General features: G+C 40.1%; 1 protein-coding gene and 1 pseudogene across 2 annotated transcripts; one reads left to right on the top strand and one right to left on the bottom strand.

Moving 5' to 3' along the window:
* Window positions 1–4,471, top strand: part of LOC100661061 (estradiol 17 beta-dehydrogenase 5-like) — a 14,156-nt pseudogene extending 9,685 nt beyond the window's left edge.
* A 16,348-nt stretch (window positions 4,472–20,819) lies between these two features.
* On the bottom strand, window positions 20,820–65,447 carry AKR1E2 (aldo-keto reductase family 1 member E2). 2 transcript variants are annotated; one of them, XM_064284816.1, is made up of 10 exons: window positions 65,348–65,447; window positions 62,089–62,256; window positions 58,949–59,065; window positions 48,177–48,254; window positions 46,278–46,400; window positions 43,332–43,429; window positions 39,978–40,050; window positions 38,945–39,025; window positions 29,375–29,460; window positions 20,820–28,952 (listed from the first exon to the last, which is right to left on the bottom strand). In XM_064284816.1, the coding sequence occupies exons 1-10, from the start codon at window positions 65,423–65,425 to the stop codon at window positions 28,910–28,912; spliced, it is 945 nt and encodes a 314-aa protein (XP_064140886.1). In that variant the 5' UTR covers window positions 65,426–65,447; the 3' UTR covers window positions 20,820–28,909. The 2 variants fall into 2 exon arrangements, with proteins under 2 accessions (XP_064140886.1, XP_064140887.1); XM_064284817.1 differs by lacking the exon at window positions 48,177–48,254.
* Window positions 65,448–72,089: the final 6,642 nt, after the last annotated feature.

Below are 72,089 nucleotides of genomic sequence, written 5' to 3'. Positions count from 1 at the left end.
TATCTCAATCATCTTTGAATAACAACACATTTGTTTCTACTCCAGCTTCCTTTTTTTAAAATAATTTTTATTGTGCCTTAAGTGAAAGTTTACAAATCAAGTCAGTCTCTCACACAAAAGTCCGTATACACCTTGCTACACACTCCCAATCACTCTCCCCCTAATGAAACAGCCTGCTCTCTCCCTCCACTCTCTCTTTTCGTGTCCTTTTCGCCAGCTTCTAACCCCCTCCACCCTCTCATCTCCCCTCCAGGTAGGAGATGCCAACATAGTCTCAAGTTCCAGCTTCTTTTAAGATACTTCCTTTGTTTGCAGTGTTATGCAGTTTCAATAAATTATATTTAGTAATGGTTAATTTTTTCTTTGCCATGCATTCATTAACTTCTTAAATATTTCGATTGGTATTTTTAATAACTTTTGGAACATCTCAGTTATTTTAAATGTTCCCTCTGCACCATTCAGTTTCTCCCCTCTGTTTGGAACTCTGATTAGACATGCTAGAATTTTACAATCTATCCTCTATGTCTCTCAACTTCTTTTATTTTCCCATCCATTAGTGTCTTTTTATGGCATTCCGGACAAATTCTTCAGATCTATATTCCAGTTGACTTACCCCCTCTTCAGCTGTGTCTAATATACTATTAAAACTGTCCTTTATGTTTTTAATATCAAATTTTAATAAAAATTCTGAATAATTTAATAATTTTCTTAGTCATATAGTTTCTTATTTGTATGCATATTTTTAAATATAGCAACACATTTCTTTTACAGTCTATGAATGCCCATAGTAATAATCCCAGCAGATTTTTGTCATCTTTTATACCTGTAAATTCTCATTTATGGTGACTTATTTCCATACCTGTTTAACTAGTTTAATCTGTGACCTTCTCATTTTCTTTTTATTTGTGGAGCTGTTTGACACCATATATGAAGATATGATTCTCCAGAGAAGATTTCTGTCAGGATCCTGGAGACACCACCAGTTCAGAATCACTGTAGATTAATTTCAAAACTTAAGAATCTTGGGACTGCTCAGACAGTATGCATTTAGGGTAAAAACCTGCACAAGGGATGACTTGCAAATGCAGATCTCAGCAGTGATTTCCACCCCACCTCAGCTTAATGCTAATATTTGAAGCAGTCAATTTGCCTTCCAGTCCTCTGGCATAATTCATGCTTACATGTAGAATATACATTTCAGAATGTACACTTTATGGTTGAGGGTTGCCTATTAAATTTCCAACTTTGAGAACACTCCAGGCTTTTTCTCTTCTTCTTTGAACCTTGTCAGTCAATCTGTTAAAACAAAATAAAAACAAAACCCAGTCATGAGGTTTGGCAAATGGTTCCAGGGTAGGGAGACTACCAGTCTTGACTTGCCTGGAATGGTTTCAGTGTATGCCTGTCCTTAGAACACCAGTGTCACATCTGATTTAGAGCTCTCTTTTCAGTCTCAAAAATGTTGGTTAACTTTTTAATCATGAGAAAATAATGATTAATTTAAAACAAATGACATTTTTATAACATTGAGTCTTCCTATATAAGAACTAGATATTTATTCAATCTCAACTTTTTTTATATATATTCCATAATAGTAGCTATGAGTCGGAATCAACTTTACAGCAATGGTTTGGTCTTTTTTGTTGTTGTTGTTGTAGTTTTTGGAATAGAATTTTAAAATCTTCTTCAGAAATAGCGAATATTTTCCTGTTAAATTTACTTGTAGGCGATATATCTCGTTGTTACTAATACAAATGGAATCTTCTCTTCTTAAATGAGTAATTTCTTTTATAAGGATCAGCACAAAGCTGTTTCCTATGAAGCAAAGGTTAAAGATGTCCCAAATGTTTAATTTTTTCAAGCTGCTCTACCACTCTGTCATCTCTAACAACTACTCCCTCTTGCCTCAGTACACTCCCTCCTGTCTTTGGGTTCCCTAATTTCTTGCAACGTCTCACAGAACACACAGGCCATATAAAGGAAATGGCTTACGAGGTTCTGGAGGCTGCCAAGTCCCAAACTGGTGGGTCAGGTGTAGACTTCTCCCTGGCCCTCAGTCTCTGCCCAAAGGCATTTAGCTTTCTCCATCTGTGGTCCAGGAAGCCCACTACACCATCTCTTGCAGGCCTCTGCTGCTGGTTTCTGCTGCAGATTTCTCCTTCTTTGGTGGCAGTGGGCTATCTCCTTTACTCTCGAATTAGCTTTCTTTTAAGGCAAAACTGACCAATTCCCTTGGTAGGCCATAACTACCCTATCACACAGTCACGTGGGTGGGAGTTTTAAGACCATGGCAATAAAGGCCACACACAAAAGTAATTAATCAACCACACTTCTATTTTAGTTTTTAACTGGTGTTTGTTAGTATTTGGATAATTCACTGATTTTTGTTCATTGATTTTTGTACTCTGCCATATTCGTTATACTGATGATTCACTTGAATTTTCCAAGATTAGAAATTATATAATCTAAAAATAATTTAAATTTTTGTCTCTCTCTCTCTTAATAGGTTTTTGAATTCCAGTTGACTTCAAAGGACCTGAAAGTCCTAGATGGCCTAAACCAAAATGTTCGCTATATTACTACTCAAATGTAAGTGACTTTGGTAAAGGTATTTGGTTCAATTTATTTTCAGATGGGGAAAGTAGGAGTGAATTATCCAAATACTAAGTAGGAGTGTTCTTAAATTTTACCTCACTAGTTTTTTTTTTACTAGGAAGACGGTGACCAGTTTAGAAAGGGATGACACAGGAGCTTACCTGAAACTCTCAGACAAGGTTCACCCCAAAGCCCTGTTCACTGAATCAGCAAAAAGGTGAGAGGGACCCAGCGTCAGCTGGGACTTTCACACACATACTTCTCTGCTCTTCTCACTCTGTATAAGTTCCACAGCAAACCAACATCACTGGTAAATTTACATCTTCCATGTAGGTCTCTCATCTCTACAACAAACTAATGGACATATACTTTGAATATTGGAGATGTCACTTAATGAAATGTTTCCAAAATTGCTTTTGCCACCTTCTTCTTCAAAACCTGCTCAATTCCTCAAACCTGCCCTATCAAAGGCATCTCCAGCAACCCTCTAGTCAAAGCCAGAGATTTCCATCACCTCCACTAGATCTTGGAAATTTTAGGCCTTAATAGTTTTGAAATCTCTGCCCTCCTTTTCATCCCACATTTGTTCAGGACCCAAGAACTACACTTGCCTCCTGAAAGAACAGCCTTTGTGAGGTGTATAAGAACCCATGGTTTTGATGTCCTGAAATATGGAGCTCTCAATGCAAAGGATGAAGAAGGTTAAGAGAAGAGAGATTAAAATCAAGAAAAGAGTGTGGAGACAAAACCCCAATGTTGGAGACCATTTTTAGCCAACAAAAGATCTTTACTTCATGGTCTAAGGTTCTAGGACTGAGAAAGACCATTAATTATAAATGAAGAAAAGGCAGGAAGTATATTCCTTCTACTATGAGGATTCTAACTCATACTAGAAATAATGTAATCATGTGTGAAAAGGGATTAGCACAATGACACATGGTTACCCACCTGACCCATTGCCATCGAGTCGATTCCAACTCATAGCAACCCTATAGGACACAGTAGAACTGCCCCATAGGGTTTCCAAGGAGCACCTGGTGGATTTGAACTGCCAACCTTTTGGTTAACAGCCATAGCTCTTAACCACTATGTCACCAGGGTTTGGGTAGGTATATTATTATTATTGGTAATATTTTTGTTAGTACAGAGAAAATTAGGAGGAAAACAGGGAAATGATACAAAGAGAAAGAGAGAGTGGGAAGCAATCAGTAGTTCCTATACTAATTAAATATTTTAATTATAATTAATCATTTTCTATCACTTTGTACTTTGTGTATAGGGATCTCCTATATAGTAGGTTCCTTGGAGATGCGACTATGTCTTATAAATGCCATTGTATCTGTTTCTGAATAAAGCAATAAAATGGCATGTGGTAAGCAGAAGTTAGTAAAAAATTAATGAATTAGTCAAGTGAAATAGCTATCAACAACCTGTATCACCTAATAATATTTATTAGTGCTGAGAATGAGACTGGACTTATCCCTGTTGAAAACAAGGCAGAATCAGTTTTTGCTTTCACTGAGAATTCAAATGAAAACACACAGGATATCTCTTTACTTTACTGACAGATCTGGCTAAGGAAAGGGAATATATTTGTACATTAGGAACTGCATGTCTCTGTATGTTAAGGACCATGCATGAAAATATAATTTTAATTAATTATTATCCTCTAAAAACATTTATTATAAAGTCATGTCTATGCAAGTAAGAAAGGCAGAATTTACAAGCATCCAGGAAATAAAATTTTTAGCTTTCTTGTAAGCTTCATAGAAACTTGTACTATCCGAGAAATAGTCCTTCAATCCACATTATATTTTATCTTTCTCATTTCAGTATCACTGACCACCCTTCTTTTGCATTTTCGGAGAAGTATTAATAAGCAGCGTTTGTCATGACTTCTACCAGAAGCCACTGTTTGTGGATAGGCTGTAGGAAAAGTCTCAGATGCTGGTGATGAGAGACAGCACCTCTAGTTTAATCCATGCTGCTTAGCAACTCACACTCAGCTAGAGTCATGTCCATAGCTCAGCAAGGAAAGGCACTAAATTTTTGTCACCTCATGAAAAGAATGAAGATTTTTTTCCCTTAAAGGTTCTTATCTACTCTGGTCTCTGTTACTTCTATACTTTATTTCCTTGTCTCATTCAGACCAAAAACTCTGATTTGTCTAAAAATTTGGTAGCAGTGGAAGGAATTAATAACAATTTTATAGACATTCCTGGGATGGGACTGAGGGAGGAGTTTTCAGTCTCTGGAAAACAGTAACTGGAGGGTTTTAATCAGTTAGTGTTTCCTTAGCCCTTTGAGGTCCAGAAAAACACTTAGGAAAGTGAGGCACATATTGAAAAGATGACCAAAACACAAGGGTTTCCACTGCTCAGAAATCCAGGACATCAGGAATGAGAGATAACTGTAGCAAGACTGGACAGGGAGGTTGGACGGGAACCAGCCAGCTTGGATGGGCAGAACTCAGGTCTGCAGGGAACTTTAGGGGAAAGGAGGAAAGCACATTCTCTACCTGGGAAATATTAGCAAACGCTATTTTTATAATTATGTCTTGCACATAAAAGGAAACCTTCCACATTGATTACCAAAGAGCCTGAGCTGAGGGTCAGGTCTAGAGCATATGTGTGTCTAGGTCATAGGATGACCTTGCTGGGCTATGCTGGGTCAGGAAATCAAAGATGAAATTGACAGATCCAATTTCACTGAACATTTAACACCATATTTCTTAAATGGCCTTTGCTATTATTGTTGTATGCTGTCAAGTTGATTCTGACTCATAGCTACCCTATAGAAGAGAGCAGAACTGCCTCACAGGGTTTCTTAGGCTCCAATCTTTATGAAAGCGGACTACTACATCTTTCTTCCACAGAGCAGCTGGTGGGTTCAAACCACCAACCTCTCAGTTAGCAGCCAAGCACTTAACCACTGTGTGACCAGGGATCCTTCAAATTACCTTAGGTTGTAAGGAATATTATTAATTTTATATGCTTTATAAACGTTCTCTTAAATGTTTGAAACACAATATAAGGTAGACTTACAAATACAAAACGTAAGATATTCCTAAAGACTGGCAGTTCAAACCCACTCAATGCTGCCTCTGAAGAAAGGCCTAGTGATCTACTTCTGAAAGGTCAGAGCCATGAAAATCCTATAGAGAAGTTCTACTCTACACACGTGGGACTGCAAACATGAGTCTGAATCAACTTCATGGCAGCTGGTTTGGTTTTGGTAAAGATGGCAAGGACAAAGGCCTTAAGATGTGAGTTACCCCATGCATTTGAGAAGCCCAGAAAGCAGTTCAGACTGGCCGAGGCAGAGATAGTACAAGGGAGCATCATAAAAGATGAAATAAAAGAACACATAGGGATAGTGCTCAGGTAAGAATTAACTTTACCCAAAGAGACGTTAAACCCTTGGCTGCTAACTAAAACATTGGCAGTTTGAACCCTCCCAGCAGCTCCTTAGGACGTTAGGCAAAACCTGAGATAAAGACACATGACAGCATCGCCCAGATGCGAAGCCAGGTAAAGACTTCAAAAAAGTAAAATAAAGCCACAAAATTGATTAAAGGGAACCACAGATATAAAGATATAAACAAAAACAACTTCAAAACAAGGGGGAGAATGAATGCCACAGCTATAGAACTTCCAAATGGAGAGGAGTCAAGGCAATCTCAAGATATAACAGGCTGTTTTAAATTTAGGAGGATAAATATAAATTTCAGGGTAACCACAAAGAAAAGTAATAAATCTATTCACCAAAACAAAGAAGAAAACCAAAAAGAAAAATAAACACAAAAACAACAATAATGAATGAAAGGAAAAGAAAATCCATATACAAAAAGAACTCATCACAGAAAGAAAAAAAAATTAAGATCATCAAAGAAACTGTAACAAAATTGCAGCAGTAAATCCATGCCTATCAATAATCACAATGAATATAAATGGATTAAATACACCAGTCAAGAGGCAGACAGTGGCCAAATGGATTTTTAAAAAGATGACCTATCAATATGCTGTCTACAAGAGACACATCTGAGACATAAAGACATAAACAAGTTAAAAATCAAAGGATGGGGGATGGGGTAAGATGGTGAAATGAGCAGTCACCCCCAGATGGGGTGTTGGAGAGTCAGGTGAGTCCAGAAACAGGGGAAAGGGGAGTCAGGGGTCACCACAGAAGCTGGGAGAGCCTACCCACCAGCATATGGAGCACTCACTCATTGCTGCCATTTTTGGATGTGGTGGGACAACACCCAGAGCAAAAAACACAGAACAGGAGCTAAACTAAGGAAGCCGTAGCTCGATTTCTAAGGCTTCGCAAATTGGCTGTGGAAGTTCATGGGCTGTGTGCTTGGGAGAGGCCAAAAGGAGACTGTGGCACTGTCAGACAGTGCTGTTGAATCTTGCCACCCCAGATGGACAGCACTGGGACCAGGTGACATTGAAAAGTCACTGGGACAAGGGAGATACTTCAGACGGACAACACAGAGGGAAACGACACAGGAGAACACCATAAGAGAGCCTGAGCAGGGGCACCCATGAGGGAAAGACATAGAGTGTCCCCCACTTTCATCATCAGAAAGCCAAACACCAGGTTTATGTCAGTGTCTGTGGACAGCTAAAATCCACCATGCATACTATTGAACTCCAGAGCTCAAGCACCCAGAACTCCTGAATCAGTGCTGAAAAATTTTATGGATAAGAGTGCCCTCCAGTGATTCACAGGAGAATATAACCCATTGCTGTGAAGTTGGTTCCAACTCATTAGCAACCCTAAGGATAGAATAGAACTACACTATACAGTTTCAAAGGAGTGGCTGGTGAGTTCGAACTGCTTTTGGTTAGCAGCCAAGCTCTTTAACCACTATGCCACCAGGACCCCTAGGAGAATATAGTGGAGTGAAATCAACCAGGCATAATCAGAAAATTTTCCCACAGAAATCAGAAATAGAATTTATTTTTAAAAAGTTAAGATATCAAAATGGCCCAATTTCAACCAAAAATAATAAAACACACAAAATCACAAGAGAAAAAGGACCAATAGAAAGGAAAACATGAAATAGAAATTTCTCCTATGGAGACTGGGTTAATGCAAAAAATAGAAAATTTTCAGGCAATGGTGCTAAATATGTTTAAAGAAAGCAAAAGGACACAGGAAACAAAATAACAGCTATCAAGAAACAAATGGAGGAACAAAATGAGAGACTCAACAAGGAAATTGAAAACACACACACAAAAAAAACCCAAGAGAATTACTGGAACTGAAGAATAAAGCAACTGAATTAGAAAAAGCAAGAGAAGCACTCAAGAGCCAAACAGACAGAAGACAAAGTGAACTAGAAGACAGAATAATTGAATTTATCAAGTCTCAAGATAAACAAGAGAAAAGAACAAAGGAAAGCAAACAAAGCCAAATAGAAATATGGGAATCAATTAAAAAATCTAACATTAGAATTATTGGAATTCCAGAGCACCATGACAACAATAAAGGCTTGAAACAATTTTCCAAGAGATAATCAGAGACAATTTCCCAGACCTTGACAGAGAACTAAGCCTGCAAATACAGAAAGCTACAGAAACCCCAATTAGAAGAAATTTAAAAAGATCAACTCTCAATAAAATTTGTGAAAACTAAAGACAAGGAAAGAATTCTGAAAGCATCAAGAGAAAAACACAATCTAACATATCAAGAGCCCTTCATAAGAATTAGTGTGAATTTCTCCCCAGAAACTCTAGAGGCCAGAAGACAATGGAGACATGTATATAAAATATTGAAAGAAAATAACTGCCAACCAAGAATTCTTTATCCAGCAAAATTGTCATTCAAAAACTAGGGAGAAATCAAGACATTCCCAAATAAACAGAAACTCTGGAAATTTGCCACTACCAGATCAGCTCTGCAAGTATCACTTAAGAGAGTTCTCCAAATGGAAAAGCAAGAACACTAAACAAATCCTTGAAAAAAGTGATAAGAGAGAGATACCTCCAAAAATGCAACAACACAAGCAGTCATAAGGACCAAGCACATGAGGCTTTCAGGGAATAAACTCAATGATATAATCCATCAAACAATACAGCATCAGGATTGTAAGAAACAGGTACAAAGCAAACCTATCAGATATAGGATGTACAATGATGTTAATGGGAATTCACCAACAGAAATGGGGAAGGGATACAATAAAAAAAATTTTCTAAATATGTACGAGGCACTAAAAATAGTAACCATTTGTGTGTGTGTGTGTGTGTGTGATGATATCATTCCATCATTATTGACAATGGTGTGACAAAAAAACACATCAATTGTGATGTCAGACACTATGTTGAATTTAACATCACATACACTGGCCCATTTCATATCGTTGGTAATACTATCTTCATTTTTCAGATATAAAAAGCAAAAAATTTTCCCAAGGTCAAACAGATGACAAATGGCAGAATATGTTTTAAAATGCAGGTATGTGTGCCTTTAAAAGAGGAATCAACTATGAGAGGCATGTAGCAGAGTAGTTATGAGCCTGGATACTGGGGCCAGATTTCCTGGGTTCTAACCCTGGCTTTGACACTTCTTGCAGCATGACTTGGGGCAAGTAACTTATGTACTCTCCTGCCCTCATTTCTTTATTTGTAAAATAGGAATGATTTTTTAAAGAAGAAATGGGGAAGGGAAGAGCATTATAAGGAATATATTTAATGTTAAGGTTGTATGTTATCTGTTGTTCATATGCTTAATGTTGTCACAGTTATAAAAGAGGTAAGGTAATATGCATGGTAACCACTAAGAAATCACCAAGAGAAAATACACAGGTGAAACAAAGGAAGAAAGCAAAAAGGATCATCACAAGAAAGCATCCCAAAACAAACAAAAACAGAACGATGAGATTTAAAAAAAGAAGATATAAAACATTCAACAAACAAAGAGCAAAATGAATGAGGTAGACACTTCACTTTCATTAATTAAATGTAGATGGTCTAAACTACCCATGCAAAAGGCAGAGAGTAGCAAAATGGATTAAAAAAGCGTGATCCATCCTTTTGCTGTCTGTAAGAAACACATCTTAGACTTAAGTACATAAATAGACTGAAAATAAAAGAATAGGGAAAAAATACACTATGCAAACAGTAAACAAACAAAAAAAAAAAAACAAGGGTGAAAATACTGACATCAGATAAAATAGACCTTAAACCAAAATCTATTACAAGAGATACAGAAGGACATTACACAATAATAAAAAGGTAAATCCAGCAAGAAGACATAACAATTATAAATATACATGCAACTAATAGCAATATTCCAAATTACCTGAAACAAATACTGACTAATGTGAAAAAAGAAACAGGCAACTTTAAAATAATAGTAGTGGACTTCGACACACTACTTTCAATTCTAGACAGAATATCTAAAAAGAAAATCGATAATAACATTGAAAACTTGAATAAAAGCATAAGCCAATTTGACCTAATGGGCATATATACAACACTTAACCCAGCAACAAAACAATACACATTTTTCTCCAGTGTACATGGCTACTTTTCCAGAATAGCCCATATGCTAGGACACAAAACAAATTTCAACAAGCTTAAAAAGATTAAAATCAAACACAGCATCTTCTTGGGTTATAATGGTATGAAGCTACAAATTAATAACAGGAAAAATAAAGGGGAAAAATGAATACATGGGAACTAAATAATACACTACTCAAAAATCACTGGGTCATAAATCACAAGTGAAATAAAAAAATAGAATCAAACAAAAATGAAAACACAACATATCAAAACCTTTGGAACGCAGCAAAAACAGTGCTCAGAGGGAAATTTATACCAATAAATGCCTACATTAAAAAATAAGATCCAAAATCAATAACTTAAATTGACAACTTGGATAAATTTTTTAAAAAGAAGACCAAAGCTACCAGAAGAAAGGAAATAATAAAGATCAGGGCAGAAATAAATGAAATGGAAAACAAAAAAAAACAATAGAATCAACAAAACCAGAAGTTGGTTCTTTGAAAGGATCAATAAAATAGACAAACCACTGGCTGAATCGACAAAGGAAAAAAATGAAAAGATGCATATAACCAAAATAAGAAATGAAAATGGAGACATTACAACAGATCCAACCAATATAAAAAGGATCATAACAAATACTATGAAAAACTGTACTCCAACAAATTTGAAAGCCCAGATGAAATGGACAAATTCCTAAAAACATGCTACCTACCTAAACTACCACAAACAGAAGTACAAAATCTAAACAAACCCATAACAAAGAAGACATTGAAGATGTCATCAAAAAACTCCTAACAAAAAAAGGCCCCAGCCCAGATGACTTACACTGGGGAATTCTGCAAAACGTTCTGAGAAGAGGTGATACCAATTCTACTCAAAGTCTGCAAAACATAGAAAAGGAAAGAATACTCCCAAACTCTTTCTATGAAGATAGCATAACGCTGATAACTAAACAAGGCAAAGACATCACAAAAAAAAGATTACAGACCTATATCCTTCATGAATATACACGGAAAATGCTCAAAAAAATCCTAGCTAACAGATTTCAACAACAGATCAAAAAAATCATATACCATGATCAAGCAGGATTCATACTAGGAATGCAAGGATGGTTCAACTTCAGAAAATCAATTAATATAATTAACCACATAAATAAAGCAAAGGAAAATAATCACATGATCATCTCAACTGATGCAGAAAAGGCATTTGATAAACTGCAATGCCCTTTCCTGATTTAAAAAAAAAAAAAAACTCCCAGCAATATAGGAATAGAAGGGAAATTCCTCAACATAATTAAGGGCATATATGCTAAACCAACAGCCAATATTATTCTAAATGTAGAAAGACTGAGAACTTCCCCTGGAGAATGGGAATGAGACGAGGATACCCATTATCACCACTCTTATTCAATATTGTACTGGAAGTTCTAGCCAGAGCAATAAGGCAAGAAGGGAAAATAAAGGGTATCCAAATTTGAAAGGAAAAAGTAAAACTATTTCTATTTGCAGACAACATGATCCTATATATGGAAAATCTCAGAGATTCCACAAGAAAACTACTGGATCTAATAGAAGGATTAAGCAAGGTGGCAGCGCAAAAGATCGAAACAAAAAAAATCGGTTGGCTTCCTTTACACTAAAAAGGAGAACTCCGAAAAGGAAATCAAGAAAACAAGACCATTTACAATAACCCCCTAAAGGATAAAATACCTAGGAATAAACCTAGCCAGGGATGTAAAAGACCTATACCATGAAAACTGTAAAACACAACTGCAAGAGTCTAAAAGAAAACTTTTAAAATGAAAGAAAATTCCCTGCTTATGGGTTCCAAGACTTAACATTGTGAAAATGTCAATACTACCCAAAGCAATTTTACATATATTGCAATCCCAATCCAAATTCTAGTAATATTCTTTACTGAAATGGAAAAACATATTTCAACTATATACACAAAGGAAAGAGGCCCCTAATAGCCAAAGCAATACTGAATAAGAACAAAGTAGGAAGTCTCACAATCCCAAATCTCAAAACATACAGCCACAGTAATAAAAACAGGTTGATACTGGTTCAATGACAGACACATAGACCAGTGGAATAGAACTGAGAACCCAGAGGTAATCCATCCATCTACAGGCAGCTGAATTTTGACAAGGGGTCAAAGTCCATTCAATGGGGAAGAAACAGTCTCTTTAACAAATGGTGCTAGCAAAACTGAATATCCATTTTGCAAAAATAAAACAGGATCCATACCTAACATCGTACACAAAAATTAACTCAAAATGGATTAAAGACATAAATGTCAAAGCTAAACCTATAAAGTTCCTGGAGGAAAATATATGGACAAAACTATGGGACTTAATTATTTTCAGTTATAGATTACCAAATGCAACTAAAAATGCATGAGAAACAGAAGACAAATTAGATAACTGGAACCTACTAAAAATTAAATACTTGTACTCATCAAAAAACTTTACCGGAAGAGTTAAAACAGAATCTACAGATTGGGAAAAAATCTTTGGGAATGATATATGGGATAATGGTCTAATCACTAAAATGTATAGAAAACTTCAACAACCAAAAGACAAACAATCCAATTAAAAAATGGGCAAAGGACATGAACAGACACTTGACCAAAGAGAACATTCAAGCAGCCAACAAACACATGAAAAGATGCTCATGATCATTAGCCATTAGAGAAATGCAAATAAAAACCGCCATGAGATATAATCTCACCCCTGCAAAAATTGTACTGATCAAAAAAACAGAAAACAACAAATGCCGGCAAAGTTATGGGAAGACTGAAACGCTTATCCTCTGTTGGTGGAATGTAAAATGATACACCCACTGTGGGAAACAAGGTAGTACTTCCTCAAAAGCTAGAAAGAGAAATACCCTATGATCCAGCAATTCCACTCCCAGGTATACATTCTAGAGGTCTAAGAGCAGTGACATGAATAAATACGTACATCTTTATTCATTGCAGCATTACTCACAATTGCAAAAAGATGGAAACAACTAAGTGTCCATCAATGGATGAATGGATAAACAAAATGTGGTATATACATACGATGGAATACTACACATCTATAAAGAATAATGATGAGTCCTCGAAACACAACATGGATGAATCTGGAGGACATTATGCTGAGGAAATAAGTCAAGCACAAAAAGACAAATATTGTATGATTCCACTTTAAAAAAAAAGACAAAAATAGATACACACATAGAAATCAATGTTCTTTGGTGGTTACCAAGGATGGGAGAGGGAAGCAGGGGGACTCACTCTCTAGACGGCAGACACTTGTTAGTTTTGGTAATGGAAAAGACAAAACCAAATGTCACTGAGGTGAGCACAATTTAACCAAGGTAAAGGAAGACACTAAGAAATATACAAGAATACCCAAAAATATCTGTCAACTTGGCTAGGTCATGATTCCCAGTATTGTATTATTGTCCACCATTTTGTCATCTGATGTGATTTCCCTACGTGTTGTAAATCCTATCACTATGATGTAATAAGATGAATTAGCGGCAGCTATATCGATTTTTTTTTTAATCGATTAGTGTCTTAAGCCAATCTCTTTTGAGATATAAAAGAGAGAAGAGCGGAGGGACATGAGGACCTCATACCACCAAGAAAACAGTGCCGGGAGCAAAGCGTGTCCTCTGGACCTGAAGTTTCTGTGCTGAGATGCCCCCAGACCAAGGGAAGACTGCTTCACAAGGACCTTCCTCCAGAGCCAACAGAGAGAGAAAAGGCCTTTCCCTGGAGCCAGTGCCCTGAATTTGGAATTCTGGCCTACTGGACTACTGGATTGTGAGAGAATAAACTTCTCTTTGTTAAAGCCATCCACTTGTGGTATTTCTGTTATGGCAGCACTAGATGACTAAGACAAGCACTAATGATCAGACAAGTTGTGGAATGACATCAAGGACATCATACATGAAGAAAGCAAGAGGTCATTAAAAAGACAGGAAAGAAAGAAAAGACCAAAATGCATATCAGAAGATACTCTGAAACTTACTCTTGACTGTTGAGTAGCTAAACCAAAAGGAAGAAATGATGAAGTAAAAGAGTTGAGAAGATTTCAAAAGGCGGCTCAAGAAGATAAAGTGTAATAATGACATACGCAAAGACCTGGAGTTAGAAAATCAAAAGGAAAGAACACACTTGGCATTTCTCAAGCTGAAAGAACTGAAGAAAAAATTCAAATCTCGAGGTGTAATATTGAAGGATTCTACAGGGAAAATATTAAATGACACAGGAAGCATCAAAAGAAGATGGAAGGAATACGCAGATTCAATACGCCAAAAAGAATTGGTCGATGTTCAATCATTTCAGGAGGTAATATATGATCCGGAACTAATGGTACTGAAGGGAGAAGTCCAAGCTGCACTGAGGCATTGGCGAAAAACAAGGCTCCAGGAATTGATGGAAGACCAATTGAGATGTTTCAACAAACAGATGCAACACTGGAAGCACTCACTTATTTATGCCAAGAAATTTGGAAGACAGCTACCTGGCCAACTGACTAGAAGAGATCCATATTTATGCCTATTCCCAAGAAAGGTGACTTAACTGAATGCACAAATTATCCAACAATATAATTAATATCACACACAAGTAAAATTTTGCTGAAGACCATTCAAAGTGGCTGCAGCAGTATATCGTCAGGAAACTGACAGAAATTCAAGCTGGATTCAGAAGAGGACCTCGAACCAGAGATATCATTGCTGATGGCAGACAGATCCTGGCTGAAAGCAGAGAATACCAGAAGGATGTTTACTTGTATTTTGTTGGCTATGCAAAGGCATTCAACTGTGTGGATCATAACAAATTATGAATAACATTGGGAAGAATAGGAGTTCCAGAACACTTAATTGTGCTCATGAGGAACCTGTACATAAATCAAGAGGCAGTCGTTCTAAGAGAACAAGGAGATACTGAGTGGTTTAAAGTCAGGAAACGTGTGCTTCAGGGCTGTATCCTTTCACCATACCTATTCAATCTGTATGCTGAGCAAATAATTCAAAAAGCTGGACTATATGAAGAATGGGGCATCAGGATTGGAGGAAGACTCATTAATAACCTGTGTTATGCAGATAACACTACCCTGCTTGCTGCAAGTGAAGAGGACTTGAAGTACTTACTGATGAAGACCAAAAACCACAGCCTCCAGTGTGGATTACACCTCAACATAAAGAAAACAACTGGATCCTCACAACTGGATCCTCACAACTGGATCAATAAGCAACATCATGATAAACGGAGAAAAGATTGAAGTTGTCAAGGATTTCATTTTACTTGGATTCACAATCAACATCCATGGAAGCAACAGTCAATAAATCAAAAGATGCATTGCGTTGGGCAAATCTGCTGCAAAAGGCCTCTTTAAAGTATTGAAAGGCAAAGATGTCACCTTGAAGATTAAGGTGCACCTGATCCAAGCCACGGTGTTTTCAATTGCCTCATATGCATGTGAAAGGTGGACGATGAATAAGGAAAACCAAAGAAGAAGAATTGACACCTTTGAATTGTGGCATTGGTGAAGAATATTGAATATACCATGGACTTCCAAAAGAACAAACAAATCTTATCTTTTGAAGAAGTACAACCAGAATGCTCCTTAGAACCAAGGATGGAGAGAGTACGTTTCACATTTTGGACATGTTATCAGGAGGGATCAGACCCTGGAGAAGAACATCGTGCTTGGTAAAGTAGAGGGTCAGAGAAAAAGAGGAAGATCCTCAGCCAGATGGATTGACACAGTGGCTGCAACAGTGGGCTCAAGAGTAACTAAAATTGTGAGGATGGCTCTGTTGTACACGGGATCACTGTGAGTAGGAAGCAACTCTATGGAACCTAACAACAATATACAACTTAGCAAAAACAGCAGTAACATCCAAAAAATACATGAGTGGTTACATAGATAGATATCTACGCATATATGGGTATAGGAAGGTATATGTGTGTATACATGCCAGCATATATAGGCATATCTATAGGCATATCTGTATCTACAGGACCAACTGCATATACAAACCATGGCCTCTCTTATCCAGAGACCAGAAGAACAAGATGGTACTCAGCTAACACTACCAAACTCTCTGACTGAGGCCACAATAGATGATCCCAGATAGAATGGGAGAAAATTGTAGAACAAAACTCAAAATCTTAAAAAAAAAAAAAAAAAGCCAGACTTACTAGACCAGCAGAGACCTGAGGAATCCCGAGGCTACTGCCCTGAGATACCCTTTAGACTTTGAACTGAAACTAATCCTGGAAGTCACTTTTCAACTAAGCAACAGATTGGCTCATAAAATAAACAAGATCACTTGTGAGTACTGTGCTTCTTTTATATATATAATTAAGAAAATCATCTATTTCAGACCAAACAGTCAACATTTACCCTAAAGCAAAGATGAGAAGGTTGGGGAGGGGGGGGTCTGCAGGGAACCAAGAATAATGGAAATGGAAAAACCAGAATGGAAATAATGAGAATGTTGACGCAACTGAAAATGTAACCCATGTCACTGAACAATATGGGTAGAAATTGTTAAATGGGAACATAATTTGCTGTGTAAACTTTCACCAGAAATTCAATAAAATATTTAAGAGAAGATTATAGCCTAGAAAACCCTACTGGGAAGTTCTACTCTGTTATGTGGGGTCACTATGGATCAAAAATTGACTTGATGGCACCTAACAGTGATGCTGGCTTTGGAATGTTGGAAGATAACCTCTAAGCTCTTGGAGAAATAGCTTTGTTATTCGTGGTGGATCCCTGGGCCCACACCTGATAGTTTGTGCTGAGAAGATGAGTCAGAGTGAGGCCAACCACACTTACAGTCTTAGGGTGGGATCTGGCCATGCCGGAAAGATTGGCCATGTAATTAGAGGTTTGGGACTTTGAACCAAGTGATAATCAGCCTGATTGCTAAGAAACGGCATGAGAATATCCATAGCAGCATGATTCATAATAAGCCAAACTGGAAACAACCTAAATGCCCAACAACTGATGGATAGATAAATCAAATGTGATATACCCACACAACAGAAATATTATTCAGGAGCAAATTAGTAGAACATGATACATCATGGACAAACCATAAACTAATTATGAAAGGAGCCAGACACAAGAGAGCATATATTGTATGATTCTGTTTATGCAATATGTTCAGAAAGGTAAATTTATAGAGACAGAAAGTAGCTAAGTGGTTTCCTGGGGCTAGGTGTGGAAGGGGATAAACTGTAAATAGGCATGATGGTTTATTTTTTTATAAATGAAATAGAAAAATTTGTCAATGAGCTTCTACCTCCTCTCCCCCACCAAAAATAAATTATAGCACAGAACCTAGCTGGTTTCACAGAGCAAGTCTCCCAATCTTAAAATATGCAGATGACAGTTGGAAAGAATTGAATGGAATATCACTAGTTTAGATCTGCTCGCCTGTGTGCACCTACCCCTTGGAAATCTCTTTTGGGTGCTTTTAATTCCACAGGTTATCAGGTGCCTGCTTTATAGTATAAAAACAATAAAAACAACTTTCTCTTCTAAAAAAAAAACACACATATGATTCCACTGCTATTTAAGCTGTCCCAGACCACAGAAAAAGGAAAAAAGACTCTGAATTCTTTTTATGAATCATTGTAGTGCTGATCCCAAAGCATAACAAAGATGACACAAATAAAAGAGAGAACCACAGATAAATCTCATACGTAAGTAAAAAAATTAAAAAAAAATTTTTTTTTTTGAGTACTGACACAAAATGTCTTCATAAAATACAAGCAAAAAATACCTTAGGCCACTCTCTTTTATGAAAACTGATCCAAAATTCCTAAAATTAATGTTTGTAGTACCTTCATGTTGCACGACATCAAAGTTATAATGGTACCCTCAGCATTATGAAATGTGGCACCCATGAATACTAAGAAATAGAATTCACAGTACATAAAATACTAATAAAGGTCTATACCAAATGAGTAATCTTATCATCTCTAAAAGCAGCACAACCGAACATAATGTTCCTTATGATATGACCCACGTCATATTATTTAAATTTTACACTCTGTTGGTGGTATATAAAAATGCAATTGACTTTATGCTGATGTTTATCAAGAAATTTTACTAAATTCCATTGTTAATTCTAGTGAATTATCTGTAGATCATTTTGGAGTTCTTCATGTACACAATTACATCATCTACAAAATAACAACAGTTTTATTTCCTTCTTCACAATTCTGATACCCTTTATTTCTTTCATATTGGAGAGAGATGACTTTGATGGAATACAGGCACAAAACCCCTCCCAGGTTTCCTGACCTTTCTCCTTTCTGTCATATGAAGCAAAACACCTAGATCTTTTTTTTTTTTTTTTGGTAGGTGGGTGCAGACACAGAACACAGCTGAGTGAAAAAAGCTAGAATTAGGGCTGTATATTGCATTATCCCATTCATATGAAATTCTGGAAAAGGAAAAATTATGAGGACACTACAACTGCTGATACTACTTAGACAAAACCAAATACTTCACAGGACTAGTTTTCTCTATTTGAAGCAATAGGTCATGGTCTCATGGGACAATCAAGTCAATTGGTGTAATACTGTTTTTAAAGGCTCTCTCCTACCTCCCAGTTAAGTGAGCAGTATCTGAGATCTTAAAAGCTTGCAAGCAGCCATTCAATATGCAACAACTGGTCCCTATTCACCTGGAGCAACAGAGGAAGAAGGAAACCTAAGAACCAGAGAAGCAACTGGACTACAGAAATAATAGCCTCCATAAACCACTGCTTTCTCTAACATGAGACCAAAAGAACTGAATGGTGCCCAACTACCATTACCAAATGTTTCAGTCATGGAGACAATAGATAAATCCTGATAGAAAGGGAAAAAATGTGGAACAGAATTTCAAAATTTCCAAAGAATACAGATTTGCTGGACCTGTTGAGGCTGGAGGAACCCCTGAGACTATTGCCCTGAAATACTCTTCAAATCTTGAAATGAAACTATCCCCTGAAGTCATCTTTAAACAAAAATAAAAAGTCTAATTCAAAAAGTAAAGAACGGGGTATTTGGGCCTCCCCACCCATCCTGTAGATTAGCCACACATGACAACATGCCCCAAAGGCCCAGCCCACCTAACAGCCTTTGATGATGCTGTGGAAGAACATGTGACCAACAAGGAGTACAAAATACAAAAAAAAGAACACCCCTTTTCTTTATGATTTGGTGATGACTTATGCTCTGGAGTGGCCCAGCCTAACTGCATAGTGGCTTCCAGATGTAACCAGACCAGAAGGGAAAGATTTCAGCATTCATCAACTTGTCCTGGAAACACAAACTTCAGATGAACAAAACTACCTTGTGATAGCCAGTGTGCAGCTCCCTAATGTAAAACCTACAAAATACCACAGCATCTCAACAACAAAAAGACAAATAATCCAATTAAAAAATGGGAAGAGGATATGAACAGACACTCCCCCAAAGAAGACATTCAGGCTAGAAATAGAAATACCATATGATCCAGAAATCCCACTCCTAGGAATATTCCCAACAGAAATAAGAGCCATCTATGAATAGACACCCATGTTCACTGGAGCACTACTGACAATAGCAAAAAGATGGAAACAATCTAAATGTCCATCAACAGGTGAATGGATAAACAAATTATGGTACATACACACAATAGAATACTATGCAACAATGAAGAACAATGATGAATCCATGAAACATCTCACAACATGGATGAATCTGGAGGGTACTATGCTGAATGAAATAAGTTACTCACAAAAGAAAAAATATTGCATAAGACCACTATTGTAAGAACTCAAGAAAAGGCTTACACACAGAAAAAAGCATTCTTTGATGGTTATGAGGGTAGGGAAGGAGGTGGAGTGAAATCCCTAACTAGATAGTAGACGAGGACCAACTTCGGTGAAGGGAAGGACAATACACAACACAGGGGAAGTCAGCACAACTGGACCAAAACAAAAGCAGTTTCCTAGATACATCCAAACACTTTGGGGGACTGAGTAGCTGGGGGGTGGAGACTGGGGACCATAGTTCTGGAGGATATCTAGGTCAATTGGCATAACATAGTTTATAAAGAAAATGTTCTACATCCTGCTTTGGTGAGTATCGTCTGGGGTCTTAAAACTTTCCAGTGGCCATCTAAGATACATCCATTGGTTCCATCCCACTTGGAGCAAAGGAGAATGGAGAAAACCAAAGACATAGGGAAAATACTAGCCCAAAGGACTAAAGAACCAAATGAACCAGAGACTCCACCAGCCTGAGACCAGAAGTACTAGATGATGCCCAGCTACCACCAATAACCACCCTGACAAGGAATACAACAGAGAGTCCTGGACAGAACGGGACAAAAAATGTACAACAGAATTCAAATTCATATAAAAAGACCAGACAATCATCTGACGAGACTGGGAGGAACCCCTAAAACTATGGCCCCCGGGGCGCTCTGTTAACCCAGAACTGAAGCCACTCCTGAAGCCCACTTTTCAGACGAAGATTAGACTGGCCTATAAAACAAAAAAAATAATACACTTGAGGAGTGTGTTTTAGTTCAGTCAGATATACAAGAACAAATGGGCAACTCCTGTCCAAAAGCAGGATGAGAAGGCAGGAAGGGACAGGAACTGGAAAAATGGACACAAGGAACCAGGGGTGGAAAGGGAGGAGCCTACTGTCACATTGTGGGGATTGCAACCAATGTCACAAAACAATATGGGTATAAATTTTTGAATGAGAAATTAACTTGAGCTGTAAACTTCCACCTAAAGCACAATTAAAAAAAGTAAAGGATGTCATTAAGTATTGCACTTTAAATATATATATATATATATGGAGCCCTGGTGGAGCAGTGGTTAAGAGCTCGGCTGCTAATCAAGAGGTTGGCATTTCAAATTCACCAGCTGCTCCTTGGAAATCCTAAAGGGCAGTTCTACTGTGTCCTATAGGGTCGGTATGAGTTGGAATTTACTCGAAAGCAACGGGTTTGGTTTTGGTTTTAGGTATGTAGGCAGATAGATAGATAGATGATGGATGGATGGATGGATGGATGGATAGGTAGACAGACAGACAGATAGATAGAACAAAAACTCATTGGCTGTCAAGTTGCTTCTGACTCATAGCAACCCTATAGGTCAGAGTAGAACTGCCCCATGTGGTTTCCAAGGAGTGGTTGATGGGTTCGAACTGCTGGCCTTTTGGTTAGCAGCCAAGATCTTAACCACTGTACCACTGAAACTCTTTAAGCTTTATAAATTCCCAATATCTGCTTATTTTCACTGTCCTTTGTTGCTTTCCTCACATAGATCAACAGAACCTGAAAATCAAATAGGAGTGTGAAGGTTGCCATCTTCTGTCAGAACTGCAAGTGAGTTCATTAAGTGTTTCACAATCGCCACTTGGTAGTACATTTATTTACCTACAGTTTTGCTGCAGCCTGGGGAAAATAAATCCATGAAACACAAATATTTAGCTTTCAGTTGAAAGTATTACAGAAACTCATAGCATTTTCATCACAGGTAATTATGTGCTACATATTTTCACCAAAATAATTCTCACATGGCTTTATATCCCACGCAATCCAACCCAAAAATTCTGAACCCTGGGATAATGCAGTTTTGACATTAATTAAGTAAGCGACAATTCTAGAGTAATGGAAAGAGCTCAGAACCCAGAGCTCAAAAAAAAATTCTGCCATGGACATGCTGGGGGCCTCAAAGACCTCAGTTGTCTTTATCTGTAAAAATAGAGGAACTATTCATTGCATCACTTTTCACAAGAGCCAAAAGGTGGAAGCAACCTAAATCTCCATCAACAGATAAATGGATAAACAAAATGTGATATATACATACAATGGAATACTACTCAGCCATAAAGAAAAATAAAGTCCTGACGCATGCCACGACACGGATGAACCTTGAAAACATGCTAAGTAAGCCAGACGCAAAAGGATAAATCTGTATGATCTCACTTATATGAAATGAGGAAATGCATAGAAACCAAAGCTTATCGTCAGTTACCAGGGGTGGGAGGAAGGGGGGGATTTGGGCAGTTTTTGCTTAGGGGGCGTTGAGTTTATGTTAATGATGGTGGAATAATTTGCAAAAGGATAGAAAAATGGTTTCACAACATTAAGAATGTAATCAATGTCAGTGAGTTAGACATTAGAAATTATTGATTGGCGAATGTTTTGTTGTGTATATTTTTACCACAATAAAAAAAAAATAGAAGAAATAGCACCTCCCTCAAGCTATTGTGAGGACGGACTGAGGCAGATTGTGTAAAACACGGTATATTATAGGCTTCCACTCTCTTAGGAACAGAGACCCACCTTCCATAGCAAAGCTAACCTCCACCTCTGCAGTCACACATACAGAGCCTAAAGAAAATGAGAAATGTCCTTGAAACTCAAGTAGAAAAGGCTTGCCTAGATCCCACCAGTGGTTTTTATGTCCTTTGGGTGTCAGAGGTCAGCTGTTTGATAAAAAAAGGAAAAGCCACAGGCTCTGTATTTATAATCCCCTTGGGAGTGACATGAAAGTTTGGATCAGCCCCATCCTGTGGTGAGCCTATTAAGAACAGAAAGCAAGGCCCCCATAGCAGACAATTTGAGTGGCAGTGGAGGCTGGACTGGCTATGCTCCCACCCTTTAACGCTCTCAGATACCCTTAGGACTCAGTTGGTTCATAGCATGTTTTTATTAGTTGCCACAGAGTCAGTTCTAACTCATGGTGACCCCATGTGTTACAGAGTAGAACTGCTCCACAGGGTTTTCTTGGCTATAATCTTAATGGAAGCAGATCACCAGGCTTTTTCTTATGTGGTACTGCTGGGTGGGTTCGAACCACCAACCCTTTATTTTTTTTCCAACCCTTAGGTTAGTGCAAACTAGGGACCTAGGTTCATATCTTATGTTCCCCCCAAAAAATTGGTAGAGTGTAAAGAATAAGGCCCAGAGCCTCCATGTCTTTTCCTTAATCCACAGCTCTGGCAAACAGTTTACCCAGGAGGAGCCATGAGATTCTAACTTTCCTACACCACAGTTTAGGGGGCAAATGCTGAACCATCACCTGTGTTCCTAAACGCTCTAGCACCGTCCCCATCTATTTTAATAGGAAATGTGATTTCCACCTCCATCAGATCTATACACACTCAATCCTTTATAAGTCAAAGAACTCCAGATTTACTTAAGCCCAGGAATTTAGTGCCGGTCAGTCAGTCCTGCAGAGAAGACATTGAAAACTCCATTATCCTGTTGCTCCAGCTAGTTATCCAGGTGGCCCAGAAGCAGCCACATTTCATAACCCTGACTAACCATAAACACGTTGCTGTTGAGTCGATTTGACTCATAGCAACCCTGTGACTAACCAAAGAGGCTTAATTATGGTTATAAAGAGCCCTGGTGGTACAGTAGTTTAAGTGCCCAGCTATTAACCAAAAGGTCGGCGGTTTGAACCCGCCAGCCACTCTGTGGGAGAAAGATGTGGCAGTCTGTCTCCATAAAGATTTACAGCCCTGGAAACACTATGGGGCAGCTCTGCAGTTTGAATCCACTAGGAGCACCTTGGAAACCAAATGGAGCAGTTCTGCACTGTCCTCTAGGGTCGCTATGAGTTAGAATCGACTTGATGGCAATGGGTTTGTTTTTTTGTGTTTTGTTTTTGTTTTTTGAGTTGTAATCAACTCAATAGCGGTGGATTTGGTTGGGTTTGGATAGTGGTACAGAGTCACTCGGAACACCAAAGACCACAAGAATGATAGCCTCACAAAACTGAAGGAAGGCAGAGGACCAGGTGTAGAAAGACAGAAATGAAACAACTCTGTAAGTCTCAGAGGCAGGAAGCCCAAAAAACATCTTTTAGCAGGAAATCATGTCAGAATGCTGCTGCTCCCACTGGACACCTCCACCGCCACAAGCACAGTTAGAATCCAACTTTGTCCCACTTGCTGTAGACATAAAGCCCAATGGAAGTGTTCCTCTGGCCAAGCCTCGTCTTGTCAGGTTGGTTCTTGGTTACTGTAGGGTAAGGACAGAGAGAGAATTTGGCCCATTTGGCTTCGATACTGTCTCTCTAAGACTACTCAGAATGAAGAAAAAGGGGGTGGGGGTGGCCGAAAGAAAGAGTAAGTAAGCAAGTTCATGCAAGTCCAACCACTTGGAGACCATTAATGTTCTTTAATGAAGATAAAAGAAAATCAAAGAAAAAGAACAAAAAGAGTAAGGTGTCAGACAGCTGTTGCTCGGTGGTATCCGTGGCAGCAATTATATGCCCCCAAAAGAGGAAGACCTTCAACAAGATGGATTGACACAGTGGCTACAACAATGGGCTCAAGCAGAGCGATGATTGTGAGGATGGCGCAGGACCAGGCAATGTTTCATTCTGTTGTGCATAGGGTTGCTATGAGTCGGAACCAACTCCACAGGACCTAACAACAAAAACAATAACAACAGAAAGGGAGAACCAGAGGTCCCCAGTCATGGAATCATGTATATTCATGTTATTTAAAAATTTCAATGCTCTTTCTCTTACCACTCATGTCTCCCTAGCATTAATAGCCTATATTTTGATCCTCTTAAGGAGCCCTGGTAGCACAGTGGTTAAAAGCTCGGCTGCTAACAAAAAGGTCAGCAGTCTGAATCCACCAGCTCCTCGGAAACTCTACGGGGCAGTTCTACTCTGTCCTATGGGGTCACTGTGAGTTGGAATCGATTCGACAGCAATGCGTTTTTGTTTTTGTTTTTAAGGTATTAAAAATTGTGAAAGCTGTGCAAACGAAGAAGAGTCTGTGCACAAAACTGTTGTCAGGGAACATTGCTAGGGATAGAGGAGACCATTATAGCCAATGCCAATCTCTTCAGACAGAAACCAGAGCCCTGGAAAAGAATAGCAGACATGGTATAAATAAAGTACACAACCCATGTTGTTGTTGTTAGGTGCCATCAAGTTGGTTCCAACTCATAGCGATCCCATGTACAACACAACAGAACACTGCCCAGTCCTGCCCCATTCTCACAATCATTGTTATGCTTGAGCCCACCTGTTGCAGCCACTGTGTCAATCCATCTTCTTAAGGGTCTTCCTCGTTTTTACTGACCGCCTACCAAGCATGATGATCTTCCCCAGGGACTGATCCCTCCTGATAACATGTCCAAAGTATGTGAGATGTAGTCTCACAATCCTTACTTCCAAGAAGCATTCTGGTTGTACTTCTTCCAAGACAGATTTGTTCGTTCTTCTGGAAGTCCACAGTATATTCAATATTCTTCGCAAACACTACAATTCAAAGGCATCAATTCTGCAGTCTTCTGTATTCACTGTTTAGCTGATAAGGCGATTGAAAACATCATGGCTTGGGTCAGGCGTACCTTCGTCTCCAAGGTGACATCTTTGTTTTTTAATATTTTAAAGAGATCTTTTGCAGCAGATTTGCCCAGTGCAAGACATCTTTTGATTCGATCGCTGCTTCCATGGGCTTTGGAAACCCTGCTGGCGTAGTGGTTAAGAGCTATGGCTGCTAACCAAAAGGTCAGCAGTTCAAATCCACCAGGCACTCCTTGGAAATTCTATGGGGGCAGTTCTACTCTGTCCTATAGGGTCGCTATGAGTCAGAATCGACTCGACAGCAACAGGTTTGGTTTTTTTGTTTTTTTTTTTTGCTCCTTGGGTTTTGTGTATCCAAGTAAAATAAAATCCTTGACAACTTCAATCTTTTCTCCGTTTACATGATGTTGCACAAGCCATAATGACATAGATATACTGAAAGGGTAGAGTAAGAAACAGTCTACACAAAAGACTTAAAAGCTGGGGTCCATGTAAGGAACCTGGACGAGATGAAGGCTGGAGACACCCAACCCTCATCTGAGTCAGGAAAGCAGGGATTAAAGGATTTTCATTGATTGAAAACCCAGCCCGAGTACTACTGTGGGTTCTGACCCTCTGGTGTCCCAATACCATATTATTGATATGAGATAATCTCCCCTTTGAAGAGGGCAAGAGTAACATCATGTTAATTAGGCTTAAGAAAAAAAGGATCCCTGACGATTTGGGTATAAGTGACCAGGGACATATGCAAATGGTAAGGTTAGATCTGTGACTCTGTGTGGAAAATAAAGAAGAGAAAAACACACACAGGAAGAGAAGGAGTACTACATGCCGATCATTGTGTTCAGTGCTTTACATGCATTTCATTATGTAATCTTAACAGCCCTAGAGAGATACTAACCAAAAAAAGGGAAGGTTTAAGTGATTAAGTAAACGACTTCCCCAAAGCAGGCAAAGTCACACATCCCTAGTACGAAGCCACTAAGCAGCACTAAGGGCTCAAGCACTGCCATCCCCCCATCCCAAAGGTTATTTCCCAAGACCCTGGGCACAACCCTATCGCCCTGTGGGGAAATCATGTGCAGAGCTCATTAGGTGCTTTTAAGAACCAGGCAAAGTGCATTGGAGTTTTGTTTGCAACAGCAAAATCCCTGAAAACCACCACCCAGCCCCTCCTAAAGCCAAATGGTGAAAATAAAATCCAATAGAGCCATACGATAGAAAACAACACAGCTGTTAAAAATAATGAGGTGGATTATTACATGCTAGCGTGGAAAGATGTCCAACGCATTTTTATAAATGAAAACAGCAAGATGCGAGAGAGAGAGGGAAATTTGCAGTCCATAACTAATCAATGATAAGAAGGAATGAATGCAGAAAAATTAAAGAAGTCCCTGGCAGTGGGGCTGGGGCAGGGTCAGAAACTGACAGTTATTATGCAGGTGGTAGGAGACCCTCAAGGGAGTACTTTCACACTCTGGATGCTTCCATTGGTCCATTATAGACAGTTTCCTTATTAAGCCTCTCATTGGAGCTTTTGGATGCCCTCCTTGGACACCCCCTTCCTAACTCCACCCATACTATAATTAACATCACAGGGAGAACTGGGCTTTCTTTTTTTTTCCATCCCTAACAAATGTCTTTTAGTTTTGGTGACACATGTGGCAAACACCTCTCTTGGGCAAAGATTAGGTGGAGTATATATAAACCAGGGGTCCCAGAGCCAAGACCTAAGCCCCACAAGATTCACACGTGCCCAGGTACATTTGGGAGGCTGGGACAGGAAGGCAGACATTATCTACTGAAATTCTATTTGCATGAGGAATTGGGGAACAAGAAGATAACGATAATAGAAATGATAAGAGCTAATTCTTATTGAGCCTTATAGGCCAGACACTGTTATCAACAACCTTGTGAAGTACTATTATTGTCTCCATTTAACAAATAAGGAAATTGAGACACTGTAAGGTTAGGTAATCTTAACAGCTAGAAAGAGGCTGAAATTCAAGCCCAGGCCTTTTGACTACAGAACCCACACTCCTAACCCCGCTGGACCACCTGATGACATTGAGCCTAACTGCCCCCAAGCTAAACTCTTTCAGCCACCATTGAAAAGAATTTCTTAACCCTGTCCCTTCTCCAAGCGTTCTGTCAGATGGGGAAGGAGCTCTGAGAGGTTCATACAGTGCAATAATATGGGAGAACAATGGGCACAGACACCCAGATTTTCTTCTAGCTTAACTCCCTTTGGATAGGGGCCAAAGTCCTAGAAGGAGATTGGCTAAAATAACCAGTGAGTCAAAAAAAAAGCTAAATCCCTGCAGATTCTGTATGAAATTAAGGGCACAGAACTAGGCCAAATATGCTGAGCAGAGATGGCTAGACAGTGACCACAAATCCCCAGGAGGCTGGGAATCTATGGGCCATATTGGGAATAGTGTGCACCAATGAACTAGCATACTGCACTAAACAAGCCTAGAAGTGAATATCCCATCTCTGCCCTTGATAAGTCACCAAGATTCACATCTGCTTTCCAACACAGTGAGTTTGACCAGGCTAAACAGTGAGCGTGTGAGGGGGAAATATGATCCATATTTCATCTTTGATTTGGGGTTTCCACAGGTATAATCTGATTTACCAGAAGACTTTATTTAAAAAATAGGAGTTAAAAATTAGGATTTTAAATAAGAACAAAAGCCTCTCTTGAATTGATATAGCTTCCCTGTTTCACCCAATTTTCCTTTCAATGTGCAAAGGTATGGATTTTGCTTCAAAATAATCTAGGGTTGGTAGGGAGTAGAGGGTAGTATAGAAAAGGAAGACTGGCCATGGCTGATAATTGTTGAAGCTGTTGAAGCTGAGTAACGGCAATAGAGAGTCAATATACTATCTTCTCAACTCTTATATACACTTAAATATTTCCCTAATACAATGTTTTTTAAAACGTGCAGGTAAATAATTCATGAGTTATCAAATATCCTTCCTTTCTTAGAACGTAGAAGCCATATAGCGTGTTTTGTAAAAATTCTAACACACTATGTACTCAATAGAGTCATAAGAATAGTATGGATACTGCAATGGAGAGAGGAAACATTATTTGGGAATAATAATTCCAGAAAATTAAATAAATTTAGATAAATATGCTTTATTCTTTTTAGAAAGACACCTGCAACACACACGCTTATTAACAATTTTCGGCAGAGGAACCCATAGTAATCACCAAGACCACACTGAATCCTTCAGATTTCTCAGAGAACAAGGCTTCAGTTTCAGGCAGAAATCCACTGAAATCAAACTCTGCTCATCGCAAGCCAAAGCTGCCTCTGTCACTGTGACCACAGTGCCCTCAGCAGACACAGGGCAGACGAGAACGTTTTCAGAAGGGTCAACGTTGCCAAAAATAACAATTTTTCTGGGCTGAGCAGGCAATGAGGATGAGGGAAGCTACTCTTAGTATTCTATATTGAAAGGGTAGTCTTTGTGATTTTCAGCTCTGAAAACAAGTCAAAGATTGAAACAGAATGATTATCATTTTTTAAGAGAAACATTTTCAATAATACAGTTACATATTTTTAAACTCCCCCACGTACGAAATTAGTCTTTGGCTTCATTCAGTGGCCCATGTTCAAACTGATGAGAATTATACCCTATAGGACAGAGTAGAACTTCCCCATAGGGTTTTCAAGGCTGTAAATCTTAACGGAAACACATCTTTCGCGCATGGAGCAGTTGGTGAGTTTGAACTGCCAACCTTTCAGTTACCAGCTGAGCACTTAACCATTGCACTACCAGAGGTCCATTATTAAGGTTTAATAACCTAAAATGTATATAATCAATACCAGTTTAGGAACCAGTCATCCAATCTGTATATTGCTCCCTTTTAGAATAAAAAGAAAGTAAAGAAGTCATAGTTACATGGGGAATCTGGCCATTCGGAAATCCCTGTCTAGGCAGAGGAGTTCATCTACTTCTTGTTCTGCTAATTCAAAATCAAACACCTGCAATCAAAATAAAATGTTCATAGAAAATTCAGCTCAGCTAATATTTATTTGAGCACCTGTCATGTGCAAAGCACTGTACTATTTCTATATGGGGTGCAAAAATGTAAAAGAAACACCTCCTTAGACACCTGAAACTACCTAGGTTCCCAAAATGCACTTTGATTTTGATTATTTGCTGGTGTTGGCTTGTTGTTGTTGTTAGGTGCCACTGTGTCACTTACGACTCATAGTGACATTACGCACAACAGAACGAAACACTGCCTGGTCCTGCACCATCCTCACAATCTTTGTTATGCTTGAGCCCATTGTTGCAGCCACTGTACAAATTCATCTCGTTGAGGGTCTTTCTCCTTTTCACTGACCCTCTACTTTACCAAGCATTATGTCCTTCTCCCCCCACGTGTCTGTCAGTTTGTCGTACTGTGGGGGCTTGTGTGTTGCAGTCATGCTGGAAGCTGTGCCACCAGTATTCAGATAGCAGCAGGGTCACCCATGGAGGACAGGTTTCAGCTGAGCTTCCAGACTAAGACAGACTAGCAAAAAGGACCTGGCAGTCTACTTCTGAAAAGCATTAGCCAGTGAAAGCCTTATGAATAGCAGCAGAATATTGTCTAATATAGTGCTGGAAGGTGAGCCCCCCATATTGGAAGGCACTCAAAAGATGACTGGGAATGAGCTGCCTCCTCAAAGTAGAGTCGACCTTAATTACGTGGATGGAGTAAAGCTTTCGGAAGCTTCATTTGCTGATGTGGCACAATTCAAAATGAGAAGAAACAGCTGTAAACATCCATTAATAATCAGAACATGGAATGTAAGAAGTATGAATCTAGGAAAATTGGAAATCATCAAAAATGAAACAGAATGCATAAACATCAATATCCTAGGCATTAGTGAGCTGAAATGGAATGGTATTGGCCACTTTGAACCGGACAATCATATAGTCTACTATGCTGGGAATGACAACTTGAAGAGGAACGGTGTTGCATTCATCGTCAAAAAAACGTTTCAAGATCTATCCTGAAGTACAACGCTGTCACCGATAGGGTAATATCCATATGACTACAAGGAAGAACAGTTAATACGACTATTATGCAAATTTACGCACCAACCACTAGTGCCAAAGATGAAAAAATAGAAGATTTTTATCAGCTGCTGCAGTCTGAAATTGATCACACACGCATTCAAGATGCACTGATAATTACTGATGATTGGAATACGGAAGTTGGAAACAAAGAAGAAGGATCGGTAGTTGGAAAATATGGCCTTGGTGATAGAAACAATGCCAGAGATAGGATGATAGAATTTTGCAAGACCAATGACTTCTTCATTGCAAATACCTTCCTTCACTAACATAAACGGCAACTATACACATGGACCTCACCAGATGGAACACACAGGAAGCAAACTGACTACATCTGTGGAAAGAGATGATGGAAAAGCTTAATATCATCAGTCAGGACAAGGCCAGGGGCTGACTGTGGGACAGACCATCAATTGCTCATATGCAAGTTCAAGCTGAAACTGAAGAAAATCAGAGCAAGTCCACAAGAGCCAAAATATGACCTTGAGTATATCCCACCTGAATTTACAGACCATCTCAAGAATAGACTTGACACATTGAACACCAGTGACCAAAGACCAGACAAGTTGTGGAATGACATCAAGGACATCATCCATGAAGAAAGCAAGAGGTCATTGAAAACACAGGAAAGAAAGAAAAGACCAAGATGGATGTCAGAGGAAACTCTGAAACTTGCTCTCGAATGTCGAGCAGCTAAAGCAAAAGGAAGAATTGATGAAGTAAAAGAGCTGAACAGAAGATTTCGAAGGGCAGCTCGAAAAGACAAAGTATTACAATGACATGTGCAAAAAGCTGGAGATGGAAAACCAAAAGGGAAGAACACGCCAGGTGTTTCTTAAGCTGAAAGAACTGAAGAAAAAAATCAAGCCTCAAGTTGCAATACTGAAGGATTCTACAGGAAAATATTAAACAACGCAGGAAGCATCAAAAGAAGATGGAAGGAATACACAGAGTCATTATACCAAAAAGAATTAGTCGATATTCAGCCATTTCAAGAGGTAGCATATGATCAGGAACCAGTACTGAAGGAAGAAGTCCAAGCTGCTCTGAAGGCACTGGTGAAAAACAAGCCTCCAGGAATTGATGGAATATCAATTGAGATGTTTCAACAAAGAGATGCAGCGCTGGAGGTGTTCACTCGTTTATGCCAAGAAATATAGAAGACAGCTTCCTGGTCAACTGACTGGAAAAGATCCATATTTATGCCTATTCCCAAGAAAGGTGATCCAACTGAATGTGGAAATTATAGAACAATATCATTAATATCACATGCAAGCAAAATTTTGCTGAAGATCATTCAAAAACAGCTGCAGCAGTATATCAACAGGGAACTGTCAGAAATTCAGGCCTGTTTCAGAAAAGGGTCGCTATAAGCTGGAACCAACTCGGCGGCACCTAACAACAACAACAATGTCCTTCTCCACGGACTGATCCCTCCTGACAACATCTCCAAAGAATGTAAACCGCAGTCCTGCCATCCTTGCTTCTAAAGAGCATTCTGGTTGTACTTCTTCCAAAACAGATTTGTTCGTTCTTTTGGCAGTCCACAGTATATTCAATAGTCTTTGCCAATACAACTCAAAGGCATCAGTTCTTCTTTGGTCTTCCTTATTCATTGACCAGCTTTCACATGCGAGGCAACTGAAAACACCATGGCTTGGGTCAGGCGCACCTTAGTCTTCAATGTGACATCTTTGCTTTTCAACACTTTAAATAGGTCTTTTGTAGCACATTTGCCCAATGCAATGCATCTTTTGATTTCTTGACTGCTGCTTCTATGGGTGTTGATTGTGGATCCAAGTAAAATGAAATCCTTGACAACCTCAATCTTGTCTTCATTTATCATGATGTTGCTTATTGGTCCATTTGTGAGAATTTTTGTTTTTTTGATGTTGAGGTGTAATCCATACTGAAGGCTGTGGGCTTTGATCTTCATCAGTAAGTGCTTCAAGTCCTCTTCACTTTCAGCAAGCAAGACTGTGTCTTCTGCATAACTCCGGTTGTTAATATGTCTTCTTCTAATCCTGATGCCCTGTTCCTCTCCATATAGTCCAGCTTCTTGGATTTATTTGCTCAGCATACAGATTGAATAGGTATGGTGAAAGAATACAACCCTGACTCACACCTTTCCTGACTTTAAATCATGCAGTATCCCCTTGTTCTGTTCAAACAACTGCCTCTTGATTCATGTAAAGAGTCCTCATAAGCACAAGTGTTTCGGAATTTCCATTCTCCCCAATGTTATCCATAATTTGTTGTGATGTATACAGTCAAATGCCTTTGCATAGTCAATAAAACACAGGTATACATCCTTCTGGTATTCTCTGCTTTCAGCCAGAATCCACCTGACATCAGTAATGATATCCCTGGCTCCACATCCTCCTCTGAAACCGGCCTGAATTTCTGGCAGGTCCCTGTCGATACACGGCTGTAGCCACTTTTGAATGATCTTCAGCAAAATTTTGCTTGCATGTGATATTGGTATTGTTCAATAATTTCTGCATTCAGTTGGATCACCTTTCTAGGAAATAGGCATAAATATGGATCTCTTCCAGTCAGTTGGCCAAGTAACTGTCTTTCAAGTTTCTTGGCAGAGACGAGTGGGGACTTCAAGCACTGCATCTGTTTGTTGAAACATCTCAGTTGATATTCTGTCAATTGCTGGAGCCTTGTTTTTCAGTGCAGCTTGGATTTCTTCCTTCAGTACCATCGATTCCTGATCATATGTTACCTCCTGAAATGGTTGAACGTCAACCAATTCTTTTTGGTATAGTGACTCTGTGTGTTCCTTCCATCTTCTTTTGATGCTTCTTACGTTATTTAATATTTTTCCTGTAGAATCCTTCAGTATTGCAACTCGAGGCTTGAGTTTTTTTCTTCAGTTTTTTCAGCTTGAGAAATGCTGAGCATGTTCTTCCCTTTTAGTTTTCTATCTCCAGGTCTTTGCATATATCATCATAATATTTTATTTTGTCTTCTCAAGCCACCCTTTGAAATCTTCTGTTCAGCTCTTCATCATTTTTTCCTTTTGCTTTAGCTACTTGACATTCAAGGGCAAGTTTCAGAGTCTCTTCTGACATCCATTTGGGTCTTTTCTTTCTTTCCTGTCTTTTTAATGACCTCTTGCTTTCTTCATGGATGATGTCCTTGATGTCATTCCACAACTCGTCTGGTCTTTGGTCATTAGTTTTCAACGTGTCAAATCTATTCTTGAGATGGTCTCTAAATTCAGGTGGGATATACTCAAGGTCGTACTTTGGCTCTCGTCAACTTGTTCTAATTTTCTTCCGTTTCAACTTGAACTTGCATATGAGTAATTGATGGTCTGACCCGCAGTTGCTCAGCCTTGTTCTGACTGATGATATTGAGCTTTTCCATCATCTCTTTCCACAGATGTAATCGATTTGATTCCTGCATATTCCATCTGGTGAGGTCCATGTGTAGTCGCTGTTTATGTTGGTGAAAAAAGGTATCTGCAGTGAAGTCATTGGTCTTGCAAAATTCAATCATGTGATCTCTGGCATCGTTTCTATCACCAAGGCCATATTTTCCAACTACCGATCCTTCTTCGTTTCCAACTTTCGTATTCCAATCACCAGTAATTATCAGTGCATCCTGAGTGCATGTTCGATCAATTTCAGACTGCACAAGTTGGTAAAAATCTGTAATTTCTTCATCTTTGGCCTTAGTGGTTGGTGCATAAATTTGAATAATAGTCGTATTAACTGTTCTTCCTTGTAGGCGTATGGATATTATCCTATCACTGACAGCACTGTACTCCAGCAGAAATCTTGAAATGTTCTTTTTGATGATGAATGCAATTCCATTTCTCTTCAATTTGTCATTCCCAGCATAGTAGACCACATGACTGTCCGATTCAAAAAGACCAATACCATTCCATTTTGGCTCACTAATGCCTACGACATTGATGTTTATTCATTCCATTTCATTTTTGATGATTTCCAACTTTCCTAGATTCATACTTTGTACATTCCACGTTTGCAGCTGTTTCTTCTCATTTTGAATAGTGCCACATCATCAAATGGAGATCCCGAAAGCTTGACTCCATCCACATCATTACCGTCAACTTTACTTTGAGGAAGCAACTCTTTCCCAGTCGCATTTCGAGTGCCTTCCAACCTCAAGGGCTCATCTTCCGGTACTATATCTGTGTTCTACTGTTATTCATAAGATTTTCACTGCCTAATTCTTTTCAGAAGTAGACTGCTGGATCCTTCTTCCTGGTCTGTCTTAGTCTGGAAGCTCAGCTGAAACCTGTCTGCCATGGGTGACCCTGCTAATATTTGAACACCAGTGTGGCACAGCTTCCAGCATCAGCAACACACAAACTGACAGACGCGTGGGAAGGTGTTGGCTTGGCCTAGGCTAAGGTTATGAAACTTTGGAAACATGGTATACAATACTGCAATCATCTTATAGGAATAAGGAATATATGGGAATAGTTAAAAAGTGGAGCCCTCATGGCAGAGTGGTTAAGACATCGGCTGCTAACCAAAAGGTCGGCAGTTCAAATCCACCAGCTGCACCTTGGAAACCCTGTGAGGCAGTTCTACTCTGTCGTATAGTTAAAGAGTACACCAAAGAACTTTTCCCACTGCTCAAAAAAAATTTTTTCTTTCACACACCCCTACCAAGTAGGGAGTCACCTGGCCCCTGGGACTGTAAACTCTAACAGTATCTATGTCACAGTATATATGTATGAACAATCACTTTCTGTTACTTCTAAAATCGTACTCTAAACACCAGCCCTCCCCCTTTTTTTTGAGGAATATGATCCACTCCCACAACATTTTTCACAAGAGAGTATCAACCCCTCCACCCTGGAGCAGGAATTATTCCAGAGGACAAAGAAGGTAGTACAGTGATTCCAATATGCCCCTTGGAGGGTGACAGTCCACAAGGCCCCACCTCTATCCCACAGGAGAGTCACCATCCTAGAGAAATCAGTCACATCATGTGCAGTGGGTTGAATAGTGTCCCCCAAAAATTCATGTCCACCTAGAATCTCAGAATGTGACCTTATTTGGAAATAGTCTTTGTAGATGTGATTAATTAAGATGAGGTCATAGTGGATGAGGATGGGCCTTAAATCCAATGACTACTTCTACCCTGTCCTATAGGGTTGCTATGAGTTGGAATCGACTCGATGGCACTGGGTTTAGCGTCCTTATAAAAAGAGGAGAGAACACACAGAGACACAGGGAAGAAGGTCATGTGACAACGGAGGCAGAGACTACAGTGATGCAGCTACAAGTCAAGAAACACCAAGGATTGCTGGAGGCCGAAAGAAGCCTGGAAAACACAAGGAAGACTCCTCCCCTAGAGCCTTCAGAGAGAGCGTGGCCCTGCTGACACCCTGACTTCAGACTTCTGGTCTCCAGAACTGTGAGACAATCCATTTCTGCTCTTTTAAGGCTCTCAGCTTGTTGTATTTTGTTACGGCAGCCTTAGGAAACTAATACAGAGTGAAACCTGTGAGAGCCAGAGCTCGATGGGACTTCCTTGTTCTTCCAGGTCTCACAAGTTTTCCACCTTTGACAGGGTGCAGTCTTACCACTTTTCTATCATTCATTTTAGTGGAAAATATTTGAGTTTTCCTTCTCTGACAGGTTTCCGCTTTACATAGTTCCAGCATTCACACGTTTTACTGTACCTTGTAAACAGGAATTCTCACTGGGGGGAAGTGTAGGAAGGAAGGAGCAGAGTTTAGATTAAGGATTAAAGAGCAGTTTTAGAACAGTCTCAACAAATTAAGGGCTGGAGCAGTCTTGGTCCAGCATTACTGAGTGGGTATCTGGGGTAAGAGAAAAGGTATCAGACTCAGCCAACCAGCCTCTCCATTGAAGGCCAGCACTCTGTAAGGACAAGCCCCAGTACTCTTGCCTTACTCAACACCTCTGCTATTTCCCTATTTGATCCTATTTACCCAGCTCTTAGGCTGGATAAGTGTCTATCTCAGCTCTTGTACTCCTCTTGATATGATTGATGCTTCATCCTACTCCTCTTGAAACACCTCTGGTCTCCATCCTCAGCCCATCTGATCACATCTGCTTTTGGTCATTTGGGGCCCACACATCTGCCTGATCCTGCCTGACTGGTCCAGGAACAGCATCTGCCCTCAGTATGCAGCAGGTCTAATGCAAAGCAACAGGGCATTCAAGCTGCATGCCCAAGGTCCCTGAGGTGCATTTACTGCCACAAGGCCAGTAGACCCCACAGTACTAGGAGCTACAATGGCAGAATGTAGAGGCTGTCTTGGCTCTCACTTTCAATTAAACCTGAGCACAATCCTGCCAAATTTCTGAGCTCCCTCAGACAGTTATGAACCTTTGTGAATATTCATGAGGTAAGGTATCTCAAACTGGAGGGGCTACAGGGTCTTCTTTAACATATGCCCTTCCAGGAGGTATAACCAGGAATCCTGGCTGTACTGCAGGAGATAGAAGACACCTTAGTTGGGCACCCTTAGCCAGGCCCCTATGTGGGGCAGAAGCCAATCAGCCACCATGTGTCAAATTCTAACAGCTAGCCCAAGATTTGAGGCATAATTCCAAGAGGCCCCTCAGAAGTCATCTGAAAGAACAGAGTTTACTGCTTAGTCAAACTCGCAGACACTTTCCAGGCTTAAGGACTGGATGACTGGTCTCCTTCGGCTGGTCTACACCACTTAAAGATGAGGGCACCCCATGAAGAATGACGAAAAGTGCATACAGGTGGGAGGTGGGAAGGGGAACATATTTCCCACTGACAGGTGCCCAGTAGAAATAGTACTATGAGCACTACGAGGTATTCTGCCACCTTTCCCAATGGCTCTTTATCTTACATATCCTGATTCTACAAATGGGAAATACTACACTTGCCAATAATGAAGCTGTGCCCCACCTCAGCCAATCTGATATCCACAATGAGCCTAAGGGTATTGGTCAATCAATAAGTACTTGCTGAGCAGTTGTTTTGTGCTAGCTATTGTAGTAAGCCCTAGGGATATGGTAGTACCCTCATAAAACTACTGGAAAGCTCAAAGAACCACATAGCAGTAGACTTCCGGGTATCAGAGAACTATGTCTACCAAAGTTTCAATTGCCTAGCTAATCCCAAGCTCACACACGTCCATAGTGACATGACTAACGGGTATGGGCTACTAAGGATACCTATCACCCATGCAATACTTCCAAGGATGACTTCAATGACAATGATGATGATAATGATGATTAGCAGCTCATATCATCAGGGCCTTCTATACACCAGGCACTAGACTAATCACTTCACATGCATTATTATACTTAATCCTCACAACAACCGTATGAGATAGGTACACTTTTCTTTACTGATGAAAAAAACTAAGCTTAGCAAGAATAGTGAGACTTCATCTCATGTACTTTGGACATGTTATCAGTAGGAACCAGTCCCTGGAAAAGGATATCACGCTTGTTAAAGGAGAGGGTCAGCGAAAAAGAGAAGACCCTCATTGAGATGGACTGACACAGTGGCTGCGACAATGGGCTCCAACATAGCAATGATTGTAAGGATGGCACGAGACTGGGCAGTGTTTCATTCTGTTGTACATAGGGTCACTATGAGTCAGAACTGACTCAACAGCACCTAACAACAACAACAGAAAGGTTTACAGAGCTGTTAAGTGACAGGTTGGGCTTGTTGAATCCCAAGTCCACAATTTAAACCACTGTCCTGTAGACTGTGTCCTCAAGTAGGAGCCACACATGATTACAAAAACAAATTTCACAAGCTTCTGAAGTTTTTTGACTGAGGTAAAAAAAATATTGCCCTCAAAAGGATCACTGCCTCTCAGTGTTTTGTACACATTCTAGCAAATAAAGATAACTATCCAGTCGGTCTTCGTTCCTACCTCTTAAAATAAACTAGGCAAGACTCAGGATGGAAAACCTTTTCAACACCCAAGGCAACCACTCCCAAATGACCATTTAGCATGCCTCCCTGTGGCAGACACTGGCTAGCTGCCTACCAAACCTGCTTCCTCTTTTTTCTGAGCATACAACATCCCAGGCTTCTCTATAGGTTGGTGTGGCCATTATGTCTGTATCCTGCCAATTCAATGACAGTGGAATTGACATAATCCATAAAAATCTCTTTTCTCTTTCCCCATCTGTCAGATGAAGAGAGAAAACCCCAAGGCCATGGAGGAAAGCAGAGCCCTAAGAGGGAAGGAGCCTGGGTCCTTAGCCCACTGAATAAAAGGCTAACTACTAACATCCACGGTGAACTATTAGAGAAATAAACCTCTACTGCGTTAAGCCACAGGGATCCTGGGATTGTCTGTCATAGTAGTTAACCCACCCTAAAAAAAAACTAATACGTGATCCTAAATCCTTCCAAACAAAAGAAAAAAAAAACACCTTCCTGGATATTCTCTTGAATCCGCTTCGGATTGACAGATTTCGGAATCACTATCACGCCCCTTTGGATCTGAAATCGGATCAAAATCTGCAGAAGAAAAAAAAGTCTAATATCACAAAGGGAAATCATATAGAATCAAATCTAAGTAAGTAATTTTCCTAACAGTCTGAGTTTTACTGTGCAGTAAAAGTCCACAAGTCAGGTACAGTAGGAAATTTTATTACAAGCTCTTTCATACCAAAGTCCTTTAGAAATCACATTAGCATTTTTTGAACAGTTCTACAAGTATGTCTGTAATGCCTGCCACTGGCCCAAGAAGAAGGTCCGAGGACCTGCCTACACCTTAATGAGACCCCAATAACATGTGTCCAATCCCTCCAAAGAAATCTGACTTAGACCAAGAAAGATTTTAATACACTACCTCTCTGTTCCACTTTATTAAAAAAAAAAAACTTGTTGCCAGCAAGTCAATTCCAACTTACAGAGATCCTACAGGACAGAGTAGAACTGCCCTATAGGATTTCCAAGGCTGTAAATCTTTATGGAAGCAGACTGCCACATCTTTCTCCCACAGAATGGTTGGTGGGTTCAAACCACTGATCTTTCGGTTAGCAGCCAAGCACTTAACCACTGTACCACCAGGGCTCCTCGTACCACTTTATACCAAAACCAAACCCAGTGCCATCGAGTCGATTCCGACTCATAGTGACCCTATAGGACAGAGTAGAACTTCCCCATAGAGTTTCCAAGGAGCGCCTGACGGATTTGAACTGCCAACACTTTGGCTGGCAGCCATAGCCCTTAGCCACTACGCCACCAGGGTTTGTACCACTTTATACTAGCTATCAATTCAATTGTGGGGACAGAGACTGCCTGGGGACTCTACAAGTAGAAAGTCGCCCTCTGGGTCTTGAAAGGTAAGAGTAAGTAGCCTGACTATGGGAATATGCTAACCCCTCTTCCTCCTCAAAGACCGAAGGACTCCAAGAGGATGTGGAAAGTCCACTGCCAGCCAAGAGACAGCCCTCCATCCACACACCTGAGCTGGAGACTTGTTGTGCTTCTGTGCAATCGTCTTAATCACAGGATCATCCATCAAGTCGACCCCCTCGCTAGAAAGAGACAGGCCAGGTTAGTGAGCTAAAAGATTAAACATGTACACTTCTTTCTTTTAAAAAAAAAAATTCTTTCTCCGAAGTACACAAAATAGCTTTTCTGATCATGATACGTGCTTACTCTAGGAAACTTAAACAATACAGAAAAGTATATCGTCCTAAATCCCACCATCTAGAAATAAGCACTGTTAACATTTTGATGGATGCAGCTACATGTCATCATTTTTCATGGATGTTTTGTGCTTTTTCTCAAGAGCCAGGTAACAACATCGGAGCATATCAGGCAGTTGGTTCTCAGTGCTTTGGCGTGCCCCTCTGCTGGAATCCAGAATAACCACAAACGCTGACATTTAAGGGCTCTCTGACCTCACAGCTTTCTACTTTAGACCTAGCACAGTGCCTGTTGTTATTGTTACATGCCATCGGGTTGATTCTGACTCATAGCAACCCCATGTGACAGAGTAGAACTGCCCCATAGGGTTTCCTAGGCTGCACTCTTACAGAAGCAGATCACCAGGTCTTTTCTCCCACAGAGCCATCGGGTGGGTTCAAACCTCCAACCTTTCAGTTAGCAGCTGAGCTCTTAACCATTGCACCACCAGGGCTCCTTGCATAGTACCTACAGCACAATTAATAAATGTTTATTGCCAACGATAATAATCTCAGAAAAGCTCACATCAGAAGCGATGAAAGAGTTGGTATTGTAAACCGGTGGGACAACTACTGCAAGAGATTTTGAAGACTATGACAGAGTCTACATCCCTTAACATCTCTACAGGCAAAAAAGCCATTTTTTCCAACCAACATATATTAAGCAGTTACTAAGTTTCATGGAGCCCCTGTGGTGTAGTGGTTAAGAGCTTGGCTGCTAACCAAAAGGTCAGCAGTTCGAATCCACCTGCCGCTCTTTGGATGCTCTATGGAGCAAGTTCTCCCCTGTCCTGTAGGGCTGCTATGAGTCAGAACTGACTTGGCAGCAAGAAGTGTTTTGGGTTTTTACTAAGTTTCAAGCACTGAGCTAGGTATGGTTCTCAAAGTCTACTGAAGGAACTAAACAGAGCTCGTTTATTCCCTGCCATCAGGCCCAGGGTTTCAGGGAGTGTCCCTTCCCGTTGGTGGCTCCCACCACTCACTCTATCCTTGGCGTTCTTCTACCCCAGAGTTAACTGTGGAATATGACCCAGTCTTCTAGGAGCTCCCTAGTTGCTACCAAGTTCAAACACACATGCTCCATTTCACGTGGAAGGTACACAGGCAATAAAAATTTAAATAATTTCAGCATTTGTCAGGCACCCAGTGTATCCCAGGCACTGAGTTAGGGGCTGGGAATACAGTAATGAATAAGACACAGAATCTGGTCTAAGTAGCTCTGTCTAGTGGAAGAGACTGAGAAGAAACAATGGCAAGACAGTGTGACTAGGGCCTATGATCAAAACATGAACAAGGGGAGTCAGGAAGGGCTCCTGGAGAAGGTGATGCTGAACTGGATCTTAAGTCAGAAGGCGGCATTAGCCAAATTTAAAAAAAAAGAGGTAAGATTTCCAAGTAAAGAGAACGGTATATGCAAAGGCACAGACACCAGAAAGAACATGTCCTTTTCCAGGTACCACAAATAGTTTCATATGGTTGATGCATAGAATGTTTGTGCGGAAGGGGAAGAAATGAGGCCAGAGGCAGGCAGAGGCCAGATCAGATGAGCCTCTTAGGTCATACCAACAACTGAAGAATTTTTAAGCAGGCAGGAAGGTGACATGATCATATTGAGACAGCTCTTTTCAGCTACCGTGTGGGCAACAGATTGAAGTGGTGCAAATCTGGGAGGGAGGGAAGGAGGTATTAGGTTGCATAAGGGAATTCTTACCTAGAGCAGTGATGGTGAGACTAAAAACCATTGCTGCTGCCATCGAGTTGATTCCAACTCATAGTGACCCTACAGAACAGAGTAGAACTGCCCCATAGCGTTTCCAAGGAGCGGCTAGTGGACTCAAACTGCCGGCCTTTTGGTTAGCAGCCGTAGCTCTTAACCACTGCGCCACTAGGGCTCCATATAACTCACCAGTGGGTAGGAATGCTGGGTTCTCTTTGTGGGACACTTGCTATTACTTGCAAATGTGTTACTTCAGAGCCTCATTTGTTCTCTCTTTCTTCTAGCTCTGTTTATAAGGTATCTACATTTCTAACTGTGCGTAAACGAGCGTGTTGATTTTTTTTCTTAGCATGTAATCTGAACAGCATGGGTGTAAATCAGGGAGTGGCACATGAGAACAAAAACGTCAGAGGGAGGAGAAATCTAAGGGAAGGTGAGAAGTTCTGTCTTTACAAATTCAAGAAAGTTGTGGGAATTTATTAAGCAGGAAGTTTTGAACCAAGTAAGGTATTAAAAAACAAAACAAAAAACCCACTGCTGTCAATTCTGACTCATAGCAACCCTATAGGACAGAGTAGAACTACCGCATAGGGTTTCCAAGAAGCAGCTGGTGGATTCAAACTGCTGACCTTTTGGTTAGCAGTCGAGCACTTAACCACTGCACCACCAGGGCTCCTTGACAGTGAGACTAGAGATCAAGAAACAAAATTCTTCTGCCAGAATAATATAACAGAACTTGGCAATTGAGGGATATGGGAAAGGGATGATTTCCAAGTTTCTGGCTTAGGTGGCTAAGTAAATGTGGCTAGGTGTCTCATTAATTGATATATGGAACACTGTACAAATTTCAGGTTCTGGAGAAAAATGACATGAAGAATTTGAGTTATATAAAGATTGAGATGTCTGTAAAATATCTTCATAAAAAAAATCAAACCAAACCCATTGCCATAGAGTCAATTCCAACTCATAGAGACCCAAGAGGACACAGTAGAACTGTTCCATAGGACTTCCAAGGAATGGCTAGTGGATTCCAACTGCCAACTTTTTGGTTAGCAGCCGAGCTCTTAACCACTGTGCCACCATAGAGACATTTAATAGCAGACCAGATGACCAGATGTACTAACCAAGAAATCAGCAAAAGAAGTCACTTCAAGCTAGCTCTGTCACTTAAAAGGTTACTGTTCCTCTTAAGCAGCCCCCTTCAAAGTGACTCTCTCCTTCTGGCTTCCAGTAACAGCTCCCTCCCTTTAGCCCATAGGGTCTGGAGGCATTAGCCATTCCACCTGCAAAATCCCTCGTGGTTTCTCTACACCCTGCCCACATCTCCATTAAACCCTCCTCTATCCAAATTAGAGCGTGGCATCTACTTCCTGCTAGGACCTTGACTAACACAACCACTGACACATCTTACCACGAACCACCAAGAGGACGGTAAGCAGTCACGGAGACATCTCTGGATTGACAAAAACGAATCAGATTCCTCTGAGTAAGATATGGGTGGCATTCAATCTACAAAACAGAATGAAAGTTTCAGAAGATATTCAGACTAATAGTGTACTGGAAGAACTCTAAAAAAGTAGAGAGACCAACATTAATATCTTGGTTCTGTTACTGACTAGCTACATGACCTCTCTCTAGGCCTGAGGGTCTGCATCTGTAAAGTGAAAAGGTTAGACTCAGTGATCGCCAAGACTCTAGCCAGCTGTATGTGTATGAGCCTATGGGCTCAAGGAATATCTGTGTCATCTGAATGCTTAAATATCACCTTCTCAGAGAGGCCTCCCTTGATCACCTTACTTGAAAGCTGCAACCTTCCATGGGAGAAAGGGCAAAAGAAGGACTCACTGCTAAGGGGATACTGAGCTTCTGTTAAGGGTGATGGGAAAATTTGGAAATGGACAGTGGTAATGATCGAACAACATGATAAACATAACTAATGTCACTGAATTGCATATATGAAGACTGTTGAAAGGCAAAGGATTTGTTACGTATATATTTACCCAAAATTTAAAAAAAAAAAAAAAAACTGCAACCCTCCAATAGTTCCCATCTCCCTTCTCTCCTTTATTTTCTTCTACAGCACTTGTCACTATCAGACATCTTATATACTTCAATGATTTGCTAATTGTTTGTCTGTCACCACTAGAATGTAAGCTCCATGTAGGCAAGGACTTTTGTCTGTTTTGTTCACCAGTGTATCCCCAACACCTAGGGCAATGTAGACAAACAGAAGATGCGCAACAAGTATTTGCTGAATGAACAGATGAAACTGAGTCACTACATGTAACCAATACATGCTTTAGGTGACTCCCGCTAATATTTTAAGACACTTGAGAGCAGGATTCCTGTCTTTTCCACATTCCATGAATTCTCATGCACAATTCCAGGTTATAAGTAAACCTAAAATAAATACTTGTTTATCGAGAACTATCGACAGTGCCTTTGGGGGTAGCAGAGGCAGGCTCTCAGGAACATGCAGAGCACAGTACAGCAAACTCAGCAGTCAGGAAAGCCTCCAAAAGAGAAGCCTGCCTGGCTTTCTGAAAACACTTCCAAGTACTCTGCACTCCCGGGTATTCACAACCCTAGCTAGAAAACAGACCTTCCAAACACACCTCATTCCCACTGACCAGCCAACAATCTTTCCTAGTTATTTACAGTGCTGCTCAACATAAAAAGCCAAAACAAAACAGAATCTATTATGCATATAAACAGATTCTGTGTACCCAGTGAAACCTGTGAAACCCGGAACTCACTCGGACTGCTTTGTTTTTCCGGGTCTCACAAATTTCCAACTTTTGACAGGGTACAGCCACCACTTTTCTACTACTCTCTATTCAGTGGAAAATATTTGAGTTTTCATTTTCTGACAGGTTTCCACCTTACATAGATTCTGGCTTTCACAGGTTAGAAACAGGCAAAACTAAACTATGTTAGAAGCCAGGATAGTAGTTACTCTGTGGATAGTGACTAGACTGGGGCATGAGAGGTGTTTCTTGAAGGCTGAGAATATTCTGTTTCTTGCTCTGGTGCTGAATACTTGAATATGTTACTTGTGAAAATTCACCAGGCTCTGCACTTTATGATTTATCCACTTTTCTGTGTGTCTGTTATACCTCAATAAAAACAAGTTTACTTACTAAAAACGAAAGAAAATGATGCTCTATTTTAATAGCCCCAGACTGGAAACTACGCAAATCCCCATCAACAGTAGAACAGATAACTAAACTGTGGAATATTCACACAATGGAATACTACACAGAACAAAGAATATATGATCCACAATCATACACGAATATAAATGAATTTAACAAACAGAATGTTGAGTGAAGGAAGCCAGACACAGAAGAGTAAATAATGTATTGTTTAATCTATATAAAGTTCAAAAACTAATCTATGCTGCTAGAAATCAGAACAGTGGTTACCCTTTGCAGGGGCGGGAGAAGGGATGACTAGCAAAGAGCATGGTAAGGGGGTGCTTCTGGGGTATTGGTCATGTTCTGTTTCTTAATCTGGATGCTGGTCACAGTTTATGAGAATTCATCAAGTTCTATTCTCATATGTACACTTTATACCTTAATAAAAATTTTAAGTAAAATAAAACCAAACACAAAAAGCCCATTGCCATCAAGTCAATTCCAACTCACAGTGACCCTGTAGGACAGAGTAGAACTGCCCCATAGGATTTCCAAGGCTGTAAATCTTTAAAGAAGCAGACTCCCACAGATCGGCTGGAGGGTTCAAACTATCGACCTTTCGGTTAGCAGCAGAGCACTTTTAGTACTGCACCAGCAGGGATCCTTAGTAAAATAAAGCACTACAAAAATGTTCTTGCAACATATAAAGTCAGTCAGTCAATCTAGAGATGCAATAGGTCTTTCCCCAGAAGTCATATCTCTGCATTATACTGGTTCAGCCAGAGTCTGTGAACCTGGTCTGAAAGTCATTCAATTTTCCATCCCTTTAATGCTGCCAATCTGCATGGGCTGGAGAGCAGAGAGAGGGAACATCCCTGATGCTTTCACAGGACACGCCATAATTAATGAGGGGTCTGCCGGGACCTTTCATCAATTCTGAACACACGTGGTGACACACGCCATAACTGCAACTGGACAACCAAGTTTTAGCTCAAGCCTCACCTTACAATATCAACACCCTTACCAGACACGTATTAAAAAAAAAAAGCTCACTTGCCTATCTACCCCTTTACTTGCCAGATTGATACCATAAGTTAAAATTTTGACAGCCCTAAGAAAAATGAGTATTTCATGCACTTCTAATACAGCCCCGCGTAGGCCACAGTGGCTGAAAGGCCAACTACATCCATTAAACCATTTTACACTGTGTATAAGCTCACCTGGTTAGTTATTGGCTTGATTCTCAAATCGGGCTTATCTAAAAGTCTTTCAAGCTGTTCGTGGTTAAAGTTTGACACCCCGATGTATTTCACCAGCCCTGCAATCACCAGGTCCTCCATAGCCTAAAGGAGAACAAAGAATTATTTTTGGTATGCAGCCTCTGCCCACTGCACTGATAATATCCATATCCCTTACCTCCTTTCCACAGTATTTTAAAAATATTTGCTCCACTAAATATTTTTTAAATGTTTTACTTGATGCTTCAAAAGCATTTCTGCACTCAAGGTCTATTCCCGATTCCATCACTTAATAGCTGAGAGAACTTGGGCAAGTTATATGACACCACTAAGCCTCAATTCCCTCATCTGCAAAACAGGGTCAAGATCGTCTACATCACAGAGTTGTTTTTAAGGATTCAATGAAATAATGCATGTAAAGCATTTAGCAAAGGGCCAGAATTTAGCAAACACTCAACACATTTTAGCTACTACTATTTTATTCCTATTATCCGAGAATCTATTGATGTGATGCTTGGCAAGTATGCCCTTTCCTGATTTTATTCGTTCACCTTTCTTTCCACTTAGATTAGAATCTTCTTAAGCACAGGGATGTATCTTCATTCTCCTGTTCTGCCCTTACCATTTAACAGGGTAAGGAACTTGAGGGCAGAGCAACTCAAAGCTTTGTGCTGCTCAATGATCAGCCAGCCAGACTGCCCCTCAGCTTCACAAAGAGTATGGCCTTTGTGTCAGTGTAAGTAGTCAGCAGGAAGTCCTGGGTGGCCATGGGGTCAGTGACAAGTGAGTCAATGTGCACCACTTATTGCCTCAATTCTGCAACAATCAGCCTCACTTATGCTACATAAATAACCTAGAGTTTAACCCCAAAAACAACCTGGCACCAAGCCTAACATCTCGGACTCAGACACCTTGGCTAATCTCCATTGTTTCACTGATTTGTATGTTTAAAATAAAAAATTGTTTTTAACTGGGAGAAGTTGATAATGCCTAGCTCAGGTATTCCAGCCCTGTCTGATGTTTCCCTCTCTAGTCTCACTCTCCCTGGATAATCTTAGGTACTCTCATGGCTTTACCTATCAGTTCCACTAATGGCTCCAGAATCTCTTCTCCTCAATTCAAGCTAGGACCTAAACTCAGCAAGCTCAAATTTGAACTCACTTTCCTCCTACGCCTCATATTTGGCCCTTCTTTATTCCCCATGTTGGTTAGCAAGATTGCAGGCACCAAGTCACCTGTGCTAGAAGACTCAGTCACCAGGGAATCTTCCTGCCCCTCACTCCATATCAATCTATCAACGCTACAACCAGGAGTCTTTCAAATCCATCACCTCCTCTTCATTCCCACGGTCACTATCTTACTTCAAGCCTTTATCAACTTCCATCTGTACTCTGGCAAGAGGCTTGTAACCTGGTACCTCTACCGCCATGTTTTTACCACTTCCCAACACAAACATTGCCATGCTGCCCAAGCTATCCTTCTAAAATGCTTAAAAAGGAAGCAAACAGAACTAAAAAATGTTAATAGTGTTTACCACGGGGATGGGAAAGTGGATTGTTTTTATTTCCTTTTTTATGCTCTTCTGTATTTTCTGTAATATGTGATTTTTTTAATCAAAAAATAAACATTTGAGGGGAAAAAAAGGGGAGGCCTAGATTAGTTATCCCTAAAACAAATGTTTCAGAAAGATGAACCAAACTAAACTAAGGTAACAAGAAAGTCATTTGAGGTCTCTGAGTTCTTCAACCACTTCATTCCTAATTCATACTACAAACCGTGTCTCAGATAAACAAACCTGGTGTGTTTGAACACAAAAAGCTCAAGATCTGACATTCACTGACTGGAATGCAAGAAGCTGGCAGATGGTGCCGCTTAGCTTACCTCCCACGTTTCCAGGTAGTCCGTTTCACTGGGTATTACCATGCCATTGCGATCTAAAGGCAAGTCTTTTTCCCCAGGCTGTGGAAACCAGAAGTAAAGGAGCTTACGAGCCATTCCTGATGTGGAGACTGTGTAGCAGGAGAACCAAAATGTATGGAAAGAACTCTGGACTACATGTCAGAAAATCTGAGACCAAACCATGGACCCATCACTAAGCAGCCCCATCCTGACCATGTGACTTCATTTCCCCAGGCTTTCACCTTTATTAGACCAAGGGTTGGTTGGACTGGATGGTGTACAAAGTACCTGACAGCCTTGAAGTTCACTGTCCACCTCTCGCAAGACAGGAAATGAAAAGAAGACTTTGAATTCTTGCCAATTGCCAGAAAATAGTAATTTCAGGTAAACAATTTGGGAGGGAAGAGGTCTTCCCTTCAAGTTATAAGAGTTCAACCAACCTTCTCCCAACTCCATTGTGAGGATTCTCTCTCCTTTTCTTAGGATTCCCAGCATAGTGAGAGAAAATGAAGGCAGAATTAATACAAAGGTGCGTGGGATGTATGGGGTAAAGAAAGACAGCTTGAAAGACTAAGAATCTGAAGTCATCCCTCACCTGCTTCACTCATGCAAAACTCTATGTAATATGATGCAGGATGAATGGTGTAAGACACATTTATTTCATAAGACTTAATCGTTCTCCCAAGCAACAGTGGGCAGGATGTCTAAAATTCCAGCCTGATCCACATTTAAGAAGAATTCTGGATGATGAACAGAAGCATCTCCCAGGCTGACATCTATCTTTGCCTCCACGAAAATGCCTTCACCTCATCGTGGGCTCTGCTCTCCTAAAAACTTATTGCCATCGAGTTGATACTGACTCATAGCTACCCTACAGGACAGAGTAGAACTGCCCTGTAGGGTTTCCAAGGCTGTAATCTTAATGGAAGCAAACTGCCACATCTTTCTCCCATGGAGCAGCTGGTGGGTTCGAACTTCTGACCTTTTGGTTAGCAGTCAAACGCTTAACCACTGCGCCACTAGGGCTCCTTTCTGCCCTCCTAATCATCGAAAATCACAACACACCTACCAGTTCCTACTGGCCAGAGACATGCAGACTATGCTGCTCTAAGAATAAAGCCCAAAGAGTCTCCAGTCCTCAATAGTTCTGCATGAAGTTGGAATTCCCCTGCTAGGCATTTATGTTTCATGTGCTTAACTCTCAAATACTTATAGATTTCCACTCTGTAATCTGTTCAGTGATCCGAGACCTTTCCCCACTCTTCTTGTTTTAGGCGCTGTCAAGTTGGTTCTGACTTATAGCAACCCTATGTACAACAGAATGAAACACTGCTCGGTCCCTCAGTGAACCGAGACCTTTCCCCACTCTTCTTGTTTTAGGCGCTGTCAAGTTGGTTCTGACTTATAGCAACCCTATGTACAACAGAATGAAACACTGCTCGGTCCCTCAGTGAACCGAGACCTTTCCCCACTCTTCTTGTTTTAGGCGCTGTCAAGTTGGTTCTGACTTATAGCAACCCTATGTACAACAGAATGAAACACTGCTCGGTCCCTCCCTACTCTACCACCCAGATATTCAACTATGGCGATCTGCTAGAGGTGAGGGACAGGCAGAGAATAATGAAAGACTGACCTGAACAGATGGTTCTAGACCCCAATAATCTTCAAATTTCTGCACCTCAGTTTCACCATCTATAAAATGGTGATACTAATAGCATCTGTCTCATAGAATTTTTGTGAGGATTAAATGAGTTCACACATGTAAAGCACCTAAAGAGTACCTGGCACATATTAAGTGCTATATAATTATTCCCTACTATTATTATTTTTTTTTAACTTATTATTCTCAGAAAAAATTGCTCAAAATTTCAAAGATATGGAAATCATTTCTGGATCGTTCACTCTTGTTTTGATTTTTGGCATCTTTGTTCTATATTAACGTGACTGACGTAAAGTGGCCTATATCTTTTTCTTTTTTTTTTAATTTTTATTGTGCTTTAAGTGAAAGTTTACAAATCAGGTCAGTCTCTCATACAAAAATTTACATACACTTTGCTATACACTCCTAACTGCTCTCCCCCTAAAGACCCAGCGCAGTCATTCCCTCCACTATCCCTCCTCGTGTCCACTCGGGCAGCTTATGGTCCCCTCTGCCCTCTCATCTCCCCTCCAGACAGGAGATGCCAATATAGTCTCATGTGTCTACTTGATCCAAGAAGCTTGCTCTTCACCATCATTTTCCATCCCATATTCCAGTCCAATCCCTGTCTGAAGAGTTGGCTTTGGGAGTGCTTCCTGTCTTGGGTTAACAGAAGGTCTCGGGACCATGGCCTCCAGGGTCTTTCCAGTTCCAGTCTAACCACTAAGTCAGGTCTTTTTATGAGAATTTGGGGTCTGCATCCCACTGCTGTCCTGCTCCCTCAGGGGTTCTCTATTGTGTCCCCTGTCAGTGCACTCATCAGTTGTGGCCGGGTACCATCTAATTCTTCTGGTCTCAGGCTGATGTAGTCTCTGGCTTATGTGGTCCTTTCTGTCTGTTAGGCTCATAATTACCTTGTGTCTTTGGTGTTCTTCATTCTTCCTTGCTCCAGGTGGATTGAGACCAATTGATGCATCTTAGATGGCTGCTTGCTAGCATTTAAGGCCCCAGATGCCACTCTCCAAGTGGGATGCAGAATGTTTTCTTAATAGATTTTATTATGCCAATTGACTTAGACGTCCCCCAAAACCATGGTCCCTAAACCTTGCCCCTATTACACTGGCCTTCAAAGCATTCAGTTTATTCCGGGAACTTCTTCACTTTTGGTTTAGTCCAGTCGTGTGGACCTCTCCTGTATTGTGTGTTGTTGTTCCCTTCACCTAAAATAAAACTTAGCTACTATCTAATTACTGAAAAAACCTCTCCCTTCCATATTTTCTTCTCTGTTTAAACTATTTCTCCAGTTATTATAATAGAAGTTTACACAATATTTGTCCCTTTGCAACTAATTTCACTCAGCATAATGTCTTCCAGATTCCTCCATGTTATGAAATGTTTCACAGATTCCTCACTGTTCTTTATCGATGCGTAGTATTCCATTGCGTGAATATACCATAATTTATTTATCCATTCATCCATCGATGGGCACCTTGGTTGCTTCCAACTTCTTGCTATTGTAAACAGTGCTGCAATGAACATGGGTGTGCATATATGTTTGCGTAAGGCTCTTATTTCTCTAGGATATATTCCAAGGAGTGGGATTGCTGGATTGTATGGTATTTCAATTTCTAGTTTTTTAAGGAAGTGCCAAATCAATTTCCAAAGTGGTTGTACCATTTTAATTCCAACCAGCACTATATAAGTGTTCCAGTCTCTCCACAGCCTGTCCAACATTAATTATTGTTTTTTTTTATTACTGCCAGCTTTGCTGCAGTGAGATGGAATCTCATTGTAGTTTTGATTTGCATTTCTCTAATGGCTAATGATCTAAGCATTTCCTCATGTACCATGTACCTGTTAGCACCCTGAATATCTTCTTTAGTAAAGTGCCTGTCCATATCCTTTTCCCATTTTTCAATGGGTTATTTGTCTTTTTGTGGTTGAGTTTTACCAGAATCATGTAGATTTTAGAGATCAGGTGCTGATCAGAAATGTCATAGCTAAAAAATTTTTCCCAGTCTGTAGGTAGTCTTTTTACTCTTTTGGTGAAGAGCATAGTTGTTTGATTTTTAGGAGCTCCCAGTTATCTGGTTTTTCTTCTGCATTTTTAGTAATGTTTTGTATACTGTTTATGCCATGTATTAGGGTGCCTAACATTGTCCTAAAGATCTTCCATGATCTTTATCATTTTAGATTCTATGTTTAGGTCTTTGATCCATTTTTAGTTAGTTTTCATGCATGGTGTGAGGGATGGGTCTTGTTTCATTTTTTTGCAGATGGATATCCAGTTATGCCAGCACCATTTTTTAAAAAGACTGTCTTTTCTGCATTTAACTGACTTTGGGCCTTTGTCAAATATCAGCTGCTCATATGTGGATGGATTTGTCTGGATTCTCAATTCTGTTCCATTGGTCTACATATCTGTTGTTGTACCAGTATCAGGCTGTTTTGACTACTAGGGCAGTATAACAGGTTCTAAAGTCAGGTAGAGTGAGGCCTCCCACTTTGTTCTTCTTTTTCAGTAATGCTTTACTTAACCGGGTCTCTTGTCCTTCCATATGAGGTTGGTGATTTGTTTCTGTATCTCATTAAAAAATGACACTGGAATTTGGATCGGAATTGCATTGGATCTATAGATGGCTTTTGGTAGAACAGACATTTTTACAATGTTAAGTCTTCCTATCTATGAGCAAGGTATGTTTTTCCATCTATGTAGGTCTCTATTGGTTTCTTGCAGTAGCATTTTGTAGTTTTCTTTGTATAGGTCTTTCACATCTCTGGTAAGATTTATTCCTAGGTATTTTATCTTTCTGGGGGCTACTATAAATGGTATTCATTTGGTGATTTCCTCTTCGATGTCCTTTTTGTTGGTGTAGAGGGATCCAACTGATTTTTGTATGTTTATCTTGTATCCTGATACACTGCTGAACTCTTCTATTAATTTCAGTAGTTTTTTTGAAGATTCCTTAGGGTGTTCTGCATATAACATCATGTCATCTGCAAATAGAGGTATTTTTACTTCTTCCTTTTTTACCAATCTGAATGCCCTTTATTTCCTTATCTAGTCTAACTGCTCTGGCTAGGACCTCCAGCACGATATTGAATAAGAGCGGTGATAACAAGCATCTTCGTCTGGTTCCTGTTCTCAGGTGGAATGCTTTCAAAATCTCTCCATTTAGGATGATATGGGCTGTTGGCTCTGTATAAATGTCCTTTATAAGGCTAAGGAATATTCCTTCTACTCCTATTTTGCTGAGAGTTTTTATCATGAATGGGTGTTGGACTTTGTCAAATGCCTTTTCTGCATCAATTGATAAAATCATATGGTCCTTGTCTTTTGTTTTATTTATACGATGGATTACATTAATTGTTTTTGTAATGTTGAACCATCCCTGCATATGTGGTATGAATCCCACTTGGTCATGGTGAATTATTTTCTGGATATGTTGTTGAATTCTACTGGCTAGAATTTTCATGAGGATTTTTGCATCTAAGTTCATGAGGGATATAGGTCTGCAATTTTCTTTTTTTGTGGTATCTTTACCTGGTTTTGATATCAGGGATATGCTGGCTTCATAGAATGAGTTTGGGAGTATTCTGTCCTTTTCTGTGCTCTGAAATACTTTTAGTAGTAGTGGTGTTACCTCTTCTCTGAAAGTTTGGTAGAACTCTGAAGTGAAGCCGTCCCAGGCCAGGGCTTTTTTTTGTTGGGAGTTTTTTGATTACCTTTTCAATCTCTTCTTTTGTTATGGGTCTATTTAGTTGTTCTACCTCTGTTTGTGTTAGTTTAGGTAGGTAGTCTGTTTCTAGGAATTCATCCATTTCTTCTAGGTTTTCTAATTTGTTAGAGTACAATTTTTCATAGTAATCTGATATTCTTTTAATTTCAGTTGGATCTGTTGTGATATGCCCCATCTCATTTCTTATTCAGGTTATTTGTTTCCTGTATTTCTTTAGTCAGCCTGGCCAATGGTTTATCAATTTTGTTAATTTTTTCAAAGAACCAGCTTTTGGTCTTGTTAACTCATTCAATTGTTTTTCTGTTCTCTAATTCATTTAGTTCTGCTCTAATTTTTTTAATTGCTTTCTTCTGGTGCCTGAGGGTTTCTTTTATTGTACTCTTTCTATTTGTTCAAGTTGTAAGGACAGTTCTTTTTTTGGCTCTTTCTTCTTTTCATGTGTGTGCATTTATTGATATAAATTGACCTCTGAGCACTGCTTTCGCTGTGTCCCAAAGGTTCTGATAGGAAGTGTCTTCATTCACATTGGGCTCTATGAATTTCTTTATTCCCTCCTTAATGTCTTCTATAACCCAGTCTTTTTTGAACAGGGTATCGTTCAGTTTCCAAGTATTTGATTTATTTTCCCTGGTTTTTCTGTTATGGATTTCTACTTTTATGGCCTTATCGTCAGAGAAGATGCTCTGTGATATTTCAATGTTTTGGATTCTGCAAAGGCTTGCTTTATGACCTAATATGTGGTCTATTCTAGAGAATGTTCCATGTGCACTGAAAAAGAAAGTATACTTTGCAGCTAGCTGTTGGGTGGTATGTTCTGTATATGTATATGAGGTCGAGTTGGTTGACTGTGGCATTTAGATCTTCCATGTCTTTATTGGGCTTCTTACTGTATATCCTGTCCTTCACCGAAAGTGGTATGTTGAAGTCTCCTTTTATAATTGTGGAGGTGTCTATCTCACTTTTCAATGCTGTTAGAGTTTGTTTTAGGTATCTTGCAGCCCTGTCACTGGGTGCATAAACATTTAATATGGTTATATCTTCCTGGTAAATTGTCCCTTTAATCATTATATAGTGTCCTTCCTTATCACTTGCGGTGGATTTAACTTTAAAGTCTATTTTGTCAGAAATTAATATTGCCACTCCTGCTTGTTTTTGATTGTTGTTTGCTTGATATAGTTTTATCCATCCTTTGAGTTTTAGTTTGTTTGTGTCTCTAAGTCTAAGACGTGTCTCTTATAGGCAGCATATAGCTGGATTATGTTTTTTTATCCAATCTGCAACTCTCTGTCTCTTAATTGATGCATTTAGTCCATTTCCATTCAGTGTAATTATAGATAGGTATGAGTTTAGTGCTGTCATTTTGATGTCTTTTTTGTGTGTTGTTGACAGTTTCATTTTTCCACTTACTTTTTTGTGCTGAGAAGTTTTTCTTTGTAAATTGTGTGTTCCTCTTTTTCATTGTAGTTGTATTTGTTTTTGCTGAGTCTTTATGTTTATCTTGGTTTTTATTTTGAAGTATGGGACTGTTAGTCTTCTTTGTGGTTACCTTAATAATGTCACCTATTTTTCTAAGTACAAACCTAACTTGTATCTCTGTATATTGCCTTGATTTCCTCTCCAAATGGAAGATCTATGCCTACTGTTTTTAATCCCTCTTTATTGATTGATTATTGTCATCTTTTACATAATGACATCAGTGATTCCCTGTTTTCAGCTATTTTTTAATCTTATTTTATTTTCGTGATTTTCCTATCTGAGCTGATGTCAGGATGCTCTGTTCTGTGTCCTAGTGTTGTGTTGATATCTGATACTATTGATTTTCTAACAACAGAACTCCCTTTAGTATTTCTTGTAGTTTTGGTTTGGTTTTTGCAAATTCTCTAAGCTTGTGTTTATCTGTAAATGACTTAATTTCACCTTCATATTTCACAGACAGTTTTGCTGAATATGTCATTCTTGGGTGGCAATTTTTTCTCCTTCGGTGCTCTACATATGTCATCCCATTGCCTTCATGCCTGCATGGTTTCTGACAAGTAGTCCAAACTTATTGATTCTCCTTTGTAGGTGACTTTTAACTTATCCCTGGCTGCTCTTAAAATTTTCTCTTTATCTTTGGTTTTGGCAAGTTTGATGATAATATGTCTTGATGATGTTCTTTTGGGATCTACCTTGTATGGGGTTCAATGAGCATCTTGGATCGATATCCTTTCCTCTTTCACGATGTCAGAGAAGTTTTCTGCCAACAAATCTTCAACGATTCTCTCTGTATTTTCTGTTATCCCTCCCTGTTCTGGAATTCCAATCACTCGCATGTTATTCTCTTTGATAGAGTCCCAAATGATTCTTAGGGTTTCTTCATTTTTTTTTAATTCTTTTATCCAATTTTCTTCAAATATATTGGTTCCAAGTGTCTTATCCTCCATCTCCCCAATTCTGCATTCCAGTTCCTTAATTCTGCTCCTCTCCTATTTAGTTGTCTAATTCTGTAATTTCATTGTTAATCTTTTGAATTTCTGAATGCTGTCTCTCTATGGATTCTTGCAGCTTATTAAATTTTTCATTATGTTCTTGAATAATCTTTTTAATTTCTTCAACTGCTTTATCTGTGTGTTCCTTGGCTTTTTCTGTACGTTGCCTGATTTCGTTTCTGATGTCGTTCCTGATGTCTTGAAGTGTTCTGTATATTAATCTTCTGTATCCCACATCTGGCAATTTCAGGAATATACCTTCATCTGGGAGAGACGTGGATTCTCTGTTTTGGGAATTCGTGGACGCAATTATGGTCTGCTTTTCTTTATGTGACTTGATATTGACTGCTGTCTCCGAACCATCTATAATTTATTGGAATAATTTATTTTATATTTGCTCACTGTGTCCTATCTTCTTGCTTTGTTTTGTTTCAATATACCCAGATAGGGTACAAGAGTGTGCTAACTTGATTACTGGAGCCTTTGAAGCACTAATGTCCTGTTACCAGATGGTTAGAGCTGTTACCAGGTATATGAGCCTATGAGTCCATTCACTATTCTTGAATAGATTTACCTCGGGTGTTCTGATAGTCGGTCACCAGTATGTGGTGTAGGCTCTCATCTACTACCTTAGGGGAGTAGTGGTGATGGTTGTATGCACTGGTTTCTGGTAGCAGCAGGGGGTCACACTCTGAGGAGGGCAGGGTGCTGACAGCCTTCCCCCAAGTGTCAGTGAGGAAGAAGCATCTCTGTTCTCTAGAGTGCTCTGGTGGGTGGGCTCTGTAGCTGTACCTTAGGCACCCAATGCTTAGACCTGTAAAGACTGGTAGGCTCCACTATCCTCAGAACCATTTCGCAGGTGGCTAGGTGGTGTGGATGGAGCCTTAGCCCTCAGGTCCCTGCTGTGGGTAGGTGAAAAAAAAAAGGTAGGTGAAGGCTCTGTTTAATAGGTAGAGCAGTATCAGACCTCCAAAACCTGTCTTTCCACCACAAAGCTGAAACAATTACCGTTGGACCTCTAACAGATTTGCGTTTGCATTATAATAGCCACCTGGTTCCATGTAGGGGTAAAAGTCAAAGTTTGTGGATTGCTTATGCCTAAACTGGAGCCACTTCTGCTCTGAGCTTCCAGTTTAGGGGAGTCTGGAAAGTATTTTTCCCGTTTTTTAATTTGCTCCACCTCCCAGGCCAGGAGAATGGGTCAGAAAAAGTGCTGCTCATTCTGTCTGAGCCCCAGGAAATTAAAATGTTAATGAAGCTGGCTGGGGCAGGGAGGGGAGGGTTCAGATAGATAGGAGAGAGTACTTTCAGAAGAAGCTATTGGATCCATGCTGTAAATTAGACAAAATCACTTATCTTATGCCAAGAGCACTGTTTTATCTCAGATTCCAGAGGCATGTATAGCCTGTGTGCACTGGCTGGGTCCCCACCAAGATTGCTCCAGGGGGTTAGGGCTGCTCAGGAAACTACCATCAGCCCCACCGCATTCACACCAAAGAATGGCACCAAGGAATCAGAGCTGAGGTGCTATGTGGGCTTGGCAACTCGTCGTTGCTCCTGCACAGTCTCTTGCTCCCCTGTCACTCAGGTAGATTCCTTAGTTCTGTGTTTGATGCACAGGGTTTCGGAGACTGTCATATATGTAATCAATTCACTTGTTTTTTTGGGGTCTTTGTTGCAAGAGGGTTCAGTGGAAGTTTCTGACTAGTTAGCCATCTTGACCCCGCCTCGTAGCCTATATCTTCTTTTGAAACTAGATACAAAGCCTTAAAGCAAAGCTACACTAGGAATGAAGTGAGTTTTGTTGTTGTTGTTGTTTTAATCTTAAAAGATAACCAACAGTTTGGCACACACCACGAGAACCTCAAACAAGGTAAACACATAAGAGACGGCTGAGCAGCTTATCACCCATTCCAACTTAGGAAAAACATACTTTCAAGGACTTCTGCATTTCATGGGTGCCACCTGTGTGACTAAGTCCTTAGCCAGGCAGGCTGTCATTTTGGTTTGGGGCACAGGTGAAGGAACATCCTGGTCAGGACCAACATAAAATGGAGGTAGGTACCCACCATCAGCCAGATGGAGACAAACCAGAGAAAAGCTCAGGAAGGCTTAAAGGGAGACAGGGGATATGATATGCAATTAAGTAAAAAGAGGATAAAACCAATGGAAAAAATAATTCACCATCATAACCAACTGAACCCATGCTGCAGGTGAACAACAAAATACCCCAATATTGCAAAACAACAGTCTCTCCGTAAAGAGAATAGAACCTGGCAAGTAGACAGACAAGGTCAGAACTGACTGGGAACTTGGTAATGGAATAAGAAGTGGCTTTGAGCAGAGTATTTCCTCTGTCTGATACCTGCTTTCATTTAAAAGTCCTATGCAGGGGGAAAAAAAGAAAAACTTACTGCTCTCTGGGCTTGGAGAAAATACAACTGGCTTGGAAGAAAGAACCATAGAAAGTTAGAACTGTGGGAGGCCTCAGAGGTTGTCTAATCCAAACCTCTCCTGAGTTAAGGCTCAGAGATATCAGGTGGCTTGCCCAAACCACACAGTGTATGGCTGATGCAGCACTAGAACCCATGTGCTCTGACTGCTGGTCATGTTCTTCCCAGCACACTATGCAGTATGAGCAAGGAAGGGAAACAAACCCACTGCTATCAAGTTGATTCCAACTCATAGCAACCCTTTAGGACAGAGTAGAACTGCCCCATAGGGTTTCCAAGGCTGTAAATCTTTGGAGAAGCAGACTGCCACATTTTTCTCCCTGAGAGCAGCTGGTGGGTTCAAATCACCAACCTTTTGGTTTGCAGCCAAGTGCTTTAACCACTGTACCACCAGAGCTCCTAAGGAAGGGAAAGGTACTGCAAACTGGGTATCTAACCACCTACTGAGCTATACCTTGAAACCCATAGGCCAGTGTATGAGGTAGAGGTCCAAGTAATCCAACTTCAAGGCTTTTAGACTCTTGTAGCATGCTGTTTTCACCAAGGCCTTCTTGTGGTAGGTACACCATAGCTACAAAGGAGAGGAAGAAAGCACCATCACGTACAGCCACAAATGCAATGTTGACACATTTGCTCCTTATCCCCACCAACCCAGTATATGGATGGCAAAAAGCATCAAAGAAGAAATGACAATAAATACATGACAGGTTCTGAGGGGAGTGACAACATTACCCTCAGAAAAGTTCCAGGACTCCCTCAGGGAGAGAATCACCAAAGCTGGGCTCCTTCTGCCTTATTCCTACTGAATGGGAAGTTCAGGACACCATAAGATATTTGATGGGAGGGAGGGCTGACTAGTTATTTGGATCCACTAAGACCAAAAAAATGCCTGCAGGTATAGAGGCTATAAGAAAAAAATCAGAAGAATTTCTATGTTGTGCTTCCCACTTAAGTAGATCCTATGCTAAAGGTGGTTAAACTAGGCAAATGTGTTAGTACCCATTATTTATATTGAACACTCTATTTCTTATTAGTAACTTTATTAAGATCCATTTCCCATGTTATACAACTCACCCATTTAAAGTGTACCATTCAATGGTTTTCATATACTCGCCGAGTTGTGCGACCATCACCACAATCAATTTAAGAACATTTCATGACCCCCAAAAGAAACTCCATACCCTTTAGCAGCCACTCCCCAGCCCCGCTACTGTTAACCGCCATCAAGTTGGCTCCAAATCATTGCGACCTTAACCTTTTTTATGAAGAAAAGTTTGTAATTAGTTTTCCACTCATTATTTTCCCTGTTATACTAACTGTGACAGTTAGTGAAAAAACAAAAATGACTAAGTTTAATTAAAGTAAAAGAAAGGGTATTAAAAGATATTGAAGCAAACTATGTTGTTGTTAGGTACTGACAAGTCGATTTCGACTCATAGCAACACAATGTGACAGAGTAGAATTGCCCCGTAGGGTTCCCTAGGCTGTAGTCTTTACAGAAGCAAACAATAAACACAGCATATTAACACAAAAGAAAACACAGACAAGAAAATTAGAAATAAATACATCATATCGTTAACAGTAGTTTTCTCTGGATGGTGAGTTAACTAAGTGATTTATTTTTCTAAATTACATTTCTACAAATTTTCCAAATTTTAAAAATAATAAGCATACTTTCACTTATGGCTATGATCCACTCAGCAGCAACTTCTTCACAAATTAAGGAATGTTATGGATTGAACTGTGTCCCCCCAAATATATGCTGGAATCATAATCCCTACACCATTTAGGAAAAGGACTTTCTTTGCCATGTTAATGATGTCACATCAATGTAAGGTATGTCCCAAACCTAATGGCTTCTGGTATAAAAAGAACAGATTAGACATAGGAAGAAGCACAACGGCAGGGGAGGTGTGAGATGGCAGGTGAAGATCACCAAGGGAACAAGGAACACCAAGACTACAGAGGCTGAGACAAGGATCTTTCCCCCAGAGCCCACAGCCAGACTTCCCCTACAGCCAGCACCCTGAATTCAGACTTCTAGCCTCCTAAACTATAAGAAAATTAATTTCTGTTCTTTAAAGCCACCCACTTCTAGTATTTCTGTAACAGCAACACTAAGTAACTAAGATGCTAGTCTTAGAAACCCATCTCCCTACCTTGAGTGTTCAGGAGCAGTTTTCATTCCCCAGCCTATTTGCCCAACCAAACACACCTGGGTTTCTCCCTTATCACCCCTCTGCTCTAGCTTCAGATGGTAATGATGAGTTACAAAAATTAATTACCTTAAAGTAAAGAAGAAAAAGCAAATCTACAACAGAAACAATATTCAATCACAGAATTACGGAATTTTAAAAAATCCACTGCCATCGAGTTGATTCTGACTCATAGCAACCCTATAGGACAAAGTAGAGCTGCACCATAGAGTTTTCAGGGAGTGCTTCGTGGATTCGAACTGCTGACCTTTTGGTTAGCAGCCGTAGCACTTTACCACTATGCCACCAGGGCTTCCATGGAACTTTAGACACCTGGAAATTATTATAGAGACTAACAAATCCAAGTTGTCATTTTACAAATGATAAAGCTGTGAACCCAAGTTGTCCAAGGACCAACCCAATGTCTCTCAGCTCATGAATGACAGCTAGAACTTGAACATAACAGTCTGCTTCAAAGTCAAAAGCAAATTAATTCCTTAATTCTCTGCTATCCTCGTCTACCCCTGTATTTTCTACAGGGCTTGCCTCTTCACTATGCTTCATATCCATCCCTGTCCCACCGCCCTCCTTCAGACCTTTATCATCTCCCACCTATACTGTTGTTAATTTATGCTAACTGGTCTCCTGCCTCCAGTCCCTCACTCTCAAATCCATGCTTCTTTCAGCTGCTACAACAGCCTATATACAACATAAACCTCACTTATATAAAAGCTTTCCTGCTTAAAAACCTTCAGTGGTTCTCCTTTGCCTATAGAACAAAGTATAAGCTCTTTAAAATGGCATACCAAGACTTTATCTGGACCCCGTCCACTTCTCCAGCCTAACATTTTTTGCTCCAGAACACCAAGCTTCTCATAGATCCCTGTACCCATCACACTGTTTCATGCCTTGTGCCTTTGCTCAAGTAGTTCCCTCTGCTTGTAATGCTACCTCCTCCCACCCCCCAACACTTTCACCTAGCACTACTCCCAGGGTTTCTTATTCAGCAGATCTGGGGTAGAACTGGGAATCTACAGTTTAACAAGCACCCCAGGTGATTCCAAGTTGGGGAATCACTGTGTAAACTGAGTTCATGAGGTGCCCATCACTCAGTAAATTTTGTTTTACCAATGAACTGTTAATTTGGGAGAATCTCTGTGTACTCCAATCTGAACAGCCAAATAAATGATATGAAGCAAATAAGCCTACACACAATGTAACTCAGCATGCTCACCAAGCTGCAAAAGCTCTTATTAGTTCTGGTGCAAGTATAAAACAAAATCATCAACTTCTATGAGATGAGGAAACTGAAAGATCCTTCACATACTATTTTCGCTACCTAGTTATCTAAGCCCTGAGTGGCCTAGATCCTACACTCCTTGCAGCTGAGAAGTCATACCTTGCTGACAATAAACAGGTCCTCCCTTCTCACCACGCCCTCCTTTATCTTCTGCTGGATCCCTGTTCCAACATCGTTCTCATTATTGTACAAGTAAGCGCAGTCAAAGTGCCGATATCCCGCATCTATTGCCACTTTCACTGCCTCTGTCACTTCTCCTGGAGCAGCCTGCAAAATAAACAAAACAGAAGTAATTCACACACTTTCAAGGGAATCCAACCAAAGTTCCCCCTTGTCACTCTAGAATATTGTTTTTACATAGAATCAAATAATACATAAAAAATTAAGTCACTGAATTGGTACCAGCATCAAGCAGCCCTAAAATTAAGAAATATCAGAGTTAGAAAGGCATTTATAGATAACCTAGGTTCCAACTTCTTTACTTTTGGGAAAAACTTTCTATAGGTATGTTTAGTGCGTGCAAAGTGCTGAGTTAAGTGTTGTTCTTCCTGACTGAACAAAGAAATAAATTAATGCAGAATGAATGCTAACTGAGATACAAGTAAGTAAAAGACCCATCTTCTACACTCAAAGACCATACAATCCAGTTATAGATGTAACACTAGGTACAGGTTTCCCCCACTACCCAAAAGTAGAGCGTTCCTATGAAACCTTTCATAAGCCGAAATGACATAAAGTGAAGAACCAACTGCCATTATTTACGTGGGAAAAATTTTTAAGCATTCCCTAACCCAAAAAAAAACCTACCAAATCAAACCAAATAACACATAAAATCTAAAATAACACTAACATACAGTGTTCACAGACGCAGTTCAAAGCTATAGCAGCTTGATGCTGAGTGTCGTTCCCAAGGAAGAAGCTTGGCTCTGTGCCACTCTTGCTGTTTGGGGTGCCTGCTGCCTCTTTAACTACTCGCTGCAAAACAAACACTGAATGCTAGTTTCACTTTTTGTCTTTTTTCATAAAAGCAAAAATCCTCTTCAGATTTATTTCAGTTAGCGGAAACAGGTATTAATGTAGGTCTTTTGTAAAAGTGAAGTGGCATAAAGCGAGGTTTCATAAAGCAGGGGATACCTGTAAATCCTCACATAAAGGTAATCCACCACACTAAAGAGCCAAAACAATGGTAGTTGCAAAAATTCTAAATAAAATAACAGCAAATGGGATGCAACAATGCATGTGAAAAAATTTATACTGCACACCCAAGCTGAGTCTACCTCAGGTATGCAAGGATGGCTTGATACTAGAAAAGCCACAAACGTAATTCACCACACTAGCACATGAAAAGAAAAAAAAAGCAAAAAATCATCTCAATCAATGTTTGATATGATTCAACACACATTCATAATTTAAACTCTAAGTAAATTAGGACTAAAAGGGAACTCTAACCTGATAAAGAATATCCACATTAAAAAAAAAAAAAAAAACCTAGGGCAAATATCATCTTAAATGTAAAAATATAAGCATTCCCCTTAAAATCAGGAACGAAACAAGAATACCCAGTGTATTGGAGGACTTAGCTACAACAAGTAGCTAAGAAAAACCAATTTTAGGCCTAAAGATTGGGAAAAAAAGAAATGAACTTTGATTATTCAGAAAATCTAAATCTACAGAAATTAGATTTAATATTATTATAAGTACAGTACAGTTTAACAAAGTGGCTGGAGACGTAATGAATATACCAAAGGCCGTCTTCTTCTCTGCACCAACAGCGAACAACTAAAAATTATACAATTATTGTTATTTACAGTAGTTACATTCTGTAAAGTCACAAATACTGAGTTAGCAAATACTGAACCAATGCCCCTAGGAGAAATACAGAATTAGTTTCCTCTGGATGAGGTGTGACTTCAAGGTGAAGCAGTTGTGTGCAGAAGACCTAGTACATAAAAAGGCAGAATTAGAGGGAGGCAAGAAACTCAAAATAATTTAATTCATCAAGTGCTACTGAATGACTGCCAAATGGATGTCCCTGGGTAGATGCTAAGAACCAAAATGAATAAAGCTACATCCCTGGCCTCTAGGAATTGATAAGCAAGTAGAAGAAATCATTTATGTAATACTTTTAAGAGCTGTGGTTGAGCGTTGTAACTCCAACTCACCCAATAACTTACTACATCACTTCTTTAAGGGAATATCTTTTTATCAAGGACAAAGTTAGCTAAGGGCCCTGGTGGCACAGTGGTTAAGAGCTCAGCAGTGCAAATCCACCAGCTGCTCCTTGGAAATCCTATGGGGCAGTTCTGCTCTGTCTTACAGGGTTGCTATGAGTCGGAATCAACTCGAGGGCAATGGGTTTGAGTTAGAAATTCTAAGTTAGCAAATTTGAAAGCCTTTTTAGTTAGCGCTGTCTCAAATCAATGACAAGAATTATTAAATTCAAAGTACAGAAAGTCCTAAAGTGCTTCCACTGCTTCCAGGTAGGGTCATTTTTACACAGTAAAGAAGATGAAATTCCAAAGTTTCTTTACTTAAAAAAAAGAAAAAAGTACGCATTTCTTTATTTTTTGATATCGGTAATATTTCTCTATCTCTAGTCTGACTGCTCTCTGATCCAGTTAGGTGCTTGTCAATTTTTCTATCCTTAGCACTTTTAGCACAGAATCACAGCTTTTTCTTCTGGGCTCTTCCTAACATTAAAAAAAAAAAAAAATTAACATTATTTTTGAATAATTATGACTTGGCCTCCATATGAAATACTACTATGAAATAACATAGCTACAACCCCCTTCTTCAGGATCTCTGATGTCTAAAAATTAAGCTTTCAAAAAGAGGAGTATTTTGCATTACAAAATAATTCTTTTGCTTTACAAAAGATTTACCTCGGATGATTCTGGTGCAAGCAGGAATTGCAGATCATTAAACCAATCTCCTCCGGCTCCCTCGCTTTGCAGCAAGGAAACTGAAGCCCAGGAGGTTGAACCGCCAGCCCAGGACCCCACGTTCCTGTTCTTCCCCTTACTCTACAGGCTGCCAAGGGCGCACAAGTGACAGCTGGACACTTCAGAACAAAAACTAGAGCCCAGAACGTGGGATCCCCAGTCTCCAGTTGCCGAAAGACATCAATCACCGTAGCCCAGAGGAATGGTAACCAGCGACCAGCTGTGCCCGGGAAGTCGGCCCAGAGCAGGCGGCAGAGGAACGAAAAGGGCGCCCCAAAAAGCCTCGGGAGTGGGGAGCGCTCCAAACAAGACGAATTCACCCAACCATGCCCAAACCGTCTATGCTCCTTTAAGTAGTGGGGCTGCCACAAAAAAGAAAAGGCGGCTGCACGTTTCCGACCACGCTGCCACTTTACCTTCCAGGTACCCAGACCCAGGATCGGTATCTTCCCCACGGCTTCCGACTCTAGTCTTCGGGGCAGCTGCTGCGACATGGCTCCGGGTCGCTGGCTTCGGGGCAACTGCTGCGACTCAAGAGCGGGGCTGCGTGCGGGCCGGGCTGGCGGACCGCCCTGATTGGGTGCCGGCGCCGCGCCGCAGGTGGCCCCGCCCACATGCCTGAAGGCCTAGCGGGCCCGCGGGCGAGCGTGTGTGTGTGTGTGTGTGTGTGTGTCTGTGTCCGTGTCTGTGTGGGTCTGTGTGTGTGTGCGCGCGCGCGCGCACCCGCGAAGCAAAAGTCGTATCGCTATCGATTGCGCTGTGCTTGTGCCATGACTGATATTAAGACCATAGTCCCTGACCTCAAGGACCCAGGGAATGACCTGATAAAAGAAGTGATTTGCGTGTTCCAAGATTAGATTATAGAGATGGTTACACAACTCCGTTATATCCTAAACATCACTGAACTGTACACTTTAAGAGAGTGTAGTTTATGATATGTAAATTATAGCTCAGTAAAGCTACTTTTAAAAAGAGATGATTTGCAAATATTAAACTGTAAAGCTATGGGCAATTAAAATTTTGAAAAAACCATAAGAAACTTTGCCCTGACAATCTCTGGATGCCACAATCATAGGTGATAACCAAATCTGAAATTCCAGCAGGATTGTGGGGTTTTTAAAAAGTCTCCTCTTGACTCAATGGAGAAAAGAAGGAGGAAGTTGAGGGTACCCTGAGCTCCAGAGTACAGTACCTGAGTTTGAATCCCACCTCAATTACACTCTCACTGTGTGTCCTGGGCAAGTTACTGAACTTCTTACGTGTTGCAGTTTCCTGATTTATTAAACAGCGCTAATATTTGTGGGTTTTTTAATAATCTGTACTTTATAGGGTTCTCAAAAACCAAGCCCAACCCATTGCCATCCAGTTGATTCCAGCTCATAGAGATCGTATAGGACAGAGTACAACTGCCCTATAGGGCTTCCAAAGCAGTAATCTTTACAGGAGCAGACTGCCACATCTCTCTCCCTGGAGCAGCTAGTGGGTTCAAACTGCTGACCTTACAGTCAGCAGCCGAGTGCTTAACTACTGTGCCACCAGGGCTCCTTAAAGGGTTCTCATAAAGATTAAAATGGTTGTCATGAATAACAAATACCTGGAACCATGATTCCATGAAACAGTAACTTTAGAAGCTACTGTAGCTCCTCTTGTGGAGCCGTGGTGGAGCAGTGGCTAAGAGATTGGCTGCTAACCAAAAAGTTCAGCAGTTGGAATCTACCAGCTGCTCCTTGGAAATCCTATAATGTTGCTATGAGTTGGAATTGATTCAACGGCAAAAAGGTTGCAGGTTCAAGTCCTCCCACAGGCACCTTGGAAGAAAGACCTGGCAATCTACTTCAAAAAACAGGCCATTGGAAACCATATGGATCACAGTTCTCTTCTGATATACATGAGGTCACCATGAGTCTGAGTTAACTCCAGTGCCACTGGTACTGGTAGTTCCTCTGTCCTGGCTCCACGCCTGAAATACTCTCATAAACGGCAGAACTTTAAAGGCCTTGCTACCTCTTAACTCCTTGAAGGTATCAGTTGAGTGCCATAACACATCAAAGCCACAAAATCCCTTCTCCTCATGAGAAATCCGGAATACTACACAGGGCCAATTTGCCAACTGTGGCAAGCCCTGCTCTACAAGAACTTCAGGTTTGTACCCAGGTAACCCCAATACAAGAACCAGTGTGAAAAGTACAGTCAGACCCCAAAATGCTAGGGGGACCCATAAGAGGGAAAGAGTCATTCCTTCTGGAGATCAGGAAGAGAAGGGATGGTTCACTCTAAAGCAGTACTGACCAACCCTGGCTGCACATGTAAATGGCCTATGAAGATTTTCTTAAAACACTGGTTCCTTGACACTCTCCCCCAACCCCAAGTCTATTAATTTTAGCAGTACTTGTAACAGAGAATGTTGGAAACAGCCTCTTTCTATGGAATTAGAAACCAAACCAAACCCATTGCCATCGGTCATTTCCAACTCATGGCATCCCCATGCGTTACAGAATAGAATTGCTCCATAGGGTTTTCTTGGCTGTAATCTTTACAGAAGCAGATTGCTAGGTCTTTCTTCTGCAGCACTGTTGGTGGGTTCAAACTGCCAACATTTAGGCTAGTGATCAAGTTCAAATCATTTGCACCACCCAGGGACCGTCTATGGAACACCATGCCACAATTAGAAGGAAAGAGTCAGATCTATAGGGAAATACCAAGCCGATCAATTTCTAAGATACACGGTGAGTGAAAAAAGCAAGTTGCAGAATAATAAAGGATATCACTTACTTTTTAGATGTCATATAGTTTTGTGCTGACTCTGTACTTAACCAAGCATGATGACCTTCTCCAAGGACAAATCCCTCCTGACGACATGTCCAAAGTATGTAAAATGCAGTCCTGCCACCCTTGCTTCTAAGGAGCATTCTGGTTGTACTTTTTCCAAGACAGATTTGTTTGTTCTTTTGGCAGTACATGGTATTTTCAATATTCTTTGCCAACGCCACAATTCAAAGGCGTTAATTTTTCTTCAGTCTTTCTTATTCATTGTCCAGCTTTCACACGCATAAGATACGATTGAAAATACCATGGCTTGGATCAGGAGCACCTTAGTCTTCAAAGTGACGTCTTTGGTTTTCAACCCTTTAAAGAGGTCCTTTGCAGCAGATTTGCCAAATGCAATGTGTCTTTTGATTTCTTGACCGCTGCTTCCATGGCTGTTGATTGTGGATCCAAGTAAAATGAAATCCTTGACAACTTCAATCTTTTCTCCATTTATCATGATGTTGCTTATTGGTCCACTTGGGGGGATTTTTTTTTCTTTATGTTGAGGTTGTTCTTTATATTGAAGGCTATGGTCTTTGATCTTCATCAGAAAGTGCTTCAAGTCCTCTTCACTTTCAACAAGGAAGGTTGTGTCATCTGCATAATGCAATTTCTTAATGAGTCTTCCTCCAATCCTGATGCCCCATTCTTCTTTATATAGTCCAACTTCTCAAGATTATTTGCTTAGCATACAGATTGAATAGGTCTGGTGAAAGGATACAACCCTGATGCACACCTTTCCTGACTTTAAACCACTCAATATCCCCTTATTCCGTCCAAACCACTGCCTCTTGATCTATGTACAGTTTCCCCATGAACACAATTAAATGTTCTGGAATTCCCGTTCTTTGCAATGTTATCCATAATTTTTTTATGATCCACACAGTCGAGTACCTTTGCGTAGTCAATAAAACACAGGTAAACATCCTTCTGGTATTCTTTGCTTTTACCCAGGAACCATCTGACATCCTCAATGATATGCCTGGTTCCACGTCTTCTTCTGAAGGCAGCCTGAATTTCTGGCAGCTCCATGCTGATATACCATGGCAGCTGCTTTTAAATGACCTTCAGCAAAACTTTGCTTGCATGTGATGTTAATGATATTGTTCGATAATTTCCATATTCAGTTGGATCACCTTTCTTGGGAACAGGCATAAATATGGATCTCTTCCAGTTGGTTGGCCAGGTATCTGTCTTCTGTATTTCTTGGCATTGACAAATGAGCACTTCCAGTGCTGCATTTGTTTGTTGAAACATCTCAGTTGGTATTCTGTCAATTCCTGGAGCCTTGTTTTTCACCAATGCCTTCAGTGCAGCTTGGACTTCTTCCTTCAGTACCATCAGTTCCTGATCATATGCCAACTCTTGAAATGGTTGAACGTTGACTAATTCTATTTGGTATAATGACTCTGTGTATTCCTTCTATCTCCTTTTGATGCTTCCTGCGTCATTTTATATTTTCCCAATAGAATCCTTTACTATTGTAACTCAAGCCTTGAATTTTTTTCTTCAGTTCTTTCAGTTTGAGAAATGCCGAGCATGTTCTTCCCTTTTGGTTTTCTATCTCCAGCTCTTTGCACATGTCATCATAAGACTTTACTTTGTCTTCTCGAGCCACCTTTGAAATCTTCTGTTCAGATCTTTTACTTCATCATTTCTTCCTTTTGCTTTAGCTGCTCAAAGTTCAAGAGCAAGTTTCAGAGTCTCCTCTGACATGCTTCTTGGTTTTTTCTTCCTTTCCTGTCTTTTCAATAATCTTTTGGTTTCTTCATGTATGATGTCCTTGATGCCATTCCACAACTCATTTGGTCTTCTGTCATTAGTGTTCAACACATCAAATCTATTCTTGAGATGGTCTCTAAATTCAGGTGGAATATATTCAAGGTCATTTTTGTCTCTGGTGGACTTGCTCTGACCTTCTTCAGTTTCAGCTTGAACTAGCATATGAGCAATTGATGGTCTGTTCCACAGTCAGCCCCTGGCATTGTTCTGACTGATGATATTGAGCTTTTCCATCATCTATTTCCACAGATGTAGTCAATTTGATTCCTGTGTGTTCCATCTGGTCAGGTCCATTATGTGTATAGTCGCCATTTATGTTGGTGAAAAAAAGGTATTTGCAATGAAGAAGTCATTGGTCTTGCAAAATTAAATCATGTAACCTATGGCATTGTTTCTATCACCAAGGCTATATTTTCCAACTATAGATCCTTCTTTGTTTCCAGCTTTTGCATTCCATTCACCAGTAGTTATCAATGCATCCTGATTGCACGTTTGATCAAGTTCAAACTGCATAAGCTGATAAAAACTTCAATTTTTTCATCTTTGACCTTACTGGTTGGTGTGTAAATTTGAATGATAGTTGTATTAACTGGTCTTCCTCATGGACATATGGATATTATCCTATCACTGACAGCGTTGTACTTCAGGAGAAATATTGAAATGTTCTTTTTGATAATAAATGCAACATTGTTCCTCTTCAAGTTGTCATTCCCAGCATAGTAGACTATATGGCTATCCGATTCAAAACAGCCAATGCCAGTCTATTTCAGCTCACTAATGTCTAGGATATCGATGATTATGCATTCCATTTCATTTTCGATGATTTCTAATTTTCCTAGATTCATACTTAGTACATTCCAGGTTCTGATTCCCATGTGTCTGCCAATTTGTTGTGCTGTCGGGGCTTGTGTGTTGCTGTGATGCTAGAAGTTATGCCACCAGTATTCAGATACCAGCAGGGTCACCCATGGAGGACAGGTTTCAGCTGAACTTCCAGACTAAGAATAGGAAGAAGGACTCTGCAGTCTACTTCTGAAAAGAATTAGCCAGTGAAACCTTATGAATAGCAGCGGAATATTGCCTGATATAGTGCCGGAAGATAAGCGCCTCAGGTTGGAAGGCACTCAACATATGAATGGGGAAGATCTGTAATGACGTGGATGGAGTCAAGCTTTCAGGGCCTTCATTTGCTGATGTGGCACTACTCAAAATGAGAAGAAACAGCTACAAACATCCATTAAAAATAAGATACATATAGACATTAAGTAAAAGCATACAAATCAACCCAAGGAGATACCCACCAAATTAACTAACAGTGACCACCTATGAGAAACCAAAAAAGGACATCAAGTTGTGGAGGAAGGGTCCAAGGAAATTTTAGTTTTACTTGTCATGTCACAATTTTTAAAGAAAACGGTAATCATGTGTTTCTTTTTTAACAAGAAAGTAATTGTGAATATTTGTTTTAAAACTTTCTTTTTAAAAACTGCTCTATAACAACAACCATAATTTCTAAACAAACTGTTGTTGTTGTTGTTGTTGTTTGGCTCCAATTCATGCTGTTCTGTGTAACAGAACAAAATCTTAGCTCCCAACAGGAGACACAGTACCTGGTAACTAGAGAAATACACTTTCCCACCCCTCACATTTCTGGTGAATGGATTAACAAACTGTGGTACACACATGCAATGGAATACTATGCAACAATAAAGAACAATGATGAATCAACAGAACATCTCATAATATGGATAAATCTGGAGGGCATCATGCTGAGTGAAATAAGTCAATCATAAAAGAACAAATATTGTATAGGCCACTATTATAAAAACTTAAGAAAAGGTCTACACACAGAAAAAAAAACCTTTGATGGTTATGGGTGGGGGGACGGGAATCACTAGCTAGATAGACAAGTGTTAACTTTGATGAAGGGAAAGACAACACACAATACAGGAGAAGTCAGCACAACTTGACCAAGGCAAAGTCATAGAAGCTTCCTGGACACATCCTAACACCTTCACGGACTGAGTTACTGGGGACTGTGGTCTCAGGGGACATCTAGGTCAATTGGTATAATATAGTTCATAAAGGAAACATTCTACGTCCCTTTTTGGTGATTAGCATTTGGGGTCTTAAAAGCTTGCAAGCGGCCATCTAAGATACATCTATTGATCCCATCCGGCTTAGAGCAAAGGAAAATGAAGAAAAGCAAAGACACAAGGATAATATTAATCTAAAGGACTAATAGACCACATGAACCACAGCCTCTACCAGCCTGAGCCCAGAAGAACTAGAAGGTGCCCAGCTATCACCACCTACTGCTCTGACAGGGATCACAGTAGAGGGTCTCAGACAAAGCAGGAGAAAAACGCAGAACAAAATTCAAATTCACACACAAAAAAAGGCCAGACTTACTGGTCTGACAGAGACTGGAGGAACCCCTGAGACCGTGGTCCCTGGACATCCTGCTAACTCAGAACTGAAGATAGTCCCAAAGCCCACCTTTCAGCCAAAGATTAGACAGACCTATAAAACAAACGATAACACACATAAGGAACATGCTTATTAGTT

The sequence above is a fragment of the Loxodonta africana genome, chromosome 4 (assembly GCF_030014295.1).
Source record: "Loxodonta africana isolate mLoxAfr1 chromosome 4, mLoxAfr1.hap2, whole genome shotgun sequence".
In the NCBI taxonomy this organism is placed as follows: Eukaryota; Metazoa; Chordata; class Mammalia; order Proboscidea; family Elephantidae; genus Loxodonta; species Loxodonta africana.
This window is presented reverse-complemented; position numbering and strand designations above follow the sequence as displayed.

Excerpts from the sequence above, each read along its gene's own strand:
- AKR1E2 (XM_064284816.1), bottom strand. The coding sequence starts at position 65,425 with ATGTCGCAGCAGCTGCCCCGAAGACTAGAGTCGGAAGCCGTGGGGAAG. Across the intron at positions 48,255-58,948 it reads ACTGGCCTATGGGTTTCAAG|CCTGGGGAAAAAGACTTGCC; the intron begins GTATAGCTCAGT and ends TGGTTTCCACAG. Across the intron at positions 40,051-43,331 it reads CGTCCTCTTGGTGGTTCGTG|CGAGGGGGTCGACTTGATGG; the intron begins GTAAGATGTGTC and ends GTCTCTTTCTAG.